We start from the raw sequence: 72,089 nt of genomic DNA, 5'->3' as shown, positions 1-72,089 counted from the left end.
AGGGAGGAGGGATCTTGCCAGGAGCACGCAAACTTTAGGGGCTCTCTCTTAATCTTTGATGGTGGATTTTTCAGGGTCATTTTTCACTGGGCCCTGAATGATAGCTTAGAGAAAAGCAGGTTTTTGCCAGCAAGATATTTAAAAAAGAAAGAAAAAACTTGTGTGTTGGAACCTGAACCCTCTTGAGTTTGTATGCCAGCTCTCAGCTCTGCTACAAAGAAGAAGGAAATGTCTGTCTTTTTTTTTTTTTTTTCTGAGATGGAGTCTCGCTTTGCTACCCAGGCTGCCGTGCAGTGGCTCCATCTCAGCTCACTACAACCTCCGCCTCATGGGTTCAAGCAATTCTCATGCCTCAGTCACCAGAGTAGCTGGGATTACAAGCATGCATCACCAAGCCCAGCTAATTTTTGTATTTTTTAGTAGAGACAGGGTTTTGTCATTTGGCAAGACTGGTCTTGAAGTTTTTTTTTTATCGAAAAAGTTACTGAAATATATACTGAAAGGTCTGCTGAGTTGTACAGACATTAATAACTCAGTCACATTTTAAATCAATATTTTTTGCACTTTCACATAACCATGGGAAGAAATACCTTTCATGGCATAATCCAAAGTACATATTTGTGAGCATTTTAATAAATACTTGCCCTTATTGCATGTTATGCACACTGATAACTTATTCATCATATTATTTTGTGTGAGACAGGGTCTTGCTCTGTCACCCAGGCTGGAATGCACTGGCGCAATCATGGCTCACTGCATCCTTGACCTCCTGGGCTCAAGAGATCCCTTCACTTCAGTCTCCCAAGTAGCTCAGACTGCAGACACGTAGTCACTTCATCCTCTCCATTCACACCATTTACACTTTGTAACTTCACATTCATCCTCTCCATTTACCTAGATCACACACACCAGGTTAATATCCTCTCTATTTACAATATGGCACATTCTGAGTAAATGACTCTGTGACTTCGCTTCATTCTCTTCATTTACATAGAATATATGCCAAGTAACTAGTAGGAACCTCTAGAGTGTTGAAATCCCAGAATATTCTGTACGTGGGGCTCTTGAGCCCCTATGCTCAGCCCGCTCCCACACTGTGGAGTACACGTTCATTCTCAATAAATCCCTATCTTTGCTTTCCTCGCTTTGTGTGTTTTGTCCAATCCTTTGTTCTAGATGCCAAGAACCTGGACACCTTCTGCCAGTAACACAGCCAGATAATTTCTGTTTTTTATATTGTTTCAAATAGAAACAATTAAGTTCATCTCATGATACCAATTTTGAAGCAACTTTATTCTACAAACATATTGAGCACCTTCTCTGCCTCGTTCTAATGGCAAATTTAAAGAATAATGTAAATTCTGTCCCACAGGCCACTGGGGAAAACAAATACATAAATACTTACCAAATAAAGCTTTAAAATATAAATCTGTCAAAGTGCTGTTGGATCTTAGCCTAGAAAATCTGATAACATCCTTCAAAAGGAGAGGACAATTAAGCTTTCCTTCAGTAGGGAGTAGGACTTGTGTAGGTAGAGAAAATGTGCTGTGAAGATACAAATTGTGTTCCAGGTGGTTATTTCTTAGGCTAAGCCACATACAGAATTTGGTTTATACAAATAGTGCTTTACCACTTTTCTTCTGAAATTTAATCAATCTCATCTATCATCTTTCTTGGATTTTAGAAAAAATATTTCATTTCTGTAGAATTGTCCTGCTGTTGGCTGCCTAACTATAGCCAAAGAAGTGACAAACTAAAGAACTTTCTGGAAATAATTTCATAGAAAATATCAAGTAAAGCACATACTAATCTGGGTCAGATTTAATCTGCCTGCCAGGAATATTCATGTGGATTGTGCTGTGGTTACAGATAACACCAAAACTGTTTCCACACTCAAAATGCTGGCATGTGCTGCGAAGGGCAACAGACAAATTAAAGAGGAAGACAGGCAGTAAGTAGTGTGTAGAGTCACGAGAGAGGGTCTTCTGACTCTGTGAAACGGTAGAGTTGGTCTCAGAGAAGGCACTCTGGAGAGGAAGAAGGGGCACCTGAAATCTAGATATGTGTTAATTTACTTAGTTCAGCAGTTGCAGATTCAAGCTCTATGAGGGGTCAGGGAGGTAACTGAAATGAGTGTAACACCCTGTGGACAAGATAAGCTATGGTGGGGTCTTGGCAAACCAAGCATCATAGCCAGTCTACAGGAAGCAGTGGGCAGTCCTCTGGCCGAGTGTAGGAGTCTGTTTTCACGCTGCTGATAAAGACATACCTGAGACTGGGAAGAAAAAGAGGTTTAACTGGATTTAACAGTTTCACATGGCTGGGGAGGCCTCAGAATCATGGCAGAGGTTAAGGTACTTCTTACATACCAGTGGCAAGAGAAAATGAGGAAGACGCAAAAGCAGAAACCCCTGATAAAACCATCAGATCTCGTGAGACTTATTCACTACCATGAGAAACCACCCCCATGATTCAAATTATCTCTCACTGTGTCCCTCCCACAACACATGGGAATTATGGGAGTATAATTCAAGATGAGATTTGGGTTGGGACACAGAGCCAAACCATGTCATTCTGCCCTTGGCCCCTCCAAATCTTATGTCCTCACATTTCAAAACAAATCATGCCTTCCAACAGTTCCCCAAAGTCTTAACTCATTTCAATATTAACCCAAAAGTCCAGAGTCCAAAGTCTCATCTGAGACAAGGCAAGCTCCTTCCATCTGTGAGCCTGCAAAACCCAAAGCAAGCTAGTTACTTCCTAGATACAACGGAAGGTATTGGGTAAATACGGCTGTTCCAAATGAGATAAATTGTATAAAATAAAGGGATTACAGGGCTCATGCAAGTCCAAAATCCATTAGGGCAGTCAGATTTTAAATCTCTAAAATGATCTCCTTTGATTCCAGGTCTCACATCCAGGCCATGCTGATGCAAGAGGTGGGTTTCCATGGTCTTGGGCAGCTCCACCCCTGTGGCTTTGCAGGGTACAACCTCCCTGCCAGCTGCTTTCACAGACTGGCATTGTGTATCTGTGGCTTTTCTAGGCAAACGGTGCAAGCTATTGGTGGATCTATCATTCTGGGGTCTGGAGGACAAGGGCTGTCTTCTCATAGCTCCATGAGGTGGTGCCCCAGTAGGGACTCCATGTGGGGCTCTGGCCCCACATTTCCCTACTGCACTGCCCTAGCAGAGGTTCTCCATGAATGCCCTGCCCCTGCAGCAAACTTCTGCCTGGGCATCCAGGAATTTCCATACATCTTCTGAAATCTAGGCGGAGGTTCTCAAACCCCAGTTCTGGACTTCTGCACACTCACAGGCTCAACACCACATGGAAGCTGCCAAGCCTTGTGGCTTGCACCCTCTGAAGCCATGGTGCGAGCTCTATGTTGGCACAATTCAGCCACAGCTGGAGCAGCTGGGATGCAAAGCACCAAGTCCCTAGGCTGCACACAGCATGGGGACCCTGGGTCTGGCCTAAGAAACCATTTTCTCCTAGGCCTCCAGGCCTGTGATGGGAAGGGCTGCCATGAAGACCTCTGACATGTCCTGGAGTCATTTTCCCCATCATCTTGGGGATTGACATTTGGCTCCTTGTGACTTATGCAAATTTCTGCAGCAGTCTTGAATTTGTCCTCAGAAAATGGCTTTTTCTTTTCTATCACATTGTCAGGCTGCAATTTTTCTGAACTTTTATGCTCTGCTTCCTTTATAAAACTGAATGCATTTAACAGCACTGAAGTCACCACTTGTATGCATTGCTGCTTAGAAATTTCTTCTCCTGGATACCCTAAATCATCTCTCTCAAGTTCAACATTCCACAAATCTCTAAGGCAGGGCAAAATGCTGCCAGTCTCTTTGCTCAAACGTAACAAGAGTTACCTTTGCTTCAGCTCCCAACAAGTTCCTCATCTCCATCTGAGACCACCTCAGCCTGGACCTTATTGTCCATATTGCTATCAGGCCTTTGGTCAAAGCCATTCAACAAGTCTCTAGGAAGTTTCAAACATTCCCACATTTTCCTGTCTTCTTCTGAGCTCTTCAGACTGTTCCAGCCTCTGACTGTTAACCATTTCCAAAGTCGCCTTCACATTTTCAGGTATATTTTCAGCAACATCCCACACTTGTGCTACCAATTTACTGTATTAAACTGTATTCCTACCACTGATAAAAACATACTTGAGACTGAGAAGAAAAAGAGTTGTTTTGTTTTGTTTTGTTTTTGTTTTTTGACAGAGTTTTGTTTTTGTTCCCCAGACCAGAGTGCAATGGCATGATCTTGGCTCACTGCAATCTCCACCTCCTGTGTTGAAGCGATTCTCCTGCTTCAGCCTCCCAAGTTGCTAGGATTACAGGCATGCACCACCATGCCTGTCTACTTTTGTATTTTTTTAGTAGAGTCGGGGTTTCTCCACGTTGGTCAGGCTGGGCTCAAACTCCCTACCTCAAGTGATCCGCCCACCTCAGTCTCCCAAATTGCTGGGATTACAGGCATGAGCCATCATGCCTGGCCAAAAGAGAGGTTTAATTGGTATTACAGTTCCACATGACTGGGGAGGCCTCAGAATCATGGCAGGAGGTGAAAGGCACTTCTTACATGGTGGTAACATGAGAAAATGAGGAAGACACAAAAGCAGAAACTCCTGATAAAACCATCAGATCTCGTGAGACTTATTCACTACCACGAGAACAGCATGGGGGAAATCACCCCCATGACTCACATTATCTCTCACTGGATCCCTCCCACAACACATGGGAATTATGGGAGTACAATTCAAGATGAGATTTGGGTGGGGACACAGAGCCAAATCATATCACCAAACACAGGCTGAAGTTTTAATAAAGCAAGCCAGGGAATTAATACTTCTATAGAAAAGATATTTTAAAAACTTCTCTATTTTGTTAAAACACTTGGTAGGCCAAAAAAAAAAAAAGAAACAAAAAAACACGCATTTGCTAGTGGAGGAGGTCATTCATGACCAATTTTTTATTTCTGCTCTGTTAATTAAGGCTTTTCTAGAATTCTGTATTTAAAATGAAAATTTCTTGATTGGAAATAATTGTAATACCTTAGTGTGAATGGTGCATTTGGTTACTTTCTTTTTAATTGGAGTAAATGTAATTAGTGCTTTTTAAGTCTCTCTTATGGGCTAGGTTACCAGGAAAGTAACTCTTAGCATCCTAGAAAGAAGCAATGCTTTCAGGATGAAAGGGATAAAGTCTGTGAAGCCCTCAGGTAAAGATGGAAAGAAACACTGGAAGGGAAGGAGCAAGTAAGAGGACTCTGGGAAAGGTGCTCTCCTTTTGAATGCAAAATTGCATTCAATTCTTTTGCAGAGTTGGGGAAAGGGAGATTTTTTAGCAAGGGTCAGTCCTGGCTACTATTCTGGGACAGTAATAAATTAGTTTTCTTTTTCTTTTGTTCATTTAGGAACTACAGTACTGTTATGTCAGTAACATAGATCACAGTCATACGTCTCCAGGCTTTTTATCTTCCTCTGAACCTGACCTAGCTACTGTTTGGTGGATTATAGAAGAAAGGCTGTAATGGGAAAGTAGGCTGGGTGAAGGGATGAGAAAAAGGACAGCATCGTGGAGCACATTAGCAGGCTTTCCCCATGAAGAAGCAGGTATGTGCCCAGTGGAGACTCACAGGAAGGGAACTACAGATCTTCTTTCTCTCTTTCTCTTCCCTTCCTACATGCTTTTTTTCCCCCCTTACCTTTTCCATTTGCTCTCCACTCCTTAAAGGAGACGTATACCTCGATGCCCTGGGATGTGAAGGGGTTGGACTGTGAACCAGTCTACCCTGGACTCTGACATGCCAGCAGAAATGTGTACTTTCCATCAGAACCAAAGCACCAAACAAACCTTGTCAAAAATTCACAGAGAACCAACCGGGTGCGGTGGCTCATGTCTGTAATCCCAGCACTTTGGGAGGCCGAGGTGGGTGGATCACAAGGTCAGGAGATCGAGACCATTCTGGCTAACACGGTGAAACCCCATCTCTACTAAAAATAAAAAATAAAAAATAAATTAGCCGGGCATGGTGGCGGGAAGCCTGTAGTCCCAGCTACTCGGGAGGCTGAGGCAGGAGAATGGCATGAACCTGGGAGGCAGAGCTTGCAGTGAGCCGAGATTGCCCCACTGCACTCCAGTTTGGGCGACAGAGAGAGACTCCATCTCAAAAAAAAAAAAAAAAAACACAGAGGACCAAAAAAAGCATGCTGTGGACAGATGTGCTACCTGTCTATGCTGACAGACCCCTTAAAAACATTCCACATACAGTCCCCATAAGTAATAGTCAGACCATATACTCTGACTTTTAGTTGTGATCAAAGGCCTGAAGAGTTTTCTTGGTGGCACAATGAGTGTTCAAAAGACTAAAAAAGGAGTATATGGTGTAAATAATGTGTAAATAAATGCTGTCATTTCTAGGGTGGACTAGTGTTACTAGGAGAATCAGATGAGTAAATCAGAGAGGAGAGGCAGAATGTCTTCAGGGAAGAGAAGTAACCTCACTAGTTATACTATGGTGATTAAGGGATTTCTTTCTCCAAACACTGTTGGGCTCTGCTAGCAGCCAGATTCTTGCAGCCCCTGCCAGAATGAAAGGCCTAAAGCATGGATAGTGGCAATTTATTCCTAGACCTAGGGACGTAATCTTTAGAAGCAGAAAATAGAATTGTCCTTAAGGGTGGGAATACAATATGGGAGGGAACAGACATATATTTAGGGCCTATGCCAAGCACAAGATTGGGAACAGAAACAGGCATTACAGAGTATGTTCATTAGCTGCTTATTCAAGAGGTGGCCTAGCTGTTGTTTCAGTGTCTTAAACAATCAAACATTTTTAGTCATGCCTGTGGTTTCTTTTGCAATCCAGTTTCCTCAGAAACTTACAAGGCTTCTACACTATTTTCCTCCCAGTGACTTCTGTTTCCAGGACATACACAATATTCTTAGATATACTTCTTACGTATAGTTTTCAAGCCTGCCTTACTTTTTTGCTTCCCCACCTCTACGCCTCGCTCTGAATTTAATTGCAGCTAATTTGAAGGCCAGTAGGCTCAAACAGGAAGATATTACATCTTTTTTTTTTCTCCTCAAATAAGAAATTTAAGGCTGAAGAAAGTTAGATCATGTGAGTCAATACTTGTTAATAAACTCCTCTTCATGTATACATCTATTATCCTATTAGTCCTGCCCCTCTAGCCAACCCTGTGCCCAAATGGATGATGACACCATCCCCTGTTGATACAGACAGGAAACAGGGAAACATTGGGTAGAAGAGGGTTGTTCCCTGGCAAAGGCCCCTACCTCAAGCCTGGAGTCCTGTGACCCTAAAATGGGGACAGGCATTTCTGTTTTCATGGCGAAAAAGTTGCCTTTCGGCCCACCACGCCCTTTATCCTGTATTCATATAAACCCCAGGCTCCAGAAGCAGATGAGCAGATGAGAAGATGAGGAGACAAGCAGATGAATCGCAAAATGGTGCAACAGAGAAAGAGAAAAGAAGAGGAATGTCCAAACACCAAGAGGTTTCCAGCTGAGGTGGTCAGAGAAGAGTTCAGCCACTAGATGGCCAAACTCTGGGGAAGATCTTCTTCCCACTTCATTCCCTGCTTCTGGTTCCCCAACCATCCCACTGACAGCCACCTCTACCACTCAATAAAACCCCTCATTCAAGCCCGTGTGTGACCTGATTCTTCCGAGATGCTGGACAAGAGCTTAGGATACAGAAAGCTGTCACACTGCCCCTCTGCCCTTGCAGAAAGGCAGAGGGTCCATTGAGCTGGTTAACACTCAAGCCGTTCGTGGATGGCAAGGCTAAAAGGGCACACTGTAACACACTCAACTTAGGCTCCTTCACCTGCCTGTCTGTGGGCTGCCCCTCCCACAAGGGTTTCAGGAGTGGTGGTGACTGAACAGGCGAGTCACACCCATCACATGTCCTTCGAGGGGGATCAGGGAGCTCTCCTGTTTCACTGTAATAGAGAAAACTGGAGGAGGACCAGCCATGGGACTGGGAAAGAACAGGAGTTCAGCTTTGGACCTGTTCAGTTTGAGTTGCCTGTAAGGCAACAAGTGGAGATGTTTGGTAGACTGTTGGATACAAATATCTGGAGCTTAAAGGAGTTAGAAGTAGTCATTTTGGAGTTGTGAGTATATAGACCATAACTGAAGACATGGCATGGATGAGATCACACAGGGAAAGAGTACGTTATGAGGAAACAAGAGAGTCTCTATCCAAGTTTTCAAGAACTGCAAAATTTAAAAATTAAGTACAGGAGGATGGGCTGGAAAGATGAGAGGAAAATCAAGAGCACATCATATTACAGATGACAATGAATTTCAAGAGTCTAATGTGAGACATGTACCGAAGAGGTAAAAAAAAAAAAAAAAAAGGTCATTAAACTTAGTGATATAGAGGTCACTAGAGTCCTTCCAGAAAGCAAAAAATTGCTTAGAATTTCAAGGGGACTATGGAGTTGTCCCCTTACATGCCCCTGAGCCCAGGTTAAGAACTCCTACCTGTGGATTCTAAACAGTCATCTAAAAAGGTAACCAAAATGGATTCAAAGTGTTAATTCTCTACTCTCTCAATGGCAAGAAAAATTATTTAGCTGACTTTAATGTCATTTGAAACTATGTGATTTTGTGTCCCAGGCAGGCTAGAGGTTCAAAGAAAGAGGTTATATTAATATAAATAAGGCAGCTTCTTTATTTCTCCATTGGAAAGTCTGTTTGTCCGCAACCATAGAAAGCATTAGATAAATCAACTGCAGGAAGATAGCTGCACAGATGCGAAGCTCTGCCTGATGCTTCCAGCCTATTTTCCAGGCATAATCAACAGTGACTTATTCCTTCCCTGGAAACTGATCTTCCTGTTTGGACCTAATTGTATTCTTAGCCCCGCCATAGGTTATGGGCAACAGCGTGCGTAAAATCTGGGAATTCCTGAGACGTGATTCCAAAAAACTATGGTCGAGAATATGTAAATCTGATAAAATAAGAGCATGAGTCTATAAACATTTACAGTTCCATCCAATAAACACTCTTCCTCCCTTTTTTTAAGAGATAAGATCTAGCCCTGTCACCAGCCTCTCCCTTTTGACCATTCAACCCCTGAACTCCAGCTCCAGTTACTGAAGCCAACTATTTCATAACTCAGTCCCACACTCTTGAGCAGACCCAATAATAAGAAAGTTTATCTTTCACTTTTTCTGTTTTGATTCTAGTCCTGCTGTCTGGATCTTTGTGTTAGTTTCCTACGGCTTCCATAACACATGACCACAAATATGGTGTCTGAAAATGATAGGAATTTATTCTCTCACAGTTCTAAAAGCAAGGTGTTGGCAGGACTACATTCCATCCAAAGGCTCTAGGGGCAGTCTGTTCTTGCCTCCTCCAGTTTTTGGTGGCTCCAGATGTTCCTCAGCTTGTGGCCACATCACTCTAATTTTTGCTTCTGCAGTCACATTGCCTTCTGTCCTCTGTGTGTCTCGTATAAGGACACTTTTCACTGGATTTAGGCCATGCCTGGATAATCCAGAATGATCTCATGTCTAGACTCTTAAATTATATCTGCATAGACTCACTTATGAAATCATATCATATTCATAGGTTCTGGGGATTAAGATGTAGACCTATATTTGGGGCGACGCAATTCAACCCACTACCACCTCCAACGAACACACCTATTTTCTGTTTCATAGAACTTCCTTTTCAATGATTGAAAATAGCTGTTAGATTTCTTCTTGTTCTTATTAAGGAAAAAAATGGTTCACGTTACAGATATTCCAGGCATGTGCCAAAATAATATTACAATGTTAGCGTCTATTTTTCCTTTGAATTCATTACCATTTCCCTTTTGTGCATTGTAACAGGTGGGGTCTTTTTGCTCACTGCCTCAGGAAAAGGATGTGGCAAGGGAAAAAGAATAGTAACCTATTCTTATTTTACAAAATGCCAAAATCTCAAGCTTTTGGGTAAAGTGAATCATCACATGTGTGGGGAGAGAAAAGGAACAGAGCAGAGACAGGGAGACGGCCTATGGATCCCATAACAAAGGGTGCATGGGTAGATGTGATTTTGCTCAAACTGTCAAATAAGGATGCTGCAGGAGCCTGTGGCAAGTCTGAACAGAAGAATTACAATTTGGCTGGCGTGGTGGCTCAGGCTTGTGATCCCAGCACTTTGGGAGGCCGAGGTGGGTGGATCACCTGGGGTCAGGAGTTTGAGAACAGCCTGGCCAACATGGTGAAACCCTGTCTCTACTAAAAGTACAAAAAAAATTACCTGGGTGTGTTGGTGGGCACCTGTAATCCCAGCTACTTGGGAGGCTGAGGAAGGACAATTGCTTGAACCCGGGAGGTGGAGGTTGTGGTGAGCCAAGATTGTGCCACTGCACTCCAGTCTGGGAAACAGAGCAAGATTCCGTCTCAAAAAATAAAAAAATAAAATAAATAAATAAAATAAATAAATAAAAAAAAGAGAGAGAGAGAAGAATTACAATTCAAAGCTCCTTGGTTTTGGAGCAAAGACTTACACATTTTCAGAAAAACGAAACTATTTCCTTTGGAGAAACAGCTCTTGGCTTGCAATTGAGCCCTGGAAGTGCTTGATCATTGGGATACCAAGTTACTTTTTGCCTGTAATTATGAACTGTGTGATTGATCCACCCACCCATAAAGTCGGGCGTTCCCAACGACAGTATATCATCAAACAGAATTGGTATATATAAACCTAGACTTGAGAAAGGCCTGAAGATACTGGTCCTGTGGATTAAATGAAGTTGTATGGGCAACTGACCATTCTCTCAGTGTATGTAGTCCTGTTGCGTAGTCACCTCTCTCTCAACTACTTCAACTGCCTCAGTGGGAATTCCCATGAGCAGCTGAATAAGGAACACAACAATCTAGACTGATTTATGAAGCAATGAAACTCAATATTCCACCTCACACTCTTTCAGAATTTTTGCTTCCTTTCCTCATGAATCTGAATGAAACCACCCGTGAAGACCTTTCAGCCAAAACCAAAGTTGCATCATTATCTGTGTGTGTAATCTTGAGTAAAATACATTTCTTCATCTGTAAAATATAGGGGTCAGACATGGTAGTTCTGAGGCCTCTTAGCTCAATGATTTTACTGTTATCTGATGAGGTCCCATATACAATTCAATGTGGAAAAAAATAACAGGAAATCCACTATTTGGATAATGGGTACACTAGAAGTCCAGTCCCCAACAGTACATAATATATTCGTGTATCAAACATGCATATGTACCCCTGAGTATAAAATATAATAAAATACAAGTAAATAAATATATAACAAAAATAAAATAAACAAAAAGTAAAATAAAACAAATAAAAATTACAGAAACTGAATATATCACCTAATTCCTCTGTCCCCTTTGTGCTATGAAACAATGGCAAAACCAAGAAATTTCCTTGTTTATTCCTTTGATATAGCCTACCATTGACCAGAATGAAACATATCAAATTTCTGTCTTTAGAATAACCCTGAGTCTACAGAGTCAGGTATCTGACTGAGGGAAATACTCACCAATTCAACTGAATTCATCTAACATTAGATCGCACATCCTTTTAGTGTCAGGGTCAACATGCAAAGGCACACTTCCTATATTGGAAGAGCCTTCCGTGGTGCGAACTCAGCCTATGTTTCCAGTTCATTGCATGCTCCTTTCTCCACTGCCCACCCTAACCTCCAGCCTAATGCTTCCCTTCCTTAGCCTCACTTGGCATTCCACACCTCCTGCCTCTGCATATTCTGGTCTGTCTTCCTGGAATGTTTGTCATCCCGTAGTCCAACATTGTCACAGTTTATATGACGACTTCCCACAGCATCTCTAGAGAAAGAATCTTGTCTTATTTATTTTATATCAATGGAGCCAAGCAGAATACCTTTCTCATAATTGATGCTCAATAAATATTAGTTGAAATGAATGCTCGACCACGTGATGAAACCAGGAGTTCTTACCTCCTGACCCTATCTCAGGTTAGAAGCAGCTCTCTTTTCACTCCATTCCCTCCTTCTTCAGTTCCCTGAAGTGGATTCTTCATTTATTCTCTGTGCTTCATTGCTTTCCATCGAACTTTTGAATAGATCAGTTAGATGTCTTTCTCACTTTTATTTGTTTCTTCTAATAGAGGAATGATATTTCTACATAGCTATACTAATCCCAAACACGACCTCAGTCTACTCTTTCATTACCTTACAAACTAGTGAAGTGGACCGTTTAATGACTAAAGGCTGGACTTTAGGTCTTACTTCCTGGAGACATTCTTAAAGAGGTTTTAATTAAGATCACTTCAAAAATCTCTAACACATCAAAATTCTTTTCAACTAGTAATATCTGGCTTTATAACTGAAGAAATTACTTAGCCTTCCCGAGCCTCTAGGGTTTGCTATTGCCATTTCTTTGTAAATGAAATAAGGGTACCTTTTTATAGAGATGTTGTGAATATTAATTGACATGGTATGAACAGCAATCAACACTGTGTTTGGTGAAAGAGTAAAGTGATAATTAATGTTAGCTGCTTTAATTATTATTATTTTATAGCACTTTACAGTTTTCTGCGTGTAACCAGGGACTCATCTGATGAATCCTCACAATCACATAGTTGGGTAGATTATTATGCCAGGAAATCCAGACTTGGAAATGCTTGCCTCATATTTTCCACCATATTTGTTTATTTAAGGATTAATTTTGATTGCCCCTTATTTTCAGCATAGTAACTTGAAGCAGTTTCAAAATACATATACTTAAAAAGTTGTAAACTGGGAATATTGGTACCAAGAAAAGGTGAGCAATCATCTGTCAACCATAATGGTAAATACAATTCCATCGATTGAGTACCATATTTGGCTCTTAAAACAAATTAATAGTGACTTTTCTGGATGGTAGGCAATGGACTAATATTTTTTATGTCTCTACTTCCTTTAATTTTATTCTTCTGTACTTAACAATTTTTATAATGAGCGTGTATTATTTTTAATAATCAGCAAGAAGCATCTTAATCGGACCTTGGCTTCTTGACGGTCAAGGCAAGAAGGAAAAATTAGTCATTTATAGTCACACATTACTTAACATCGGAGATGTGCTCTGAGAAATGTGTCGTTAGGTGATTTTGTCATTGTGCAAACATCATAGAGTATACTTACACAAACCAAATAGTATAACCTACTACACACCCAGGTTATCTGGTATAGCCTATTGCTTCTGAACTACAACCCTGTGCAACATATTATTGTTCTGAATTCTGGAGGCAACGGTAACATCATGGTATTTGTGTATCTAAACATATCTAAACAGAAAGTATACAATAAGAATATGATAGAAAAGATTTAGAAATAGTACATCTGTATAGGGCACTTACCATGAATGGAGCTTGCAGGACTAGAAGTTGCTCTGGGTGTCTGTGAGTGAGTGGCGAGTGAATAGGAAGGCCTAGGATATTACTGTAGACTACTGTAGACTAAAAAATACTGTACACCTAGTATACACTATATTTATAAAAATAATTTTTTTCTTCACTGGTAAATTAACCTTACTTACTATAACTTTTTTACTTTATAAACTTTTTAATTTGTTTTAACTTTGTGACTCTTGTGGCAACACTCATCTTAAAACACAAGCACATTATACAGCTATACTAAAATATTATCTTTCTTCATACTCTTATTGCATAAACACTTTGTATTTAAACATTTTTTTTTACTCTTTCAATTTTTTTATTAAAAATGAAGACACAAACATACACATTAGCCTAGACCTACACAAGGTCAGGATCATCGATATCACTCTCTTCCACCCCCACATCTCGTCCCACTGAAAGATCTTCAGAGGCAATAACATCTAAAGAATAGTCATCTCCTATGATAACAATGCTTTCTCCTGGAATACTTCCTGAAGAACCTTCCTGAGGTTGTTTTACAATTAACTATATATTTAAAAGTAGGATGAGTGCACTCTAAAAACAATGAAAAGTATACTATAGTAAATTCACAAACCTGTAACTTAATCATTTATTATCAAGTATTATGTGCTATACATAATTGTATGTATTATACTTTCATATGAGTGGTAGCACAATAGGTTTGTATATACTAATATCACCACAAATGTTGTGAGTAATGCATTGCACTACAACCTTATGATGGCTATGACATCACTAGGTGATAGGATGTTTTCAGCCTATATAATAGGATTCATTATATAATCTTATGGGACCATTGTTGAATGTGTAGTCTGTCATTGACAGAAACATCATTACACAACCCATGATTGTGTATAATCAGAATAAAAAAGGAGATGCAGGGAGGGGAACAACACATACTGGGGCCTGTCAGCGGAGGGTTGGGTGGAGGGGAGAGAGCATTAGGAAAAAAAGCTAATGCATGCTGGGCTTAATACCTAGGGGATAGGTTGATAGGTGCAGCAAACCCCAGTGGGACATGTTTACCTATATAACAAACCTGCATATGCTGCACATGTACTCCGGAACTTAAAAAAAAAATTTTGAAAGGAGAGAGTGTGCCAATTCCTTCAGGAAAATGGTTTTTCTAGTTTTGGTTTTCACTTGGAACACTGAGAAGTATAATGTACTTTAACTTCAGGATCATTTTTCAGCAAATACGTTGACAATGCCTGAAAATGCTTGTTGTAGCCTTGTTCCAGAAATGCAAGGAGTATAAGCAATTGTGTAATGGGCTAAGATTACGTGGTTCAAGAATAAATGCCCATTAAATGGATTTTGTGTTTTCATCAATTGTCCCTTAGGATCACTGTCAAATGAGCCAAGGAGTGAGTATAAAGGCATGACTACTACATCTGATTTAACAGAACAGAATTTAAAAATGTGTTAGGAAGAGGCTATAATAGCTTGGAGTTTCTAAGGATAATAAACAAAATATGTGTTAAAAGATTTACAATTATGTGGTGTATAGTATAACTCCAGAAATTATGAGGCACCTGCCCAGATGGGTGACCTCCCACTTGCATGCTGTTCAAGTTATGAGCAGGAATAGTCTGGTCATAAAGGAAGAAGTGATGCTGCCAGAGGCATAGAGAGAGTATCATTTCAACTTGATTGTCTGCAATAGTGTATCCTCTGATAAATCATTGGTGGTCAAGAGAGTCACACCAATTGGTAAGAGAAACTATTGGAAACCTCTGTGCTATATATCCTGGCCACATTTATTGTTTTTCTAAATTCAAAACTATATTCCGTTTGCTTATCCAAACTGCATCAGTACCTGGACTTTCTGTCAGCTCTTTCCTACTATGATACTTCTCAAGATAATGGTTGTATACTCATTTTAACACCCACGCTTTGATGAATGATTGAGTGCAGAGTGTTTGGAATTCTATTTTCATTGACAGAAGTCTACGGTAATGGAATTCAAGGTTGTTGAGAAAATATTTTATTTGGAAACCAGATGAAAATGTGGCAGAGTTGAATATATTGTGAAAAAAGAGGAGCTACTAGTGTTCTCGCTTAACAAAGTAAGACACGAGTAATTTTTTAAACTTTGGATCATAAGATTTTCAAATATACACCAAAATGAAGAGGAGACTACAAGGGCATCAATTTCAACAACGATTAACATATGCCCATTTTATTCCCTATTATCCATATTCAAAATATCACAGCACTCATTACATCTGTAATTATGTGGAATCAAAGTATAAATAGAATTATAATAAACATATTTCTGGTTGGGCACAGTGGCTCACACCTGTAATCCCAGCACTTTGGGATGCCGAGGCAGGTAGATCACCTGAGGTTAGGAGTTCAAGACCAGCCTGGCTAACACGGCAAAACTCCGTCTCTACTAAAAATACAAAAATTAACCGGGTGTGGTGGCACACACCTGTAATCCCAGCTGACCCGGAAGGCTGAGGCAGGAGAATCGCTTGAGCCCGGGAGGAAGAGGTTGCAGTGACCTGAGATCGTGCCACTGCACTCCAGCCTGGGCAACAAGAGCGAGGCTCTGTGAAAAGGAAGGGAGAAGAAAGGGAGGAGGAAGGGAGAAGGGAGAGGCGAGGGGAGAGGGGAGGGGAGGGGAGGGGAGGGGAGGGGAGGGGAGGGGAGGGGAGGGGACGGGACTGGACGGGACGGGACGGGACGGGAGGGGGGAAGGGAGGGGAGGGGAGGCGAGGGGAGGGGAGGCCAGGGGACGGGACGAAAAAGAGAGAAAGAGAAAGAGAAAAAGAAAGAGAAAGCAAGAAACAAAGAAAGGAAAGAGAACAAATGACATATTTCTGAATGTCATTTTCTATTCATGATAGTACTTCATGAATACGTGCAGGTAGATTTATTTCATCCTTTATTAAATATTTAATTTCTCCAGAACCAGGATTTTTAGTAGTGTCTTCCTCTGCAAATACCTCTCAGGACCCAGTACAGTGAGATGTCTAAAACGGTGCTTGATAAATGCCATCTATTGTGAGACACATGCTGTTGTTCTGATCAACATAAACGCTACTGGTAGAAACACGTAATCTAATGATGAGGAATGCAGTGTCACTTTCTAATGAAAACTATTCATTAAAACACAAAATTTATAAGAAAATTATATATCTATTTAGTATAAAATTATCATAACCTTCACCTAATAATACTGTGTCTGGTATTGGTGGGTTCTTAGTCTCCTTGACTTCAAGAACGAAGCCAGGGACCCTCACCGTGAGTGTTAACAGTTCTTAAAGATTGCGTGTCTGCAGTTTGTTCTTTCAGATGTTCAGATGTGTCTGGAGTTTCTTCCTTCTGGTGGGTTTGTGGTCTCCCTGACCTCAAGAATGAAGCTGCAGACCTTCCCGGTCACCACTAAGACTCATAAAGGCAGCGCCCACTCAAAGAGTGATGAGCAGTACGATTTATTGTGAAGAGCAAAAACGCACACCTTCCACACCGTGGAAGGGAACCCAAGCGAGTTAACCCTGCTGGCTCAGGCAGCCTGCTTTTATTTCCTTATCTGTCCCCACCCACATCCTGCTGATTGGTCCATTTTACAGAGAGCTGATTGGTCTGTTTTACAGAGAGTTGATTGGTCCACTTTGACCCAGTGCTGATTGGTGTGTTTACAATCCCTGAGTGAGACACAGAGTGCTTATTGGTGCATTTACAATCCCTTCAGCTAGACACAAACGTTTTCCAAGTCCCCACTAGATTAGCTAGACACAGCACAGAGCACTGACTGGTGCGTTCACAAACCTTGAGCTAGATGCAGAGTGCTGATTGGTGCGTTTACAATCCTTTGGCTAGACATAAAAGTTCTCCAAGTCCCCATGTGGCTTCACCTTGTGGTTCAGGCACGGCTTGTGGGGAAAGCCGCCTGCCAGCCCCATGCTGTGCACCCGCACTGCTCAGCGCTTGTGCAGTGCCCCTCAGGGAGGCTTGGCTGTGCCAGAGCCCATGAGGCGGGGTGGTGGTGGGGGGGAGTTGGGCATGGCAGGCTGCAGGTCCTGAGCCCTGACCCACGGGGAGGCGCCTGAGGCCCCGCGAGAATTCGAGTGCCGCGCAAGCCAGCAGGCAGTGCTGGGGGACCCAGTGCACCCTTTGCAGCTGCTGGCCCGGATGCTAAGCCCCTCACTGCGCTGGCCGGCTGCTCCGAGTGCGGCCGGCAGAGCCCACACAAAGCCAGAACTCTCGCTGGCCCGTGAGCCCCCGCGCTCAGCCCCGGTTCCCTCCCCGGCCTCTCCCTCCACACCTCTCCGCAAGCAGAGGGAGCTGGCTCTGGCCTGGCCCAGCTCAGAGAGGGGCTCCCACAGTGCAGCGGCGAGCTGAAGGGCTCCTTAAGCGCGGCCAGAGTGGACTCGGAGGCCGAGGAGGCACCCAGAGCTAGCAAGGGCTGCTAGCACTTTGTCACCTCTCAGTATCAGCACCTGTATTCCATCTTTTGGTTAAATAAAACTAAAACTGTGATCCAATTATATAAAGTTACTTGTTTTCTTTCTCTTCATGTTTTCACTGCTGTTGAAATATTCTCTCCAATCTGTTTAGCTTTTGAAACTTCATGAGAGTGAATGGAAATTCATTCAAGTCTGGCTTTGTAATGAGTGGTTCATGGTTTTTGATTTGTTATTTTTAACCCGATGTATCTGGAAACGTTTCCCTCCCCAGGCAAAAATACTCTCTTACTTGTTTATGGGCTCTCTCGCTCTCTCTTCTCAAGATCCAAAACTGAAAAACAAGCTGTTGAAAACAAAACAACTCCAGCCAAGGGAAATCTATGCAAGGGAAAAGGGATTTTCTAGAATAAAGTGTAATGTCGAAACTGTGCATATTCTCTCTCAAACAGGATGAGTACCTTCTCACTGCCAGAGTAGTTGGAGGGACATCAAACACCAGTGATGGGAACATTGAACCTCACATAAGGTAAAGTGATTCAGGCAAGTTTTGGGTTCCAGTAAGCATTCAGGTCTTGAATATAGATATATAAACTTAGGAAATGGTTTTCTCAGCTGAGCCAGGGCACCAAACCAGATCTGTCTTTGTAAAAACAATGAGTGGTACTGCTTTCTGGTTCTCTCATCTGTCTGGTGAAGACGTGAGGCTTCTGTGATCTGAGTAAGTTATTTGAGTTTTGTAGGCTTCAGTTTCTTCATTTCTGAAATCTATTCTAGTGCTTCTATGATTCTTTTTCTGTTTTTTTTTTGAGATGGAGTCTCGCTCTGTCACCCAGGCTGGAGTGTGCTGGCATGATCTCAACTCACTGCTCACTGCATGATCTCAGCTCCACCTCCCGGGTTCAAGTGCTTCTCCTGCCTCAGCCTCCCGAGTAGCTGGGATTACAGGCATGTGCCACCATGCCCGGCTAATTTAATTTGTATTTTTAGTAGAGACGGGGTTTCTGCATGTTGGTCAGGCTGGTCTCGAACTCATGACCTCAGGAGAGCCACCCGCCTCAGTCTCCCAAAGTGCTGGGATTACAGGCGTGAGCCACCGCGCCCAGCCTGCTTCCATGATTCTTATTCAGTTTCTTCCTCAGGTATTCATAGGATGTTATTTGGTTTCCATCAAGAGTTTCGGTTTACCTAGGGGCATTTGTGCTAGTCAGATCTTGTGACACTAGGTCTCAAACTGTTACTTAACCTTTGTTTATACAAATGGTGGCTTCTGATGACACTTCGAAGATAGGACATGGTCAAATAAATACAATATCAATTTGTTAGGCCTGGAGTTCTCTCAAGGAATACATTCTCTCTTTCCAAGTTCTCTGGAAATTAAAGTTAGCTCCAAGATGAAGTAGATAAAACTCTCCTTTCCTAGAGTAACTGCAACAACGTTTAGGTAGTTACAGCGCTGGCCCACTGAGACAAGTGAAAAGGGGAAATAAACTACAAGATATCACTAGGCTATGTTGCACAAACACAGGCCGATTCTACCCACTCTTCAAGGTACACAGTAAAATCGATGTGTTTCCATCGCACTGCTCACTGTTTTTCCAATTCATTGCTGAAATTTTAGTGCTTCCTGATGTTCTTTTGCCTAAGAGTCATCTGTCCTATTAATTAATATACAACTTAAGATCATTTAATTAAAGCCATCACCTGACTTTTTTAAAAAGGTGATGCAGTTGTCCTGCAGAATCCTCAGGAGATTGGTTCCAGAACCTCCATGGATACCTAATCTGCAGATGCTCAAGTTCCTGGTATAAAATGGCCTAGTATATTCATATCACCTATGCACATTTTCACACATACTTTAAATCATCTCTAGATTACTTATAAACCTATTACAATGTAAATAATATACATATAGTTGTTATACTGTATTGTTTTAAAATTGTTTTTATTTTTATTCTTGTATTTTTTTTTTTTTTCAGATATTTTTTATCCATGATTGGTTGACTCCACAAATATGGAACCCACAGATAGGGAGGGCTGACTGCATTTACAATATTGTCTGATTTATTAGAAAATAAACTAACATGTATACAAGTTAAGGAAATTACTAGATACTGAGCTAAACACAACCAGATCCAGAATCATGTGGTAATTGAAATGCTTCACCTGAGCGGCTGGGCTTCAGTGCCTCTCTAATTGCACTGGAACATAAAAGCTACTTCCAGAAACACCCAACTCTCTCTCTTTATGAGTTCCAACTTTCTGAGATGAGTGTCCCACTATCTAGACTAATATGAGTCCTGTTAAAAGTATTAAAGTATCTTTAGGGTATCTATGGAGTATTTTTCAGGGGAAAAGGCATATGAGTCATGAAGGTACCACCAGGAAAAACATTCCAGGCAGAGAGACGAGGAAATGCCAAGGCTCTGAGATAGAAACATGTCTGAAATGTTGGTGAAATAGTAGGGGGACTAGTGATCAGGAGAGAGAATAGTAGAAGGTGATTTCAGAGAATATCAGCGAGCCCCATTGTCTAGAGCCTTATAGCCATGTAAAGACTTTGGCCTCTATTCTAGGTGAGATGGGAATTGGAAATAAGCACTTGGAAATTTTAGGCAGGAAAATTATGTGATTTGACTTGACATATTTTAGAACAGTTATGTTTCAAATAGACTAAAAGGGGAAGAACACAGAAGCATGAAGATTCATTAGAAAGCAATAACAATGATCTAGGAAAAAATTAATAATGGTTTGGGCCAGGTGGAAGACTAGAGGTAGGAGCTGGATTCTGAATATAATGACAGAACAAACAGGATATGCTGGCAAGTAAGACTGACATAAATCACTGCAGGGCGGGGAGAAAAGAGAGTTCACTAGACAGGAAGCCGGGATTTCTGAGTTGGAGTTTCAGCCAAAAACATATTTACAGTGCTACCAGAAGAAAGTCACTGAAAAGTATGAAGGCTCATTTTTCACACCTACAAAAATGGGGTTAATTACCTTCAGGACCTCACAAGACAAATGATTATGACGTCTGTGTGAATGTTGGCTTGCTTGGATTGAATCACTGCTCTATGTAAGTTTGTGCAAGTGAATCAGCCTGAGCAACTGTGGAGGGGAGGATGAAATCAAATCTGGAATATGTTGAGAACGAACAAAAATAAAAATATTACTGCTGCGAAGAAATAATTTAAGAAGTTTATTTTATTTTTATTTTTATTTTTATTTTATTTTTTTGAGACGGAGACTCACTCTGTCACCCAGGCTGGAGTGCAGTGGCGAGATCTCGGCTCATTGCAAGCTCCACCTCCCGGATTCACGCCATTCTCCTGCCTCAACCTCCCGAGTAGCTGGGACTACAGGCATCTGCCACTGCGCCCGGCTAATTTTTTGTATTTTTAGTAGAGACGGGGTTTCCCCATGTCGGCCAGGATGGTCTCTATCTCCTGATCTCCTGATCCGCCCACCTTGGCCTCTCAAAGTGCTGGGATTACAGGTGTGAGCCACCACACCCGGCCAAGAAGCTTTATTTTAAAACACAAAGGCTGAGCAAAGTCACTCACCCCTTTAATCCCAGCTAAGGCCAAGACAGGAGGATTGTTTGAGGCCAGGAGTTTGAGACCAGCCTGGGCATCATAGTAAGACCTTATCTCAATAAAAAATAAAAAATTAGCTAGGCATGGTGGTGCGTGCCTGTAGTACTAGCTACTCAGAAGGCTGAGGCAGGAGGATCACCTGAATCCAGGATTTCAAGGCTGCAGTGAGCTATGATGGCATCACTGCACTCCAGCCTGGGTGACAGAGTGAGACCCTGTCTCTACAACAAAAATTAAATAAAATACTCTAAGCTCAGAATAGCCATAGAAGAAAGTTCAAAAAAAATTATTTAATCGAAGCCTTATGATTCCTAGTAGAAATACGGATTTTGTACTCTTTGAACCTAGATTTATGAATTGTTAACAAGTCATGGATAGAGGAATACAAACCACCAAAAATAAAATATAGAACGACAAAAAAACCCTTCATTTGCAGTTTCAGTTTCAGTTAAGCACAATAGACTTCTGTTTTCTCCTCTCTCTAAGCAGGTTTGCACTACCCTGGAATTTTTCTAAATTTCTACAGATAAGAGAAATACATGATTGAATTATTCTAAGGGACTCAAAAGTTTATAACTTTCCCGGACTGCTTAACTACACAAAGCCCAAGCTACTTCTTTCTAATTCACAAATACAAAAAAGCACCCGTAGTTGAAAGTTTAGGGTAAGTATGGGAGGGCTGGTGAGCAGCCCCCCACTGTGAGAGGGCAGGAGACATGGAGGAGAAAGCAAGGCTGTGGTGTTCTACATGGAGCCACCTTCTCAGCATGCTCTCAATTACCCTTTCCTTCTCCTCTTTATCTCTCTATAACCTCCCAAGTCTTCCCCATCAAACATACCTATCCTAAGTCCAAGTATCTCAACATCCTGAAAAGTAACTGAAAAGCCATTTAATAAGCCAATTTAAATTGAATTATTAACAATAGATAAAAATTAGTCTTTGAGCTGTCTCTGCATTTTGAGGAGGAGCTCTCAGTAATGCAATGGCCTAAAGTCCTGGTTAAAAGGTGAAATGCTTAGGTACCATGAAGACAGATGTTTAGCAAGGAGTTCCTTTGAAAAAGACTCATGACATCTTGCCATAAGGTGTTTTTCTTCTTTGCCTATACTTTAAATCAGCAGTCTTTAGCATTGTCCCTGAGACCATCTCAGGGGGTCCACATAATCAAAAAATTATTGTCATGATAACACCAATAAATTATTTGACTTTTTTGCTCTCACTCTCTAATAAATGCGCTCCCGAAGTCTTCCAGAAGCTGTATGATGTATGATGTTGTCATCACTCTGATAGCTAGTAGGATATATGGTTATATACTTTTGTATTTAAATTTTATCAGTTTTAATTTCAAATATGATAAATATCAACAGATATAATTCACATTACAGAAAAAGCTCTTTGGGATCCCCAATGATGTTTTTAAATGTGTAAAGCGGTCCTAAGACCAAAATGCTTGAGAACTATTGCATTAAGTCATTCTGCCTGATCTAGTGCCAATTTAGCAGAGATACTAGAAATACAGAAAAATACAAGGGGATGATTCCCACTAAATTCAAAACTATATGAGCTAATCAGTCTGCAAAGGTTGGTATTTAAAAGCAAAATCAAAAGAACATATATAAGGAAGTGCTGCAGAGCTGATAGGGTCACGTCAAAAGGACATAGGTACCAACTCAAAGGAGCTCACACTGGCCAGACATCTGATTTGTGTTTTTGTGATTAGTCAGAAGCATCAACTCATCTTTTAGGAGGCGGAAGATAGAGAGGAGGGGAGGGTTTTACATATCATGGGAAAAGACAAGGATTATCATTCATTTCCACATTTCCCAAGAGAATATCATAAGCCAAATATTTGGAGCCAACACTTTTAATTGTTCAATATTTTACTACAAATATAAGAAACAATACAGAATTAAATAACACATGAAAATCTTGCGCTCTCTCTATATATATAAATATCCAATATAACAGTGAAAACAACTTACACTTTAATTCCTAGGCCACTGGATAGACACAGACAAAGCAAAAGATACTGAAAAAGCAACTAATTTGGTCTTACGGTTATTAAAGAGTCAACATCATTCCACTAGCTGGAACAATATCTTTAGAACAAAGGGATTGTATGCTCATATTTGCCTCCTCTGCTATTGTGAAAAGTTAATGCATGGCAACAGAAGTCAGCAGAGACAAAGCATATGAATTGGCTGACTGCTATACAGGAAATCTCCTAAACATCTGTTTTCATAATGTATTTTCATTATATGAGGCTGAATTTAGAATGACTTAAAATAGGGCTGGGTCATTTTATAAGACAAATGGACAGGGAAAGCATGCTTCTCAAAAAATGTGAGCTATTCTAAGACTAACAATATTTATCCAGCTATAAAAATAGGTAAGTTAAATGAATAAGTTAAGATTGCCAATGTTACTTCACAATAAATTCAGTCCTATTTTTGTTGGAGTAAATCTCATAGAAGCACATGAAGAACAGCAGTGAAACCAATGATTCTAGCAAGGCCAGCTATTAGCAAAGCAGTAAGCAGGAAGTGGACTAGATACCAAATGATGGGGAAACAGACTCATAGATCTAAGAACATGGGAAGAAGGGATATAACAACAGAAAGGCAAAAGGTCATCTCTCTGTATTCTTTCTTCTCTCTCTCTTTCACTTCTTTCCCCTTTGCTTATTCCCTTTTTTTTTTTTTTTTTTTTTCTGGAATTAAATTTTAAATTAAGTTTTAGAGCTATGTGGTAAATTATTTGGTCCAATTCCTTTATACTTTGGATGAGGTAAAGTGACTAACAGAGGTCCCCACCAGTAGGAGTCCAAGTCAGTCTGTGAGCTCAGTGCTCCTGATACTAAGTCCAGTGCTCTTTCAACCACATAACATGGCATTGCTTTACAAAATCAAGTCCTACAACAGACCTGAGAGGTAAAATGACTTCCTCTTGGGATTCAAACACTGAGTAGCTCAGATGGCAGTAAAAAGTCGTGGGATCCTTAAGGCTTTCGCTCCCACCTCTTTTGCTCTTTCAGGTCCTTTGGAGAATGGCCCCTTTTCCTCCTGCTTTTCTCTCGTGTCAAATTCAAGTAGACCAGGGAATCACTTTCAGGGTGCTGTGTGACTCATTTAGGGCTCTGGATAAAAGAGAAACAAGGTATTAACTTTGGACACTTATAAATTCTATCATAATATATTTTAAGAAGATAAATAATGGAAAGATTAAGAAACACAGAATTATTCTAGTGTATATTCATTGGCAAAGATAAAGAAGTAGACATTTCTGACCCAGTATGAGGTGAGGGGACTACGACTATTTACAAGAACAAAAGTAGACTGGATGCGGTGGCTCATGGCTGTAAGTCCAGTGTTTTGGGAGGCCGACGTGGGAGGATCATTTTAGCCCAGTTCAAGACCAGTCTGGGCAACATAGTAAGACCTTGTATCTACAAAAAATAAAAATAAATATAAATATCTGGACATGGTAGTATGCACCTGTAGTCCTAGCTACTCAGGAGGCTGAGGCATGAGGATAACTTGAGCCCAGGAGATTGGGGCTGTGGTGAGTTATGATCTCACCACTGCACTCCAGCCCCAGGCAATATAGCAAGATGCTATCTCTAAAAAACAAAAACTAAAACAGAACCAAAACAAAAATAAAAGGACATACGTAATCCTAGGAAATAATGGTTTAGCCAATCACCAAAGATTACAAGTAAAGGAACATGTTCAAAAATTCCAAGTGATCAAAATGTATTCCATTTGTAAGCTTTGTTTCTGATGGATAATAACTCACTGGATGTCAGGGTAGAAATGGTCATGAAGTAGAGGCCTTTCTGAGGGCTACTGGCTTTCTGGCACATACTGGGAGCCTGGGAGCCTCTCAAGGCACGTAGATGATGACGTGAAAGACTTGGAATTTTATCTTGGCACCACCTCTCACTTTCTGTGTCATCTTAGGTAATTATTTACCAGCACCTGCAAAGTTCTGCACATTTTAGATCCTGCCAATATTTCTAACATCAGATATTAATGGACCATGGAAAGACCATCTTTCCCCAACATGGCTCAATACTTTTCAATTTAAATAGTAAAAATGAAGTACTAGAAAAATGACATAAAATAATAGACATAATATAATTCATTTTTAAATTATTAGATTTAACAGATGTAAAATTACTGTCAAATTCTTATAAAGTGTAAGCATTTATTTTCAATTACATACTTATTTTGCTTCAGACTAGTAAAGAACACTTCTTGGATGGGCAACCATCCTCAGACCATATTTGGAGTAACACTGCTCTAAAATATATCTATAGATAGATATAGATATAGATATAGATAAAAGCTATATATATTTTTTGAGATGAAGTCTCGCTGTGTCAACCAAGCTAGAGTGCAGTGGCGCAATCTCTCCCCACTACAACCTCCACCTCCTGGATTCAAGTGATTCTCCTGCCTCAGCCTCCTGAGTAGCTGGGAGTACAGGCACATGCCACTGTGCCTGGCTAATTTTCATACTTTCAGTAGAGATGGGGTTTCACTATGTTGGCCAGGCTGGTACCAAACTCCTGACCTCAGGTGATCTGCCCACCTCGGCCTCCCAAAGTGCTGGGATTACAGATGTGCGCCACCGCGCCCTGTACAATATTAACGACTTTTCTGCGTTAGAGCTTTCACATTTGCAATTAATTTGCTAAAAGCCACTCTTCGCTTGTCTCCTCCATGGCTGGCTTATTCTCTCCTTGCAGGTCTCTGATTAAAAGTCACCACCTCAGCGAAGCCTTCCCTAACAAATTCCAAGTAACTTTTATCCTTTCAAGTTATCCTCTTTCATTGCATGCTATATTTTATATTATTCTATATTATTTCCTTGTGCAAAATCTCATGTTTGAATAGTATCCTTATTTGTTGATTCACTTGTCATTTCTCTGCCTGTCCCCCTAACCAGTCATCTCCATTAAAATGGCAAGGTTCTGTTTTGTTCATTATAGTATAATAACCAGTGCTAATTACAATGCCAAGCATATTAAAAATTATAAATAAATACTTATAAAATGAATGAATTGAACTTCTGTGAATTTGGTTTTGTCATCTATCAGATGGAAATACTTTCCTTATCAATTTGCTGTGAGAATTAAATGTAATAACTTCTAGGTCTAGTCCTTTTGTCTCATGAACATCCATTTAAATATTTAAGAACACCCTCCATACCCTCCTTTCATCCCAATTACAAAGTTTTATCTTCTGAAATCTAAGTACTGTTTTCCCTGAGTGGTAAGACTATGCATTTTGAACTAACCATTACCAATAACAGAATTTATAATTCTTATATGACCTAACTACTGACTGGAATCCAGAATAATAATCCAAATGATAGCATGGTTTCCTTTAAAGATCACTAGTATACATTTTTGTTGTTGTTATTGTTTGTTTGTTTTTTTAAAAAAAGCTCTTAAATTAAGCCTGACTTTGAATGGTTGATTACTTGATTTTGTATGTGGTCTGAAGAAGTTTTTCCTTTCTCTAAAATAAAGTTTCTATATATCTACCTTTATCTCCCTCCGTCGCCTCAAAGGCCATGCTTTACTCACAGCCCTTGCCAGAGCAAAACCTTTTAGGATTCTTCTAAACTCTAGAATACCTAAGGACTGCCTGAAATACTGGTTAATTTGCAAATACACAGGACACTTGTAGAGAATGTGATTCTTTGTGTTTTCATGTGGTTCAGGAATATACTTTCGTTTTCTTTCTTTCTCTCTTTCTCTTTCTTTCTTTCTTTCTCTTTCTCTTTCTCTCTCTCTCTCTCTCTCTCTCTCTCTCTCTCTCTTTCTTTCTTTCTTTCTTTCTTTCTTTCTTCTTTCTTTCTTTCTTTCTCTTTCTTTCTCTGTTTCTTTCCTCTCTCTTCCTTTCCTCTCTCTCTCTCGTTTTTCTTTCTTTCTCTGTTTTCTTTCTTTTTGGATTGGGTAATCTATGAAGCAATGTATGAGGGAACAAAAATAATAAGACAAGTTTAAAACATATGGAATAGAGAGTGAAGAAATTGTTTATTGCAGAGAAGACAGAGTAGCCAAGTTGTGGTAAGAACAGGAGAAACTAGATGCAAAACTCATGAATCAGTGCTGATAGGGAACCTAGGGCAGCTTTGAATCTACAAGTACCTTCAGGCAGCTGCTCTTCTTGACATGTGGCAGTTTAGTTTCCTGGAAATCCATTTATACACATCCTTACAGGAACTGTCCTCCCTCTACCCCTGACTTGCACTAGCTTCAGTGAGTACTTTTTCTTCTCACACTCTTACAAAAAAAATTTTCTAACCAAAACAGTTTCTCTTCTTCAAAAAGAGATATGATTGCACTAGCAGGAAATCAGTTTTTGGCATCACAAGTTCATCTAAGCGTCACAAGCTCATTTAGGCATCACAAGTTCACTTCAGTATCCGCATGTTTTTAGTACACACATTTTCTGATTCTGTCTCCCCACTGGGTCCCCACAAATTTCTCCCAAGACTACTACTGAAATGACTTATATAGCGGGTCCTCCAACAACATCCTTTCATTCCACAACATCTTGTTATAATGTTGATGAGAAAAACAACAGATTCCCGTCCAGGGCCACTGTGTGGAGTTAGCACATTCTCCCTAAGTCTGCAAGGGTTTTCTCTGGATATTCCGGTTCCCCCCACATCCCAAACATGTACTGCATGTTATGTAAACTGGCATGTCCAAATGGTCCCAGTCTGAGTAACTCTGTGTGTGTGTGTGTCTGTGTGTGTGTCTGAATGCCCCCTGCTATGGGATGACATCCTGTCTGGTGGCAGTTTGTGCCTTGCATCCTGAGCTGCCAGGATAGGCTCTGGCCACCCATGCCCTTGAACTGAAATCACTGAGTAAATAATTATCTCACTTGTTTTTGTTACTCTTTCTTAAATGTATGCACAGCTCACATTTATTTCAATGTTTAATATTAGAAACGTTTTGGTCTTTATTAAAAGTTTGATGATGTTTTTGAGACCAGAAATATGCCATAGGAACTTAAGTCTTGTTTCTACCATGTAGCCTGTGGTAAAATTGGTTTTGTTACATGCCATTTTGCTTAAACCTGCAGTTTCTAAGAACCTATTGATGACATTAAGACTTACTGTATGTGTTCTTCTCCCTTCCAAATACTCAATGCCCATGTGTCCAAACAGGCTCAGATGACTTCTGAAATCTTCCTCAAAGCTTTGCTAACTGCTGCAGTTCCTAAGTTTTTCCCTCCATTTATCTCTCTAAACTCGTCCCTCCTTGAACATTTGTACAATTCATGAAAATATACATCGATAAAATGAAAAAGGACCTTAGATTTAGTAATGATAAAAATGAACATTTGTTAGAAACTTACACTGCCACATTGGTGTGCCAGAGCTTTATTGGCTCATGCTGATGGTTAAATTGTTAGTAGCTTGAAATTTGCTGCAGTGGGAACATTTACTTCATAGAAGTTGGCGAAAGCTACAAATAAGCACTCCACCCCTCTCCTCCCAAGCCAGCATTCTAGCGTATCATTCGTTTTAGGCACTTTTCTAAGCACTTGTATGTATTCCCCTTTAAATCTTCACAACATTCTTATGAGATACAGTTACAATTATTATCCCCATCTTACTCAATGAGGAAAGGGAGGCACAGGGAAGTTAAATGGCTTGTCCAAAGGTACTCAGCTAATTTGTAAGGGACAGGATTTGATCAAAATCACTAAGTAATTGTTCATTATTGCAAATAAAAATGACTAACTAGAAAACAACCAATTTTATATGTCATTGGCTATCATCCTTGCCAGAATTAACAGTTGAAAACTTTAAACTCTTGAAGGAGAAATATTGTAGAAATAAATATCACATTCAGTTTCTCAATTATTTCATGTGGTCTTGGTTAAGATGAAAAAAATTCCAGTTAGATAGGAGTAATAACTTCAAGAGATCTATTGTACAACATGGTGACTATGGTTAATAACAATGTATTGTAGACTTGAATATTACTGACAGAGTAGATTTTATGTGTTCATACCACAAAAAAATAAGTATGTGAGGCAATGCACATGTTAAGGAGCTTGATTTAGCCATTCTACAATGTATATGTATATACAAATATCATGTTGTACACCATAAATACATACAATTTCTATTTTCAATTAAAAAATAAAAACAGAAATTCATAATAGTTTTAAAAAGATTAAAAGAAAATTTTGTACACAATCCCAAAGATATTTAATGAGAACTCTTTAAAGGACTTTCAAAATACAAGGCTAGCATTTCTTTTTATTGTATAAAAATGGGAGAAGTTTGGAGAATTTATAAACTAGTTGTCAGGCCTCTGAGCCCAAGCCAAGCCATGGCATCCTCTGTGACTTACACGTATACACCCAGATGGCCTGAAGTAAATGAAGAATCACGAAAGAAGTGAAAATGTCCTACCCCTGCCTTAACTGATAACATTCCACCACAAAAGAAGTGAAAATGACCAGTCCTTGCCTTAAGTGATGACATTACCTCGGGAAAGTCCTTCTCCTGGCTCATCCTGGCTCAAAAAGCTCCCCCACTGAGCACCTTGCGACCCCCATTCCTGCCCACCAGAGAATAACCCCCCTTTGACTGTAATTTTCCTTTACCTACCCAAATCCTATAAAATGGCCCCACCCTTATCTCCCTTTGCTGACTCTCTTTTCAGACTCAGCCCACCTGCACCCAGGTGATTAAAAAGCTTTATTGCTCACACAAAGCCTGTTTGGTGGTCTCTTCACATGGACGCGCGTGACACTAGTATCCACAGAGACTCAGAGCTAGCAGCATTGGCCAGTCATCATGAAATTCTATCTAGTTTGAATACTGATAAGGGCAAGAGGCTCTCTTTTGATAGTCTCTCGTTCATAAATTTCCATAATTGCGCCTCATGAAATGCGGAATTTAACACTGAAGTTGTGATTTTTGCAAAATGTGTCTTGCGTGTTTGTAGTACAAAATCTCATTTGTTCTTTATTTACTAGAAGAAATTGTATTTTTTTTTACAATATGGTTATTTTTATAGATTAAAATTATTCAAATTAAATTGTACTGAACACATGTTTATTTCTTAATTTTTCCTGATATTTCTAACTTTTTTTCTACTTAATATGCTTCATCAAATATATATATATATATATATATATTTTTTTTTTTAGCTCTGTCTTTAAAAAAATTGTTAGTGGAAGAACTGCTCTACTGCATATGGGCTGCTGAAATCAATTAGGGCCTATAAATGGGAATTTTGAAGAATTCTGAAAATGAAATGAAAACCATTGAGGCTCCTAAAATCTATAATGACCTCATAACGTGACTCTGCAAGTATTAGGGACTGAGAAATTCCCAGTTGAATAAGTTACGAAAAATGGGGAAAGACCAATTTGGTTATATGCCTACTATCACTACACAGAGTGAGGAATAGAATTTTCCTACTTTGAACTTTCACAGTTCCCTGTGAACTTGTGTTTGCGGGATGCTTATGACTAAGACAAAGGAAGTCAGAATTGCTTCCTCTATGAAAAGGTGGAAACAGGGAGAAGCAGGAAATATGCAAGAACTGAGATTCTAAGGAAAAAAAGTCTTTGTGATATTACAGTTAGTGATAGATTTTGTAATATTACAGTTAGTGATAACTAACAAGGGAAATTAACAAGGGAAAGCAGAAGTGATGCTTTTGCGTTACAGATTTGAGAGACAAAATATAATCTTGGAAAATAAAGCCTTGCCTGGTCAGAGGTTCTGACCAGGTTTTGAAGTTCTTTGATAGAGAGTTGCCAAGAGCAGAGCAAAGGCTATGGAATTACAAAGAGAGAATGCTTCCACTGGGAGGTCAGCAAACAGCTGTCCCTCTAAGCAACTCACTCCCACACCCTCTTAGCATTTGTGGTAGGCATAATAATGGCACCCCAAAGACATCCATATTCTAATTCCAGGAATCTGTGAATATGTTACTTTACATGGCAAAAGGAATTTTGCTGATGTGATTAAATTAAGGACCCTGAGATGGATTATGCAGTAGGACCCAATGTAATCACAAGGATTCTTATAAGAGAAACAGGAGACAAACGTAACAGATTTAGAGTGATTCAATGTGAAAAAGACTCAACTGGACCTTGTTGGCTTTGAAGATGCAAGGCAAGGGACGTGGGCAATCTCTAAAAGCAGGAAAAGAGAGAGAGGGAAAAAAAGGATTCTCCGCTAGAGCCTCCAGAAAGGAATGTCTCCCTGCAGACACCTTGTTTTAAACCCAATGAGACCCATGTTGGACTTCTGACCTCAGAACTGCAGTATAATACATGTGTGTTGTTTTAAGCCACTAAGTTTGTAATAATTTGGTAAAGGAGCAATAGAAAATTAATACAGCATTTATGATGTTTCCCCCTCTGTAAGCCATGTTGAGTACTTTCATTAAGTGGCCCAGTCTTTTCCAGTTTAAATAGCATACAGTTGGTTTCTTTTGTTAGTAGAGGCTAGGGTCTTGGATCTGTTTAGAGGCAAGCTTAGTACATGGGTGTGACCATACTACTGAAATGCATGACGATTCCAAAGAAAACAAGCTGGTAATGAACACTAGGTAAAGGATATATGCAAGCTAAAATGCAAAAGGAGCAGAGATGTTAGAAGATTTTTCAGCTGGGGGATTTTCTCATTCTTTCTGTTTTTCATTAATTAATCTAACAGGTACTGACAGCTAATCTCCTTAAAGCAGCCCCATGGCCAAAAAGCCAAGGGAATGAGTATGTCATTTGAGGACTGAACACACACTTAATTATTGGGCAGGAGACTGAGATGTCTCGATTCCTAGAGATGTTCCCCACATATAGACGGAAACTTAAAATTTGAGTCACCTACGCCCATGTGGGTTTAGGTGTTAGAAAGAACAGCAAAGAACAGCTCCAGGCAAGAATGTCCAGGCATTAAGAATCTGTTTGCTAAGGGTTTTGTGACAAGATTATGTATGTCATCTTGGCATGATAGGTAAATCGTGCAAAATTTGTAAAATTTTTGCAGAAAAATAGCCTTGGAATTCAAGATTCTCTATTGCTTTTCTCATGTAAAGCATCACATTCCTTCCTCCTGGAACTATGAGGATACTGGGGTGGGGGTGGGTAGTGCCATTCATCCAGTACTTTTTGAGCAAAGCGAAGATTCTTATTTCATACAGCCCGGACAGAGGGCTACCCATTCATACAGCCTTTGTATATGAAGCAAAAGTGCTTTCTGAGCAAAGCAAAGGTTGTTATTTCAGGAGGGGGGAATAGATATTCTTTGCTTTCCCCTTTCAACTAATGACCAATTACACCATCACAAACTGTTTATTGAACATCTTTGTTGTTTGTATTAAGTATTAAGCTTAAAATGGGAGAAAGTGACATCTGTTACCCGGGAAATGACGTTTTATTAACTTTGCCATTGTTACTAGAACCCATCCATAGGTTAGGTTATTGTGAAGAGAAGCAAATCAAGATAAATATACAGCTCATGGAGAAGAAAAATATACTTCTACATGGATTAGCTAGTACTTAAAAAAAAGTAAAGTTTGGCATATAAATTTTACATGATTGTCTAAATTTTCTATTGTTCTCCAAAGCAGCCTTGACTCAAACAAACCAAAGCAAAGCAAACCAAACCAAACAAAATAAAGCTGCCTAAAAACTGGGTGATTGTCTATGATGATCTGCCCCAAAGTGAAGTTTTTTTTATTGTTTGTTTCTGAGAAGCACGTAATTTTTGGTGGGTTGACTAATGAGAAATAAAAGATTATTCTCAACCCCAAATTTAACTACATTGTCATATATGTGAAAGGGACAACTTTATGAAATCACTGGGTTTTAGTAGAAAGAACTATTTCGAGACAGTGGAAAATTTCCCTAGGAAATTTTAATTTTTTCTCACTGTTTTAAAGTACTGGATTCATGAAAGACAAAAGAATATTCTTTGAAATCTTATTAGTCTTACTGTGGTAGTCTCCTGGGAAGTAACTGTGATAATTCTATCAGGAATGGTGCAGAGAAATGGCCTGTGCTGCTTTACAGTTGGAAAAAACCAACATCATGCTCTCTGGCATTATACAGGATCACAAGAAAAGTAATGGTAGTCTAACTTCTATGTAAAAATAACATCAGTAACTATAAGTTTGCTTACACATTTGTGAGCAATGAGTAGTGATTATCACCTAAAATAAACTTTTCTTTTGGTCATTTACCCAACACAGAATTGACCTTACTTAACAGACTTACCTTACTTACCAGATTTTTATTATTGGCTACTAGACAGCTACATGAAGATAATTATTTGTCTGCTCACATTCAAGAACTAATTCATTTGTCTCCTTTGCTTTTTTACAAACTCTAAACACACACACACACACACACACACACTCTCTCTCTCTCTCTCTCTCTCTCTCTCTCTCTCTCTCTCAGTTCCACCTCTTCCCTTTCCTTTTCTGTTCACATCACCATTTTTGAGGTCACCAAGTTCAAAACCTTTGTATTATTTTGGACCAATCATGCTTTCTTGCCCATTCAGAAATGTTATGTTTTCAGAAGATGATGGAAAGAAAAAGAGAAAGAAAAGAAAAGTAAGAATGAAAACAAATGGGAGGCAAATGTGTAGGACTATTCCCCTTCCTCACAAAATATCAACCAGAATTTGTTAATTGTAGAAATAAAAAGTGTCACTGTCTTCTATGATTTTCTCTTCTTTCTCTTTTCTTTGTCCCAGCTTTTTGTATAACTTGAAGTTTGGTCTAAATGAACCAGTATTTGCTTAGCCCTGAGCACTTAAGCTTCAGCAAAATCGACACTTGGTTTTACTAGCTGTTGAAGTATATGAAGCCAAATTATCTGGCTGTTAAACTTTTCTAAATCAATTGTTATAGTTTGCATACTTGACCCTGCAAACCTCATGTTGAAATCTGATCCCCAGTGTTAGAGGTAGGGCTTAATGGGAGGTGTTTAAGGGGGAAGAGCCATCGGGAATTGATTAATGCCCTTGGTGCGAGTGCGTTCTCTCTCTGTTAGTTTCCATGAGAGCTGGTAAAGCAGCCTGGCAGCACCCTCTTTTGTTTTCCCGTCTCGCCATCTGATCTCTGCACACACTGGCTCCCCTTTGCCTTCTGCTATGAGTGGAGGCAGCTTGAGGCCTTCACCAGAAGCAGATGTTGGCACTGTGCTTGTATAGCCTTCAGAAGCCAAATAAACCTCTTTTCTTTATGAATTACCCAGCCTTAGGTATCTTTTATAAGCAATATAAATGGAAAAGAAATGAGTCAAAAATCCAGTCATTGAAAATATGCCACTGAACATTCAGAGGAATTAACTCAATTGGCCATCTGTCATGAAGACATCATCAGTCAATGGCAATCCTGATGCGTACAGGACTCCACATAGGCTCAGGTATTTATTTCATAAGTGAGAAAAAACTTGGGCAGAGAAATAAGCTGACTCTTTTTGCTTCAAGAATCGGATATTGGCATTGAATGACTCTATTTCCCAGAAAATCCAAGACATGCTTAATGAACAAGGGTAATAATTTTACATGTCTCTTTCCAGTAGAATTTACCTCGGGCTTGAGAAGACTGCATTATAAGACTTTTGCCCAAGAGGGACTTTTAAAAATGAATTTAAATACTTCATACTTTTCTGCTTGCACTTTCCAAAAGAAAAGGGTATTGACAGTAAGCACAGATTAAGTGAATGCCTTTCAAGTCAAGACACTGGGGCATCAGTAATGACAGGAAGAACATTTGGCAAAGGTCAGGGCACCAGGGTTTAGTCCTAGTCTGCTCTTAAAAAACTGTAGGAACTTATGGAAGGAAGTCAGCTTTCCTCTCTGAGCTTCAGTTTCCTAATTGGAAAAGAAAAATATCCGGATAAAGTAGAATCAAACAGACTTCTGTCTTTGATGTTTTTTCTGTGGAGCATTTACGAGTTCCTTGGGCTAATAATTATGTGCAATAAGATTAACTGATTTGTGATCTTCTCTCCTGGAAAGAACAAATACCTTTACCTACTTTTGCAAAGGGGCCACTGACACTAAAGGCTTTTTGTGTGTTTTATAAATTACAAGAATTAATCTGGAGGATTATGCAAAATAAAGTGGTCAACACTTGAAACATGAGCAAAAACATAAAAATATAAACATAAAACTAAAGGAAACATTTCTATAAAGCATAAAATGAAAGGAAAAAAATGAGAGTTTTAATCAAAGTCTAAAATAGCAAACAAAGCCGACTCTTTTTCTTTCCTGACCCCTATCCTTCAGCCATCTGAAATGGAGGGAACTCCCATATTACCCTTTCACCCTAGCAAATTCCCATTACACAAAACATAAACTGCAGCTTTGTATTCACTTCAATAAATTATGCACTGTCTTCAGAAACCAAAGACATTTCATTCTTCGTCTCTAGCTCACTCCTCTTGCTTTATAGTGTCTCTTGTTTTATAATTTCTCACAATATCTTAGACTGACATTTATGAGGTACTGAATTTACAATAGAAGAAAAGGAATTGAAAAAAAATCACCTTAAATATTCTCTCTGTCGTCAGTCAGTTCATTCAGTAAATTAACATTTATTCAGCCCCTGGTATATACAAGATGCTGTGGTAGTTGTGAAAGATAAAGAGAAATTTATAGTCTAGAAGGGCAGAACGACACGACACAGTTACTGTAAGCATGGATCACTTGCATGATGCTGATAGTGTTTGAGGCATCGTGGGAGTATAACACAGAAAGTGCTACTTAATGAATGACCATAATTGTACAATTTCAGTCTCTTAAATGGGCAGATGGCCTGTGAAGTGCTATAAAAAGAGAAGAGATTGTCCTTCTCATTAATGAGTGGAAAGGGCCTTGCGTGGGTGCCAGACTTCATTCTTTGATTTTATCACCATTGTTTGATTTAATTAGCTTTTAAGTTATCTTAGCAAACAAAAAGCAGAAATGTCCAATTTAATGTCCAATTGCAAGAAAATGCCCTGACACATTTTAAAACAGTATCAACATTTCTGTATTTTGGAAACAACAAACAAAATACATTGTTGCCATTCCCTTATTTATAACTTCAAATGACTCACTAAATGTCATTAAAAATAAAATTTAATTTATGCCATTTTTTGAACTCCCTATGACGACTCACCTCGGTCCTGATTCCGGTGACGTTTCCAGTACAGTAAGATTGAGATTAGGACCAGGAGAATTACCAGGGAAACAATGCTTAACAATAGTGGAACTGAAAACCAATAGCCTACAGATATTGAAGAAAGAAAAAGGAAAATGATGTCACAGAGGAAATTGTTCAGACAAAAGTGATAAAGCAATAGAGTCGAGCTTTTAGTTAAAATTATCCTTAAATACATACATGTGTAGGTTTATATGCATGACTTCATATTATTTTAATAATATTTAGATATTAGTAATAGCTAACATGTTTTATCTGGCTACTATGTAATAAGAGCTTTAAACGTATTTAATCCTCAGAACATCCCAAGAGTTACTATTTTCTAATAGATTTAAAGAAAACTGAGGCTTTGAGACTTTAACTGAGACCAAAATCAGAATAACAAATGGGATAGCCAAGGCTTGGTTGAAAGTCTGTTTGCCTCTAAAGCACATATTCTTTGCCATACTGTCTCTTAAAAGAATATATGTTTATTGAGGAAATTGTGGAAAATACAGAGAAGTATAAAGAAAAAAGCATGAATCGTATGATTTCAACCCCCAGAGATAACTCATCTCTAAGTTTTTATTAAATTTCTTCTTATCTATGTCTTTAATGCAACTCAGCCAAAATATCAGTTTCTCAGTGTCATGTTGCAATGCAAAGGCAAATGAGGAACTCCTTGATTTGGGAGTCTCTAGCATCTTCTCCACACCTCCATAATGGGATTCATCACATCATTATTTAACTGAACACTTCAGACCTCAGACAGGGATTTGTCTGATTTCTATAGTTTCAGTGCTTGACATAACGCTTTGAGCATGGAAGATTTTTCGTCAACGTTCACAGAATAAACAAACATTATAGAAGCGGTATATAATAACTGTAAGTGATACAAGTCAAATCTGGCATTCTTGGGAAAAAAAAAAAAAGACATTCTTTTTTAGGTTCTTGTTTCTCTGGGAAATATACTCTTGGCCATGGCTGAATCTGAAGATCTCTTCACAAATATCCAAATCCAACACTGCAAGTCTTTTTGACCAAATTTACCTAAATATCCAATTTCTGATTAGTCTGAGTTTTCAGGGACTCTAAAGGCCACTGCACTAAAGAGGTGGGTGTAGAAAGCTTTTCCAGTTTATTGCTCATAATTTCTCCAAAAAAGAGGAGTAATATTTTCTAGGAGGCTTATTACTGATGGCTTCATCCCGAGTCAGTGTTTCAAAACTACACAGAGAAAAGACATGGCTACAATTGCTAAAACTTTTTGTCTTTATAATCTCTGCTCCCTTTATTCTCTCCTCTATCATTCTCACCTCTTGTATCTATGAGGCCCAGAGACAGTAGTTTAGACAAAAACACAAGAAAGCAAAAGGGGACTCGGTAGGAGGTAGTTTGCTAAATGGGTGATGAAAGCACTTTAGAGAGGTCCCTTTTTCACAGTGTAGATTATACAGTGATTTCATCATAGATGTCACTTCTTCCAGGAAACCTTCCAAATCTCCCCCAGATTAAGCCCCTCCTTCCCAACCTCTAGTCCTCCCATGGTGCCTCACAGCTTTCTCACTGGAGAATGTAATGCACAGTTTTACAATTGCCCATCCATTTATCTCTATTCCCTCATAGACTAGAAGCTTAGGGACTGAGTCTTATTCATCGTTGCATTTTTCATGTTCAACACAAAGTCTGGCCCAGAACAGACTTAATTACATGTTAGTAGAATGGAAGAAATAAATAAATGAATGGATCTCAGCAACAGTATTTGGTATGTGGGCAATGAACCACATTTATGAAAGCAAAACTTGCTTTGTTTCCTCAACTGTTTTTCTTTTTTCCTTATTTGCCCCATTCTTTCTCCAAATAGCTCTTGTGCTAAGAGGCTGAAACCTCTGCAGGACATTCACTGCCTTCCAGGTGTGTGCACACAGACATAACCACAGTCACCTTGCTCACTTTCTCTTACCTTTGTTGAAGGTTTGCTTAAAGTCAGTCACAGTCCCCAGGTGCAGCACCTGGCAGATCACCTCCTTCCCCACCTGATTCTTAGGGTCTTTGACCTGGAGGATGCTGGTAACAGACGTGGTCCCATTTGGGTGAGACTGGGTCACTGTACTATTTTCAAACCCTGACCGAGGGACCTTCCAGAAGATCACGGGGGCTGGGCGGGCAGTGGCAGAGCAAGTGATGTTTAGGTGGTCTTCAGAGTATTTGTAGTGAAGGGATACTATGGGCTGTACTGGGACAAAAAAATAAATACAATCTGTTATTAGTTAAGCACCTGGTCTGAGCACTGTAGTCTCCTCAGAGAGATGAGGGAAATATGCTTATAGAAAGATAATGGAGGCTGGAAAGATAGTGTGGCATATCCTACCCAAACTGGGGACTTTCCAGTTCCTCTTGTGTCTAATTTTCTGATCTGCAGGATGGAGACTGGCCTAGTACAAACCTGTGATGAGAAAGACCCTTTCTATAATTTTTCTGTAGCAGAATTAGTCAGATGGACATAGAGTATTGAGAAGTCAGATGAAACTCTTCTCTCCCAAACAGTCCTAATTATTCTGTTCTCTTCCAGGGGCAATGCAGCATCTCTGCCTTCTTTTAGGTATTCCTCTTAAGTGGCTTAACAATAGCCACCAATCAGCACCGCCATACATGTGTCCTGTACCTATTAGAGGCACTAGGGCAGTTTCGGAACAGAGAGCCCATAGAAAGGCTACTGCTTAGAGATAGCCATTTTCTTCTTGGAGCTGGACCAGTGAATTAGATGCATGGAGGAGAGCTGGAAAATCCCTTTTTGGAAGAGCTACGCAAAATGCGAATTTGGAATTCATAGCTAAGAACCATGAAAATTTAGAAATGACTGTTGGAAGAGCATTGGAAATCACCTGATTAAGTTAAGAAAAAATAACTAGCTCATGAGAAAATTGTTTTCAGGCCAGCTGTAGCCTGTACTCTTTTGAAAATCCCCTGACCAGAGAGTTCATTTTTGTTAGAATATAGAATTTTTCTTTTCTAAGCAAATGTAAACTTGTCTTTCTGTGGTTGGCTTTGGAGCCCAGAAGATAATTAAATGGCAGTGCTAACTGAAAGCCTGGGCTGTGCTTATAGGTTCAAGAGGCAGGGAGATGACAGTGGGTTGGGGGAAGTAGGGCTGTGGAACCGTGGCTCTGGCTGAGATCACTAATGTCTGTGAGCACTGGAGGAAGGGAAATAAAAGTGAAAAAATATGAATATGGCTGATGGGCCAGATTGAGTTTTGAGGTCCTATGGTGTATCAAAGAATAGCTTACATGAAAGGTATAAGGTGTGGCTGGAAAAGGTCTGTGTGGAAGAGAACAGAATTACTAGCTTTAAAGCTCAGAGGCATCTGGTTTTCAGGAAAAAAAAATACAAAAGTCTATGAGTGAAGGAAAGAGACTAAGAGAAAGAAAGATGAGAGGAAAAAAGGAAGAGAAGAAAAGGGAACAGAATGATAAAAATATGACATAAGAAAAAAAAGAAGAAAAATTAGATAGGAGGAAGGAAAGAAGAAAGGAAGGCAGAGAGGGAGGAAAGGAAGGAAGGAGACAGGGAGGAGAAACAGAAAAAGAGAGAATGAAAGAAGTGGAAATCAAGAAAGCAATGACATAAGATTCTACAGAGAGGACTCATTATAGGCAAAATAAGTAAAAGAGATTTCTTTTAGCATTCCTGTCTCCCTTGCATTCTCATCTACTAAGCTTTTTCTTCCCTGCAGACAATATTCTTGGCATGATTAAACTCTCACTTTAATATTCCTAATAACCGTAAGTTTGTCCTCTACTCCCTAAAACTACTGCCATGTGTGCCATGCTCCAAAGTAATCTCTTATTCCCACTTCCTAATCTTTCACCTCAGCTATGTATAAGTTAAGAAGAAAGGAATCTCATCAAACTAAGCCTCTTGGATTTTAAAAGAATGCTATTGCCAAGTTATATCTTTAGTTGGCATCATTTTAGGTATGAAAAGACTCTGCTCCATGTACCCTTATCAATCCTGAAAGAGCTATCCTCCCAAGCAAAATGAGAAAGACAATCATAACTGCCTCAAGGCTAGTCCAATCTGTCTCTGTCCTTAGATCCAAAAAGTTGAAGTTGTAAGTCACCCTAGAAATGATCTATTTCACACTTACTGTCTGGACAATGAAACTCCAGAGGAGAGTGGATTGGACCCTTCTAGGGTCACATGATTGCTAGTGGCAAGCTAAGTCTGAATCATATCACTGCTTATGGAGAACTTGTTACCCTCACCATTGTTCCCAAATTTCTCCTTTGACAGCAGGATCCCTCAGAGAAAAGATAGCTCCAGCCGAAGAACTCAGTGTAGCCTCATGAACTCTCCAAATAATCATAAACACAGCTATACTAGACATGAAAGGCTATCTTCTCATGACCTTTTCTGTGGTTAAAATCCTGAAAAACTGGGCACTATGGCTATGTTCCAAACATTCTTGGAAATAGTATTTCCAGACACAGACAATGATTCTCAGAGACTCTCACCATAGACCGTGAGGCAGGCTGTTCCTGAGATCTTCCCAGAACCAAAGGTATTGAAGAGACACATGTAACACCCTTCATCCTCCAGGGTGATATTCCAGAAGGTGATGGTTGAGTTTTGGAGTCCCAGCTGGGTAATGTTTATCTTGTCCTTATAGGCAGGCTGGATCACCACCCCATGGTTCTCGCTGAAGGTGACCATGTTTTCTGGGCTTACAGCTTTCTTTTTCTGCCATGTCACAATCAGGACTTCCTGGGCATTTTGCAGAGAGCATCTTAAGGAAGCAGGAGTGTACAGCTGCTCTCTTTCATCCTGGGTCACCACTTGCACTATGGAATCATAAAAGAACATTTATATTTAAAGAGTGTAATACGCATACACTTTTTCCTGATTATAAATAAAAAGTATATTCAATGTCAAATATAGAAAAGATAGAGAAAATGCAAAGAAGAAAACATCCATTTACATTCTTACATGATGCCAGAGAAATATATAGGTTCAAATATGCTTGTTCAATCTTTAAAGAATAGTAGCAGAGTAGAAAAATAAGAAAGCAACTCTCAGTTACAAGAAATTGTGAATAATCTCTGTAAATTGCGAAGTAGGTACAATGAGATTGAAGATATAAACTGCCAGGTAGGATAGCAGCTTCAACAATCTCATCCATGCTTGCAGAAGTAGAAGCAAAGAGCAGGAAAAGGCCAAAGGATAACAGGCAGAGTGACCACTTTAAGTAAAGAAGATGGAGCAGTCCTATGCACTCCACACAAACACACACACATAACACATTCTACAAAGGAAGTGGGTGGAACAGAGGTGTCTACCTCCAGGAAGAGTGTATATAGGAGCATAGGTAAAGAGACGTATGGGACAATGTTCTGGAGGATCTTGAAGCTTTGGCACACAAATAATAATTTACACACCCTCTGCTTTCACTAAATGCTATGGTGATAATTTCTTCCCTTCTTCAATATTAGCAACTCATATGATAATATATTATTTGATGGAAAATCTCAACATAAAAACAAATAGCCAAACTTTTGAGAAAGACAATACAAGGAAAGAGAAATAATAAACTTTACAAACCCAATAGCTCATACAAAATGAATAAAGATATCATAAGAAAATAAATAATTTGACATGAATACATGTGATATCATAAGTGTAATAAAAGTGTAATAACAGCATTATGAATAATAGAAATTAGAGATATAGAAAATGAGAAATATAAAATTGCAACAGCTTGGCTGACTTAGCAAAATGGATGCTACTGAAGAGTAAATTAGTAAACAGTAAGAACAGGCTGTGAAATTCTTCTAGAATGTGTAGCACAAAGAGATAACAATATGGAAGGGATTAAGGAAAAATTCAATGAGTAGACTTAAATGTTCCAAAATCAGTTCAATAAGACTTCTAAAAGGAGAGAGAGAGAAAAAAAAGGAAGACAAAAGCACTGTAAGAGGGAAAAAAATGTTTTTCAAAATTTTGAAAGGAATAATCTAAAATCAGATCTATTACATTAATCATAAATCTTTACGTACCTAACAACATAACTCTGAAATATATAAAGCAAAACTAATAGAATTACAAAGAAAACAATTTAAATCCACAATCATACTGAGAACCTTCAATTTAGTATATTTAAACAATTATTAAAGCAAAAAAGTTAAATAGGAAATTTGAAAAACTGTCAGGTACAGTGGCTGATGCCTGTAATCCTGGTGCTTTGGGAAGCCAACGCAGAAGACTCACTTGAGGCCAGGAATTCAAATCAGCCTGGGCAAGAGATGAGACCCTTATCTCTATAAGAAATGTAAAAATAAGCAAGCCGTAGTGGCATGTACTTGTAGTCCCAGCTACTCAGGAGCACAGGACAGGAAGATTGCTGAAGTCCAGGAGTTCAAGGTTGTAGTGAGCAATGATCACACCACTGTACTCCAGCCTGGGTGACAAGGTAAGTCCATGTCACAAAGAAAATAAAAGTTGAAAAACAATATATATTTATATATACACTTTAGGTATTTAATATTATCAATGTTTTATATGTTTATATTATATACACTATATACTTTATATGTATGTAGATCTCTGGGGGTGTGTGTGTGTGTATAAATATAAATTTCTTCCCTTCTCCAATATTAGCAACTCATACTATGATAGACTATTTGATGAAAAATCTCAACATAATAACAAATAGGCAAACTTTTGAGAAAGTCAATACAATGAAAGAGAAATAATAAACTTTACAAACCCAGTAACTCATACTAAATGAATAAAAATAAGACACACACAGACACACACACACACACACTTTACTCAAAGAAAGGATGTATAATCTTTTCAAAAAAACATAAAACATTCCTCCAAATTGAACTCAAAATAGGCTACAAAAAAGTTGCTACCCTATGTATGGCCTTGAACACTGTTCATAATACAATAAAATTAGAAATTTACATACTTCTTTTAAGTCTTAGGTACACCAGAAAGCATAGAAAAAAATCATAAATTATTATAACTGAATGACAATGAGAACATAGTATGTTAAAATTCTATAGAAATGGGTAAGACAGGCAGGGTGCAGTGGCTCACGCCTGTAATCCCAGCACTTTGGGAGGCTGAGGTGAGTGGATCACTTGAGGTCAGAAGTTTGAGACCAACCTGGTCAACAAAGTGAAACTCTGTTTCTATTAAAAATACATAAATTGGCTAGGTGTGGTGGCGGGCATTTGTAATCCCAGCTATTCAGGAGGCTGAGGCAGGAGAATTGTTTGACCCCGAGAGGCAGCGGTTGTAGTGAGCTGAGATTGTGCCACTGCACTCCAGCCTGGGTGACAGAGTGAAATTTCGTAGAAAGAAAGAAACAAAGAAAGAGAAAGAGAGAGAGAGAGAGAGAAAGGGAGGGAGGGAGGAAGGAAGGAAGGAGGGAGGGAGGGAGGGAGTTACGGAAGGAAGGAAGGAAAGAAGGAAGGAAGGAAGGAAGGAAGGAAGGAAGGAAGGAAGGAAGGAAGGAAGGAAGGAAGGAAGGAGACAGTTCTCAGAGAAACATATTTAATTCTAGCAACATTTAATAGAAAATAAGAGATATTGAAAAATGAATACACTTACTTCCAAACCTCCTACCCTCCCTTTCAAATATCGCAGTGAATTAATAAAGATAAAGACACTAACTAATAAAATGTTACACAAAATGTAAACTTGATTACAAGCACCCAAACTTGTTTTTAAAGACTGATAATATGGATAAAATGTTGCCAAGTATAAGCAGAAAAAAAAAGAAGACTGAGCAAACAACTCCCCAACAATATCAGGGAATGAAAGATGGGTATAACAAATACAGGCTGGACCCCTGAGTATTGCATAATTCAAAACTAAATGATGTGTACTCTTGGAAGATGTGAAAAGTTCTGGGAAACTATCTGTTGCTAGGATTGAGGTTTCTTCAAAGTTTGTTGAGATTTTGCAGACCAGAGATTTGAAGAAATTATTACTTTTAGAAGGCAGAGTGAAAGGGGACTCAAAGCTAGAGTTCAACTCTTAAATGAGTTCTTTTTCTTTTTGATTATGGAAGAAATCATTTAGAGGAAGTTTACAATTCTTTGCTACTTCTATGGAATCTAATTTAGATTCCTCTGGTCAGTTGATAAGTCCTATGATGAACGTTGTGGACCAGAGTTGGAGATGGGCATGAGCCCACTTGATCTTCACCAGCATCACCAGCATCAGCCACATCTGTGGAGGCTGATGCTGAGCAACATCACACTGCAAGTGATGAAAAGGCCAGTCGTAAAGTGAGTGTGGCCTCCCGAGGAACCGAGGAGGAAGAGCTAGGAACTTTGGTAGATAAGTAGATGGCACAGCCAAATTTGTTATACAACAGGTAATATGAGCCTATATAACTTCTATATTTCATTGTTTTCTACATTTTTCTGTAAAAAGGTAACACACCCAATTGTAAGGTTTACTGCCAGATTACTTTCCAAAAAGATTGAATTCAAGCATTCCTATATCTTTAAAAACACAGGAAATCATTTTTTGTAATTCAGTTCAGTAAGTGAAAAATGACATTTTAAAATAGAGGATATTTTTCATAAGTCTGTTTCATCTACTGTGGAAATGGCTTCTAAATATCAAAGCGTGCTTCAACATTGAAAACAAAAATGTAGAAAGCAGAAAGAACCACTCTCACTCCTCCAGGCAGATTACATGTTTAAATAATTCATGCAGACAAATGGAACCAGCACAGCACAAACAATAGTGGCTAAATGTCTTCACCCCAGAAATTGTGTCTGCTGGGCTCCAAGCAGGGGAACTGAGCTTCTTTACCTTGTGCTGCGCACAGCACCACTGCTGCCATGCCCCAAACCAGGCTGTAGGTAGACAGATGACAGAAGGGCATCCTGATCACCTGAAGACAGAAAGCAAAGTACAGAAATGGGGGTTTGGATTTGGACAAAGCCAAGGAAGCTTCAAGCTCATCGCTATTTCAGGGAATGGTGTAGCTAAGGTTTTTACCCCCCAGAGAACTTTGGTTTTGTGGGAGCAGAACTAGAGGTTATAAATGGAGGAAATAACAAAGCATGCCCAAGATATGAGGAGGGAAAAGCAGCAGCATGGCTCCAACACAATAGCAATCCCTGGCAATTTGGGGCCTTGCTCCTAAAGCCACCGTTATCAAGAGCAAGGTCTCAAAGACATAGGATCACTTACAAACTGCCTTAAATAAATACAGAAAATGCTGAGAATACAAATGTTTGATAGCATCCACTTCCCAAAAAATCCACATCTGTTAATATTAAAAATGTAACTCAGTAGGTAACCACTTTTCAGGAACATTATTTGACTGCCTTGAATTTTGTTGAGGTTGATTTTAATTCTGCAAGTCTTATACATAAACTGCATGTTTTAAACACCAGCACTGGTTTTAATTTTTTCCTTCATTGCCTTATGTTCATGTGTCTGGGCAGAAATCCTTGACCTTCTTACAAATCATGAGAGGATTAAAGAGAATGTTATTCTGGGCATCACCCTTCGATAAAACGGTAAGTCAGGGTAGAGGCTGTTGAACTTTTCTCTGCAATAATGCCATGGATCCTTTCATTTGGTCTGTATGTATGCTCATACTAAGGGGCAAAGGCAAGAAATGTAACTTTTTCCTATATTTTTTCTATATTTCTATTTTTCAGAATAGAAATGAGTAAAAAATATAACTTTTATCTGTTTTTAACTGAACTTTATTTTTATTTCATGTTACTATTCCAACTAGAGGTAAGAATTTACTTCCAACCAATGTCGCATAATCTCTGTCAGTTCAGTCTCTCACCACCACAACACCTCATAATTGTCCCAATCTCCAGCATTGCATCTACATTCCTGGGGGTCCACAAAATGCCAAACTATAAGACAGGACTACTAATCACTAATTACCACCATCTATTATGCTAGCATTTGCTAAAATGGCTGTGTTCCCCTCAAGTCATCACTGTCATTAGTTTGTGCAATTATTGCTCACAAGATGAGCTGGTGCTCGCTCATCTTCTTCCAGGCTGTCCCTGGGTTCCCCTTGTGCTGGATGAAAGGAAATTCTACAAGGCTTTCTGCCTAAATTCCCATTGAACATGTTTTACTGTTCACTTGCCATGATGGACAAGCATGCTGCTTCCTACAGTCTCTTTAGGGGACTGTGAGACACAGGTATTATTTTTTTCTTGGATCTCAACAACTACTTGCAGGTTCTATTTTCCAGTGTCCTGAACTTCCCTTGTCTGGGGCCTGGGCCCAGGGCCTTATTTTGGGAATGCAAACTGGTATCTGAGCATAGACATCAATCAGTCCCATTTTGCTGTCCCAGCCTAGAAAATATTTATCTCCCTGAACCAGAAAAGCTGGTTCCTCCATCACGCTGCATTCATCCAATCAACCCTTTCTAGCATGAACATTATATCCTTGGTCTTTTAGCATTTAGTGATTTGAAACTGGAATGCCAAGGCTCTTGGTATTGCAAAATTTTGGCTTCTGAAACTAAAACTTATTTTCTGCTTAGTATTCCTCCTGTAAGGCAATGGATACTTAACTGTCTGATTTGAAAGACCAGAGGACAAAAATAAAGTACTGGAATAAAAAACCACACCAGATGATACATTAAAATAATACTCCAACTTATATTTTGCATAAGGTTACTAAACCACTAACACTAACATTTATTGAACATTTATTATGTACTAGACACTGTTCTTAGCACTTGAGACAAAGTATTTCATCCAATATTTCATATAAATCTATATAGGAAGCACTATTATTACCATCATTTTCAAAATAAAGAATATGAGGCAGAGAGAAGTTAAGTAACTTGCCCAAGGTCACACAGCTATGAAGTGACAGAGAAGGGGTTTAAGCCCAGGCAGTCTGGTTTCAGAGTTCATAACCATAATTACCACACCATCTCGCCTCCTCTATGTATAAAGTTTTGTTGGTTTAAAAATTTTGACATGGCTGGGCACGGTGGCTCACGCCTGTAATGCCAGCACTTTCGGAGGTCAAGGCAGGTGGATCATGAGGTCAGGAGATGGAGACCATCCTGGCTAACACACTGAAACCCCGTCTCTACTAAAAATACAAAAAATTAGCCAGGTGTGGTGGCGAGTGCCTGTAGTCCCAGCTACTCAGGAGTCTGAGGCAGGAGAATGGCGTGAACCCAGGAGGTGGAGGTTGCAGTGAGCAGAGATCACACCACTGCACTTCACTTCAGCCTGAGCGACAGAGTGAGACTCCGTCTCAAAAAAAAAAAAAAAATTGACACATCATCACAAAAGTACGTTGTTATTGCTGTGACTAAATCATTGTTGTGATGAATGACCAAAGATATTCACACAGCAGTCCCTGCTTCATTGCCCTGCAACAATATGTTAAATTCAATTTTGAAGCTGTATTTAAAAAGCATTTAAACAGGTGTCCACAGAGCCAAGGAATCTCTTAAAGCCTTTGAGTCATTGTCTAGAAGCTCTGCTAGTAATAAAGCATGACCCCATCTGTCATTACCTGCAGCTCAGCACCTACAAACATGCTATCCAGTCTCATGTCACTGTACTTTCCATCTTGCACACCAAGCTCCACTTCACCATTCTTTCAATAACTTGAAATTACCAAGCTATTTCCTACATTAGTTCTTTTATCTTTTCTTCTGCCTAAGATGCTGTCAGTTGAATACAAAAATGAACGAATGATGAATAATTAAATTTATGAGTAACATCAAATTAATCATAATTTTACCCAAAAACAGCTACTCTTTTGGACTTTTATCTCCCAGGCACTCAAGTCATCCAGGATGCCTCATTTTTCCCCTACCTAGATATGTAATTAGTCACTATGCACATTAGATTCTCGCATGTGAAGTGTCTGTTCCTTGCTACCCATGTGAAGTGTCTGTTCCTTACCACCCTAGTCTCAGCTCATAACACTGGGTGTTTTATGCAGTAGTCTTGTCTTCTATTGCAACTGAACTTTTGCCAATGTAGTTGGCCCACTGTATCTGTGGGTTGTGTATCCATGGATTCAGGTAACCACAGATGGAAAATATATTTTTTAAAAAAGCATCTGCACTGAACATATACAGATTCTTGTCATTATTGCCTAAATAATACAGCATAAGAACTATTTATATAGAATCTATATTGTATTAGGAATTATAAATAATTAAGAGATGAGTTTATAAATATGGGAAGATATGCATAGGTTATATGCAAATATTACAGTATTTCATATAAGGGACTTGCACCATCCACCAATTGGTATCTGTGAGGGTCTTGGAACAAAGCCCCCATGGATACCAAGGGACAACTGTACTTTTTTCATTTATTCTATTATTAATCATCTCTATTGAGTCTGACTTCATGCCAGGCACTATGGTAGGTGCTTTGGAGACAATGGTGGATAAGGCAGATATAGTCCCTAACTTGGTTTACTATTCAGCTAATGTATTTACACACTATCAACAGATTAATTTTCCTTAAATTCCTCTTTGCACAAGATGTCATCCTCTTCTACAGCTCCTAGCTATCTAGAGAAAATTGTTCAAAGTTCTTAGCCTATTTTCATTCTTGCAATTTCATTTCCATTGCCTTCCTATGTATCCCCTCCCTGCCAGCTAGCCTTTTCTACTTCTAAATGCACCACGCAATTTCCCGCCTTGGTATTTTTGCTTGAGCCATTCCTCCTACATGAAATGTCTTCCCCCTCACTTGTATTTATGTAAGGTCTTACTTTTATGAGCCTGATTACAGTCATCTTGCTATACAGATCCTCCTCTTCTGAAGCACTTTCTGTTTAGGTCTTTTGGAACTTTTAGTGCTCCAAAAAAATTCATGCCTCTTCCTCCAGGGCCAAAGGGGTCCTATCTCCCTTTGTCCCTCACGCCACAGCTTCCAGATCTTGTCTGAACACACCCATCTGCTTTCCAGTTTGAGAGAAGACAACTACTTCCCAAATAGACCCACCATATACCCTACACCCTGAGACCCTGCTTCCAGCATGCTTACTACCTGCCAATACCCCTCACCCGCCGCCACTCTCCCAGCTATCAATCTTTCATTCTTTCTTGTCAGGGAAAAAAATATATAATACTAAAGCAGACTTGACAATTTTGAAACTACTATTCTTTCTCAGACTGAGTTAAATTCCTGAGGTTGGGACATTGGCTGCTTGTTTCACTAGAAACAGTCTCTTATTTGGCTCTGTGTATTCTTTCGTGGTATTTAGCAGTATGATCACAGTCTTCCATAAAGTGGTAGTCTCTCTGCGCCTGTCTCATTGGCCCCAAGAACCTCAATATCTACTGAATCCTGTTGCCTTAGTAGGATGTCCTGACCACTTTTTCCTTAATAAACCCATCATGGGCATCCCTTTCTCAAGTTATGTGTTCTTGTCGGCTCCTGTTTAGCACCATCTGTTGCTATTATAATTTGAAGCTTATTTCTAGACTATTGGACCATAATCACTTAAATGATCTTGCTTTAGAGTCAGGATGATTGTTAAAGGGTGGTATTCCACCTGTGGGAATCCCATCCCCTCATTCTCAGTGTTTGCCTTAACTAAGCCCTGTTTTTGCCATTCCTTTTAGATACAATGACTTCCCTGCTGGAGTTCATTTTCCTTGACACTCCAAGCTGTGTCTCTCTGTTTGCCTTTCAATTTCTCTGGGATGTTTATTGTCTTGTGATAGCCTTCTTCCTGTGGGCTTAGGAGCAGCGGGTGGGGGAACAGAGTTCTCAAGGATCTAAATATCTCCTCCTTTACCTACCACAAGGATTTCTCTTCCTTTTCCTGTCCAACGGGCGCCACTCAATTCTAATATCCTCCTACTCAATGGATTTGTTAATTTTAATTCTGGTCAATCATGCCCTTTTCTTTCCTTATGAAACAGCCACGACCTAAACTTAATGAGGGAAATTTCAAAAGGAAGTACCAAACCAATTCCAAATAACAAGTGTTTCACAAACATTAATCTTATATAATAAGCTTCATTTTTCCTCTAGCAAGAGAAGTTACTAGCCAAGTCCCTTCATAGGTAGGGGTAGGAAATTACCTGGTAATCATTAATGGTGATCTTTCCTAGGAGTGGAGCTATAAGGAGAGGGCCCCCAATTGTCCTGGTCAGGGTCTGTGGTTGGAGATCAATCAGATGATAAAAATTGGAGCCAATATTGTCTCAGCTCTCTTGGGGACAACTTGTACCCTGGAGGTGGTTGTGTGTGTTGAGCACCAGAGCTGTCATCATCTGGATGAAGAGCCAGCATCACGCTAGGGACTGGCATGCTGGAAAAGGGCTCTTCTTCAGCACCCACTCTAATTGCCAGAGACAGGGAGTCTCCATCACTATCGTGTTCCTGTGATGGATCTTTCAGGATAGATGTCTTAGAAGGAATGATGTCTCACCTCCCCATGGCCTATCCCAACTGCTACCACATACCTGAGTGTCTTCTTGTCTTCAGCTAGAGAGAACCAGTCACTTAGACTCTCATCCTAGACCCCATGCAGTGGCATCATAGTACACAGTGATACTGATCTTTGTGACGTAAGTTGCTTTTTCTTTACATCTCTAAGGCTACAGAGAATTCAAGATTATATCACCTGAAGGTGCCATTAGGACAAATTATTCTTTGCAGATATATTTTATTATTCGATACCCAAGCATACCATAAGCATGCTATGCCTTCCTTGTGACTTCTCTTCCTGTCTTCACAGGTCTAAGACTAATAACATAGTTACTGCTCTTTGAGAAATCCAAGATGATTCAGCTTCCTGAACACATACTCACAGTCTACAAAGACCTGCTCACCCTGCCCATTCACTGCTGGGCATTATACTCACAAAGGCTTTGGTTTGAAATGAGCAGAGATAACTCGATAATTTTCTCAGTATTGCTGAGACTGTTCCATCCTATGTAATTATCTAGGAAAGTCAGAAAAAAATCAGGCCAAATGTTTCCTCAGGCTCCATTGCCAGTGCCCACCCAACACATTTTGTTTTATTTTCAGCTAAGGCAATTGTGGAGACAGATACTGGCATTCCAATTCTATGTGATATTTTTTTCAACCATTAGGCTTCTCTCTGACGCGGAAATCCAGGCTCCAGCAGAGGCCATGATGAAGAATGCAGAATGCGCAAGTTCTCATAGAGAAAATCTGTGCTTTAGGACGAGAGAGAAAGCAGATACATACCAAACCACATATCGTGGACTGGGAGCCAGCAATGTTAAGAAACAAAAGCACAGTGATTGAGGCAAAGGAAATCAGAAGGAAAGCCTTACTCTTAAATAGATACGTATTTTTATTTGACAGTTTTTTTTTCTTGAGTCCATGCAGAATAACTGAAAAGATGACCAATCTGAAAACAACAGCGTTTATATATTTACAGGGAGTTGACCTGGGCTAAAACAAATACTAGATTTGTGAGCAAAACAAATCATTTTACCTCTCTGAGACTCCGGAAGAGTAACAGTACCAATCTAATGGTTAAAAAGACTAAATGAAGCAGTACATAAAGCTCCTAGAATACTGCCGGTACAAATAAGCACTAAATAAATGTTGTCCTTATCTCAGAGTTATTATGAGAATTAGGCAATTAAAGCACTTAGTATAGAGCCTAGGTCATAGTAAACGCCAATACGTGTTAGATAGCCAAAAAATATTAATCGATCAAATAACATAGGGGGAACTACAGTCCCGAAAACAAAGAAGCCCACTTATAACCCTTGCCATGCAGTCCAGGGTTCACAAAAACCTGGGTCTTACCAGACAGTTGCCCACCTGGCAGCTACATTACCCCTATTCATGCCTCTTCCTCAGCAAGTTTCTATGTCCAAATCCACATGACCCCACATATAGTCACAAGGACTTGGAAATATTAGCCTTTCCGCCTGTTTGTGTCTAAAACCAGGTAATAATTCATTTTTAGAAGGATAGTTGTAAAGAAGATTAACAGCATCTAGCTTGCAGTAGGGCATAGCTCACAGACCACCATTCTCCTTTGTTAAGAAAGACAGTGAAATCATTGGCTATGTGGTCTTGCCAACAAACCATACATGAAAAAATTGTCTTGAGGCATTCATTGTATTTGGATTTTTATACCAATACCATTGTATTTGGATTTCATATACCAATAGGGTATATGAAAACCTTCTCCGTTTTTTGTCTTGTAAGCTGGTTCCGAATAAACAAAATGTCTGTTTCTCTAGATACCCGGGGTTAACCCTTCAAAGCATCGTGATCACAGAGCATTTCAGCTCTCTCAAGTGTAGCTTCAGCTTTAACGGATCCTTCATGGCTTCCCCCAGGCAAGGGCTAGGAGGGAGAAAGGGGCTAACAAAGAGACGCTGGAGCTCTCCCGGAGAGAGCGAGCCTGGAAATCTGTATCTCCGCCGCGGCTTTTGGTGCCAACATGGAACCAATACAGCATTTCTCATTCCCTTTTGGGGGCAGTTGAAAATAGGCTGTGCCTCCCCAGCTTTGGGAGCTGGAGCCAGTGAGCCGAGCCGAGCCCCCCGGAGGATGCGCCAGCCTTACAGCGCGGATCAAGCGCCCCCGGAGCCCCGGCCTGGCGCATCTTTTTTTCAGGGAATTGGAATGGAGAATCCGGACGCCAGCAGCGGCCTGTAAACCACCCTTTGAGGCAAAATCCGCTAATCAGCAAGGTAAAGCGCTTAGAGAAAAGCGCTGCCATCAACACCACTGATAAAGTCCCCGGACCGGACTGTGGCGAGAGCCGAAGCTCCGCGCCTTCCACTCGCCGCCCGCCCCAGGGCCACCGGCTCGACATCGCCCACCCTGCGCCCTCGTTCCCAAGCCCCGGTCCCGCTCACCAGCCTCTCCATCCTCGCTCCTGGAGGCGCACGCGAGGTGGCTGACTGCGGCTGTGCGCCTGGAGCTCTGCTTGGGAGGCGGGAGGAGCGTCACCTGTGGCCCGCCGCACCTCCCGCCTCTTCCTCCTCTCTAGCCCCTCTTCCACTGGCTTTCCCCCACGCCCTCACAGGAGCGGAGGCTGAATTAAGTGGTTTATATTCAGCTTTGCCTATTTTCACACATTTTTCCCTTTTCAAAGGTGACCACTGGGGAAACTGAGAAAGTGTTTGGAAAAAAAAAAATTTTTTTTCCTGTTACCTGGACTGAGAAAGGAAATGAGGTGGGAGGTTGTGAGATCAATTGTTGAACTGTTAGCTCTTGATGTAATGGCAAAGGATTCAAGCTGAATTTAACCAATGGACTTTCTTTCTGTTTTTTTTTTAAAGAAAAAACTTACATTCATTATTTTAAAATCCAGATTCAAATTATATATTTAAGCAATCAATTCCGTAATGATTTCACCTTTCGTGATGTGATCAATTCCTTGGTGAAGAGTTTCCTTCCACTTGCATTAATGATGAGGATTCTTTTTTATCTTCTCCTTCTCCTTCTCCTTCTCCTCCTCCTCCTCCTCCTCCTCCTTCTTCTTCTTCTCCTTCTTCTTCTTCCAGAGTTCTTGGCTCTTGGAAAAAAAAAAAGGACAAAGAAAGCATCAAATGTTCACCTTCTGAAGCCTTTTGTTTTACTACTACCACCCTCTCATAAGGAGCTGGTACAAAGCTTTGGGGTTTTGTTTTTGCTTCTTTTTACAGACAAAGTCTCGCTCTGTTGTCCAAGCTGGAATGCAGTGGTGTGCGATCATAACTCACTCCTGGGCTCAAGGGATCCTCTCACTTCAGCCTCTAAGGAGCTAGAATGATAGATGTGCAGCCACTATGCCCAGTTTTTTTTTTTTTTTTCTTCCAGACATGGGGTCTTGTGTTGCCCAGGCTGGCCTGAAATTCCTAGTCTCAGATGATCCTTCTGCCTCCACCTCCCAAAGCAGTGGGATTACAGGCATGAACCACTGCACCTGACCTATTCTCCTACTTCTAACACCATAGACTAGGCTCACCTGATTTTGAATTTTATATGAATGGCATCATAGCATATGTCTTCACTTGTGTCTGGGTTTTTTACTCAACAGTAGATTTTAAAAATCCATCCATGTTATTGCCTGTAGTGTGGCTTATTCATTCTCATTGATGTATAGTATCTTATTCTATAAATACTGTATATTACAATTTATTTATCTATTCTTCTATTAATGAACATTTCTTTGTTTTTCAAATTGGAGGCATTTTTCACAGTGGTGCTATAAACATTCTTATACATGTCTTTTCATAAGTATATGTATATCATTCTATTACATGTATTTTTCCCATATATTTTCCTATCACTTTATTTTTAACCTTCCTCTATTAGAGAAATATTAACTGCACACTTGGAAAAAAATTTCTCCCACCTTGGTCTCCCAAAGTACTGGGATTACAGGTGTGAGTCACTGCCCCCAGACTTAACCTATTTGTGTGTTGTAATTATTGAGATAATAGGACTTTTAAATTGTTTATATTTCATTTTAGTATATTTTCTTCTGTCTTATCTTTCATTAGGCTAAATATTCTTTTGCTACATTAAGAGTTATATTTTATTATTCTGCTGTTTTCTTCTAACTTACTAAGGACAATACATATGTATTTTTTAAGTCAATTTCTTAAATTTCCCAACACGTATACCTTAGCATAATTCTCCTCACCTCTCATAATCTTATTTTCTAATTTTTTAAAATAAAATCTTACATTTATTATTTTAAAATCCAGATTCAAATTATGTAGTTAAGCAATCAATTTCATAACGGTTGAGGACAGGAGTTCAAGATCATACTGGGCAACATAGTGAGACCCCTGTCTCTACCAAAAAATAAAAATAAATTACCTGGACATGGCGACACATGCCTGTAGTCTCAGCTAATCAGGAGGCTGAGATGGGAGGATTGCTTAAGCTCAGGAGGTTGGGGCTGAAGTGAGCCATGATCAAGACACTGCACTCTAGCCTGGGTGATGCAGTGAAATCCTATTTCAAAAAAAAAAAAGCTTAAAAACAACATTTTTAGGTTAAAAGAGACTTGGGACACAGAAAGGTGAACAAAAGGGGAAAAACTCCCAGCCATAATGAAGCATAAACATTGTATTAAAGAAATTTGCTTACATAATTTAAAATTATTGGACAGATTTAAAGGAGCACTTAGAATTAATGTATCACCTTAACTATACCAGATGTCAATATTGAGTAAAAGAAGCAAACAAGGAACTCAACAAAATGAGAAGGAGAATATAATAAAACTAAAGGCAGAAATCAATAAAAAGGAACACAAATAGAATACATATAAATTTTTTTCTAGAGATTAATTGATCAACCTGGTGGCATGTAACACTCAGAAAATTATTTCTGTAATGCAGAGTAACAATATAGAATGAAAAGGGAAAACTAATACTGATGCAACAAATAGCAAAAATAACAAAACAATATTGTGAACAGTCATATGAAAACTTATACAAAATGAATAAATTTCTGAAAGTGGCAAATTGGCCACAAAACTTTAAAAATTAAATGGGCCAATAACTTAGTAAGCAAGTAAATCCAAATCAAAGACTTGCTTTGCAAAATAAATAAATAAATAAATAAATAAATAACAGACCTGCAGGATTGCTGAGGAATAGATCTGTCTTATTCATGTCCAAAAGGGAGAACTATAAAATTACTGAGATCTTTCTTTGAAGCTAGAGTTATTTTAATTTTAAAGCCAGGAAAGGATAATACAAGAAAATAAAATTATAGCCTTCTTTTACTTATAAATATAAAGCAGAACAATTTCCAAAATGGCTTAACATTAGAAAACTGTCAATATAATTTATCATGTTAGTACATTGCTATGAAAAATTCATGATTATCTCAACAAGTACCAATAAATTATTTCTTAAGTTCAACAACATATTTATCATAAAATCAAAGAAGATAGGAATAAGAAAATATTTCCTAACCTTGATAATATGCTTAGCGGTCAAACTGCAGCAAATATCATATTTAACTGTAAGGAAATTTTAGACATGGTCTTTTAAATCGGAAACAAAGAAAAAGATAACTGTTATTGCAGGTATTAAATATAAAAAGAGGTGTTGATTGGAAGGAAAGAAGCAAAACTGTCATTAGTTGTAAGAAAGATAATCAACTTCATGAAAAACAATCAAAATCAACAGAAAAACTTAAATACAGAGTTTAGCACAGTTTCCAAATATTGGTTAACTTAAAAAATCTGAAAATGTTCCTAAACAACTAATAACCGGCTAGAAATGTTTTTAAATATCATTAATTATAGTGAACAATTTAAAAGTACCTAAGAATTAACCTAGCAAGAATTGCACCTACATTGAGAAAATTGTAAAACCTTCCTAAAAGACATTTAGAAAGACTTGAATAAATGGATAATATATTTATGGCTGAAGGAAATTTCACTATAAAGACATCAGTGCCCCAAACTCAAACTTATTAATAATTTATAGTTTGACTTAACATTGTTAAATCCATCCACTTTTTATCCATAAAAAGTGGACTTTTGGTTTTCCCTTAAAGACTTCTGTTCTCCTAATGGTATAACTGAAAAATGTAACAGACTGATGCCAAACAGGGAGAAGTAATCAATATCTAGTATGTAAAGAATTTAAGATATAAAAAATTTCTGGCCGGGTGCAGAGGCTCACCCCTGTAATTCCAGCACTTTGGGAGGCCGAGGCAGAAGATCATTTGAGGTCAGGAGTTTGAAAGCAGCTTAGCCAACGTGGTGAAACCCCATCTCTACTAAAAATACAAAAAATTGTCAGGGCGCAGTGGCTCACGCCTGTAATCTCAGCACTTTGGGAGGCCGAGGCAGGTAGATCACCTGAGGTCAGGAGTTTGAGACCAGCCTGGAAACATGACATAACCCCTTCTCTACTAAAAAATAACAAAAATTAGCTGGGCGTGGTGGCGGGTGCCTGTAATACTAGCGACCTGGGAAGCTGAGGCAGGAGAATCACTTGAACCCAGGAGGCAGAGGTTGCAGTGAGCCAAGATCACACCTTTGCACTCCAGCCTGGGCAACAAGAGTGAAACTCCATCTCAAAAAAAAAAGAAAATGCAAAAAATTAGCCAGTCGTGGTGGTGGGCGCCTGTAATCCCAGCTACTTAGGAGGCTGAGACAGGAGAATTGCTTGAGCCCCAGCAGCGGAGGTTGCAGTGAGCAGAGATCGTGCCATTGCACTTCAGCTCTGGGTGACAGAGCGAGACTCTGTCTCAAAAAAAAAAAAAAAAAAAAAAAAAAAAATTTGCAGATATAAACAGTCAACCAGACACTACTTGAAAATGTAGACAAGAACCTTACAGAAGGGGAAACTTGAATGGCTAACAAATATATGAATACATACTCATACTTATTAATAACCTGAAAAAATGCAAATCAAAACAGTCATTCAATTGGTGATGTTAGGAGGGGATCTGAATCAGGGAATGAACAGAAATATTCAAAGACATTAATATTAATATAACCTCATTGGAAACCAGTAATTCATGAAATTGGATTATATATTTAACCAAATCATTGTTTTCATTTATTTCTAAAATAATTGTTGCTACCAAATGCATGTTTTAATTTGGAAGGTTAAATCTTAAATTTGAAGTGTACAAAATAACAGTAACAAATTCACAAACCTGCCAGTTACCTGTATGTGAGAAGAGAATGGCTCTTACATTCTCCATGTGAGGCTGTCTCAAATGAGGTATTGGTTCACACATATTCTGTGACCTAGAGATATAGCGACATTAATGTACCCATAAGAGGAATACAGCCCAAACACTCCCCCTCATGGCAGTCCATTGTAAGAATATGCTATGAGTAAAAAATTTGGAGATTCAGATTCAAATTCTCTTGAGATTGACCAAAGTATATTTTCAAATGCTTCGTTGGGCATGAAAATACTCAAATTACAGAACTTGCATATTATTTCCACTCTATAATAGTGAGAGTCATAACTTATGACTTGTCCCCTTGGAGAGTCTATTCATTATACTCTAAAACTTAAACCACTGGTCCTTATGTGTTCCATATATTTCAGATTCATATATAGAGATAATTAACCTATTCCCTTGGATGTAAAATAGGCATTTCAAAATTAACATGTTCAAAATTGAACTCTGGATTCTCTTTCCAAAGTTTGTTCTTCCTCTAATCTTTCCCATATTTGTAAAAGTTTTCTTCATCTAACACCAAAAAACAAACAATCATCAGGACAATTCTCACATTTTGCTCTTTTACCACAGCTGTTCCTTCAGCAAATCTTGCCATCCCAAACTTAATCCCTCAGTCCCCTTTGCTGCTACTCTAGTCCAGACCACCATCAACTCTCATCTTGACTACTGCAATAGTCTCTTTGAAAAATCTCCTTCCAATCTCTACCTTTTTTTACCTCTCAATGAGCTTCCTCTCCACCAGTTGTCAGTGATTCATATTCTCTCGTGCAAAAATCTGTCCTCAGTAAAGACTCTTAAACTCAATTTACCTTAAGTATTACTGATAACTAACAGCTTACCTTTGTAATATTCCAGAGTAAACTATCACTTTAACAAAGATATATCCTTCAGTGAGGGAATTACCAAGCATGTGGATAAAAGTTTTTTCATAACAACTCTTTTCATGACGGATCTTGCCAGAGCCCTTGGAATTTCTTTTTTTTAATGATTGAAACTCATCCTTTTTTCCACAAACAGGTAACATCTTCTTTCTCAGAGCAATGCAGAGGATAACGATGACAACGCATGAAATAAATCAAAATGTTATGAGTGCACCTATAGGTAGACAAATAGAAGAACTAGATGTACCTGAAAAACACAAATCAGAAACGTTCTTTGTGACTATACTTCTTTTCTATACACTGTATTGCCCTCTTGATACCCTTAATCTGTGATGCTCTTTTGATTTGCCACTGCCTCTTTGACATTAAAATTAATACTATATGAGATTTGCCATATTCCACTTTATTAAAAAAAACTAATGAATATTCAAACTCCTACATGTTTTTCAAAGATATATAACATCTAATATACTCTTAACATTCTCAAGAAAAATGGCTAAGCAAAATATAATATAATAAATAATAAAATAATTTTATTAAGAATTATATATAATTTATAATTACATGTATCTATAAATAAGTTTAATAATAACATATAATGTAGTCACTTGGTGACTATATTACTAAAATGGAATTTCAAGAGTTTGGAATAACCTCAGAAAATAAATGTATACTACTACTACTACTAATAATAATAAATATTCAAGATGAATGTATTAAGTAACATGATAAGCATTTAATAGGGAGTATTTATTCACATTATCTGGGTAAGTGCAGTTATTAGGTACAGATGAGAAAATGGAGTCTCAGTGATGTTAAGAGAATCACTCAAAGATATATCATGATTAAGTGGAAAAAGTGAGAAACAAGTTTCATTTTCACTGGAGTGCCTAGGAATCAACACTTTAAAAAATAGCTACTTTGACCAAAGTGTAACTAAATTGTATTACTGATATGTCTTCATGTAGCCCTCTGAATAAAATGTACATTTTTTATTGCAGTTTAAAAAAAAGCCATCATTTTAATTGTCAATGATTCTTCTTAGATACAATATAAAAATGAACATATACACTTTATGTTGGCCCTTAAGTTTTGCTAACATTAACGTGAAATATTTTGCATTTTGCATATTTAGGTCTTCTCACAGTAGGCTTTTTCTCTCTCCTCTTCCTAACTGCCAGACTGCTGTAATTTTCCTGCTTACTCTTTTTAAATTTGCTGCTTTGAATTTTCCATTACCATTGAAGGAAAAGATAAATCTTTTTTAGTAGTTCTTCTCTACAATGTTATTTAGAGAGTACATATAATCTGGTTGTGCCATTTATTTTTGACTGCTCAGACATCATTTTGTCTCAGTTTCTAGATTTTACCAATGGTCTTTCTCAAGAAGACACTACATAGTCATTCTAAATAGGTGGAGGGGGATGACTGTGAAGAGTTTGGCGGTAAAATATGAACACATCCTTAAAGTCAATAACAACAAAACATAAAAAAGAAGACTTATATGAGAATTTCAGCAGAATTAGGGATTTATATTCCTAATATTTGTTACAAAACTAAGCAAGGAATAATCATTTTCTTAGTTGATAACTTCTTTACTGACATTTGTATTTCAATAAGAAGTAAAATTAACCGATATCTAGCTAGTAGATTGATGGAAGATACATAGGCTATTCAATTGGCATATTCCAATCTCATGAGTCGGGGAAGGTCTAGGTGAATGGATCACCTGAGGTCAGAAGTTCAAGACCAGCTTGGTCAACATGGTGAAAACCTGTCTCTACTAAAAATACAAAAAAATAGTCAAGTGTGGAGGCACACACCTGTAATCCCAGCTACTCGGGAGTCTGAGGCAGGAGAATCACTTGAACCTGGCAGGCAGAGGTTGCATTGAGCTGAGATTGCCTTACTGTACTCCAGCCTGGGCAACAAGAGCGAAACTCCATCTAAATAAAAAAAAAAAAAGAATATTTCTGATCATTTTCCTGTATATTCTGATTATGAACTTCCTTACATGTCCTGCAGATAAATAAATCTTGTTTGATTTGCCCAAGTGATATACTGATATTCACCAGTCTGTTAGTCCATACTTAATACTGAAATTTGTTACAGCTTTGTTTATGAAGCTTGTCATCTAAAGTGGGACAGATACAAAGACCCTAGACTCATTATGCCTACACTTTTCAGAGGAAATCACCAGAGTAATTAAGAAAAGGGAGAGGAGTATGATACTGTGTAACTCGTTTTGTCTTCTTACAACACATGTTTTAAAAAGGATAGGGCCATAACAAAAGAGGAAACATTTCAGTGGAACAGGTGCATGTTTTCCTTAACTTACTGAAGCCTGAAATGTAGCGCATTAATTTGAAAATGCAGAAGATCATAGTATAGAACTTAAAATGTATTGGACTATAAGGCTCAAATTAAAAGTGTATGGTATGTAGAAAGAGCAGGGATGAGACTACTATTGATTTAAAGCTCTATGATAAGCCAGAAAAACTTTTTTTTAGATATTTGGGATACCTTCTTTGGGCTCCTAGTAATTCATTAATATATTCAAGTTGTATAGTTCATGGCAAGATAGTCACCAAAACTCTAGGCTGCAGGATAAAGGAATTAAGAGTATTTGCTCCAAAGCTTGTCTTAGATCCCCTGTTGAAGTAGGAAGGGGAGGATGTATTATTCTTTAACCCTAGAGAATGGTGAAGGTTGTTTGGATTGTTAATGGATCCTTGTGTTTTATGCTCATATTTATCCAAAGGAAAGGAAATCTGTTTATTGAAGGGATATCTTCTGCACTCTCATGTTGGCTGTTTTGTTTTGTTTTGAGATAGGGTCTTGCTTTGTTGTCCAGGCTGGAGTACAGTGACATGATCATGGCCGACTACAGCCTCAAACTCCCAGGCTCAGACAATCCTCCCACCTCAGCTTCCTGAGTATCTGGGACTGTAGGCGCTCACCACCATGTCTGGCTAACTTTTTTATTTGTTACTGAGGCAGGGTCTTGCTCTGTTGCCCAGGCTGGTCTTGAACTCCTAGACTCAAGCAATCAGCCCACTTCAGCCTCCCAAAGTGCTAGGATTACAGGTGTGAGCCACTGTGGCTGGTGACTTTCATATTAATTGCAGCACTATTTACAATAGCCAAAATAAGGAATCAACCACAGTGTCCAACAACAGATGAATGAATGAAGAAAATGTGGTATATATGCACAATGGAAATACTATCCAGACATAATAAAGAATGAGATCCTGTCATTTATGGCAATACGGATGAGCCTAGAGAACATTATGTTTAGGGAAATAGCCAGGAACAAAAAGTTAAACACCACATGTTCTCACTCATATGCAGAAGCTTAAAAAGTTGATCTCACAGAAGTAAAGAAAGGAGGATACTAGAGGACAGGAAGGGTTGTAGGAAAGGAGAATAGAGAGAGATTCCTTAAAGGTTAAGAAATTTTAGCTAGGTGGGAGGAATAAGTTCTAGTGTTCTATAGCACTACAGGATGACCATGTTTAACATCAATATATTACATAGTTTCAAATAGCTAAAAGAGGGGATATTGAATATTTCCATCACAAAGAAATGATAAATGTTTGAGAGGATGGATATGCTAATTATACTAATCAGATCGCTATACCTCGTATGTATCAAAAAACTTCACTATGTACACCCCATAAAAAGGTACAATTATATTTGTCAATTAAAATAAATAAATAAGTAATTTTAACAAGGATATATCTCATAATGCCCAAGTCAACCACTAAAGGAAGAGTAAAGAAATCTTATTTAAAAATTAGTTAATAAATTAAAAACTGGGGGAAATAAAATTTTAAAAAAATAACTAAAAATCAAGGAAAGAGAGAAAAGAACATTAAACAGGTGAGAGATAATAGAAAATGAGTAGTAATGTGGTAGATTAAAACCCCAAAATATCAGTATTTACAGTGACTATATGGAGAATAAATACTTTAATTTTAAAAGATTATTTGCTATAATATGAAAACAATTATTTAAATACTGTTTATTGGCTTCTACTGTTAGAAATATCCTGTGAGGAAATTATACCCTGTTTAATTATTGTTATAATTAAATTGTTGTTATAAAACAGAAGATAAATATAGGTGACAGAGCTTGGAAGGAAGGAGAGCAAAGAGAAATGGGCAACTAAGAGAGACATTCTGAAACCGGGTCAATGGTCAGTGGTCTTGTTTTTTGAGGTGTTATCCAAGCTTGTCGTCTTGCCACCAAGAGAATTAAGAAGCATGAATACAAAGGGTGAGGTTGAAGCAAACATTTAATAAGTGAAAGAAGAAAGCTCTCGGCAACAGAGAGGGGAGCCCTAGTGGGCTGCTGTTTTACAGTTGAATTCAGAAGCTTTTATAAGAAACACCTCTCAGCTCTGCAGCTGCTTGAGCAAATTATCTTATCTGTACAGCTGTCTGTGTAACTTCCCTTATCTATGCAGCTATAGGTTTGTCTCTAGGTAAGCACAAAGCACAGCTTCTCTTGTTTGTATAACTGTGGGTTTGTTTTAGGTAAGCCCCCCTCCCTTCCCCATGAAAGCACCCATGGAGCCCACCATGTCTATGTCTGAAAAGGGGAGGTAACTTTTTCCTGGGATCCCACCGATCACAAAAAGAACAAAAGGCTTCTATGCTGGACCTTGCCTCCTTATCTGTGCAGCTGCAGCCTGAGTTTTCCCCAGGTTGCTCTACTTGTGCCTGTAGCTGTGATGTTTCAGGCTGCTTCTCCAACGACTAGCCTTAGCTGTCTACCTAACTTTTTGCTTTTTTTCTCCCTAAATTGTATGGTGGATGACAAACAAACAAACAAACAAAAAACAGGTTTGGCAAGGCTGTTCAAAGCTGTAGAAGTAAGCAGGAAAGAAAAAACAAGCTATATTGGGAGGAAAAGGGTGGAGGAAAATTTGAAGAAGGTGTAAAAAGAGCTCAGTCTTCAGCAATTATGGCAAAAATTCAGTGGAGATCATATAATGTAGATCAATTTAACATTTGCCATATAAGAACAGTTGCCCCGGGAAGCAGGACTAGGGTAGAGATGTCTTCATTATTTGATTCATTTAACCATGCATGTATAATACATTGATTTACATTTTTAAAAATACGTGACTTATACAAACACTTCTGGTAATGGATTTTGAAGAAAAATAAATATTTTTCCTTCCTGATGTATCACTTCTACTTACATTCTTGTTTTACTAAAAGAGGAACAATCTTCTCATTATTCATTAGAGGATGATTCATGTACACAATCCGGCGTTGGAGTACCAGGGACCTCACAGTCTCCATAGAGATGGTGCGTACTTCATGACGGTTATTGTGCCATTTGGATTCTGGGCAAGATAGTCCTCTGGTGAGTTAATTAATACTTATGAGGGGAAAACAGATATTTGAGGAGCAGGTTTTCTCACAGATGAATAATGAAGGCTAAGAAAATCTTCAAAGTCCAGATTCAGCTGGGGTTCAGTTCTTAATTCAGATACAGCTGAGGCAAAAAAAAAGGAGAAACAAAATTAAATATAAAAGTATGTCATGCTAGATTTATATGATGCCTAAGACTGGTCTTCCCCAATTTTTTTTTTTTTTTTTTTTTTGGAAACGGAGTCTCGCTCTGTCTCCAGGGCTGGAGTGCAGTGGCCGGATCTCAGCTCACTGCAAGCTCCGCCTCCCGAGTTCCCGCCATTCTCCTGCCTTAGCCTCCCGAGTAGCTGGGACTACAGGCGCCCACCACCTCGCCCGGCTAATTTTTTGTATTTTTTAGTAGAGACGGGGCCAAATTTTTATATGAAGCCAAAGATAGGAAACATATCCCTCTCAGATATTTCTCCCAACATTTTATAAAACTTCACAGTACCATTTCCTGTACCCACTGACAGGCCCTCCAAAGAAGAATAGTTGATGTCGTAACTTTCCCTCAACCTTACATAAACCCCCAACACTTTAAATGCATGGCAATATCATGAGGAGACACTATGACACTATAACTATTCCTGTAACTTTGTGTTAATTTGAAGACTGGAAAGCCCCTATTCTCTTAGAGTCTTCATCCTTCTTCTTTCTTTCTTTCCTGCCTCTTTTTCTTTTTCTCTCATTTCTCAACTCTCCAGTGTGAAAGTCCTTCGTGAACTTTACTCATGGTAAGAATGCTACTAACTGATCTAAACTAAGGGTGTGGTGATTGTGGGCACAATAATTTAATGATAAGAGCAAATAATTCTCCTGAGATCTTCAAAAGTATTGATTTCCTCAGTCCTCTGCTATAGTATGTTAAGATTGGCAGAAGGCCACAATTTCTTTGTTGGTTGAGAAAAAATTCCAATAAGTTTCCCTGACACCACATGGTAGCAGAAAAGGGCATCTGATTAGGTTATTCTCTAATAGGAAGTTCAAGTGAAATTTTTAGTTTTCCTGCTATAGGAAAGAAGGGCTTTGGAAAATCTATTAAGTGACATGTATGTATGTATGTGTATGCCTCCGTGTGTGTGTTTTCAAGGTGTCAAAATATACAAAAATAAGCACAAATTAGAATTATATTTTCAAAGCTTTCATTTCTAGATAAGATGGAGTAGTTTGCAGGAGGAGAATGCTTCTATTGAGAATAACAATATAAAAACTGAATTAATTAGACAAGAATTTACTTAAAGGCATCAGACAACTGAAGAGCCAAGAAGAATTAAAGGGAGTAAAATACAGAGAGGAGGGAGTCTTTCAGAGGACAGCTGAGAGTCAGCAGCAACAACCTGGGGTTATTTTTGTCAGTCCTTTGTGGGTTGGAAGTTGAGAATCGGGAAACAGATAAACCCTTGGAGTTTTCTGGAATCTTGCAGCCCTAGAGTGAGTGGAAGGACAAATGGAAGACTTTGTAGAGCTTCAGACACATGCCAATTTCTCCCTTAACATCTTGCTGAACTGCAAATCTGCACATGGTGGGAAGTTAAAAGGTAAATCAATATCTCAGGAGGTCAAAGTGGAATTTTTCCAGACCTAAGGTTCTTAGAAGATAAAAATCTCTAGGAAGGTGGCCTAGAGATTAAAAACTCTAAAAAAGCGTGTTGAATTCATGCAGTGAAAAGTTGGCAACACCTTTTTTCTGAGGATACCTGTTGGTATCTGTAAGAATCCAGCTTTGACCTTAAGTAGAACTCTGCTGATGAGCAACAAATAAATCAAAAGAGCATTTGGTGATTTCTTGGGCTGAAGTAACAAAACTGAAGACTTGAAGAAACTCACGCATAGAGCCGCCTTCCCCCTCAAAACATTTACCGAATTCTGATTTTGTGCAGAGAAAAAAAAACACAGAGTTAAGTTCAATCTCTCAACAGCTCAGAAAAAATTCTCAGTCTCTCAGTGCTAAGGAGACAAATACGCATTAGTCTCACAATTGGAAGCTCTGGAGGTTCATGCTTTAAAAAGAATGATAAACCAATTAGAAAATATTTTGAACAGAATTACAATGAAGATGTGACATATCAAAACTTGTGATATATAGCTGAGGAAGTGAACAAAGGAAAATGTGTTGCCTTAGATCCACACATTCGAAGAAAAAGGCAGAAAATTGATGATCAGAGCTTCTATGTCAAGATACTAGTAAATCAGCAGGAAATCAAAACTACAGAAAGTAGAAGAAAGGACGTAACAAAGACAAGAGCAAAACTCAATAAAATAGAAGATAAAATAACAACATTTGGGCTGGTCGCAGTGGCTCATGCCTATAATCCCAGCACTTTGGGAGGCCGAGGTGGGTGGATCACCTGAGGTCAGGGGTTCGAGACCAGCCTGGCCAATATGGTGAAACCCCATCTCTACTAAAAATGCAAAAATTAGCCGGGTGTGGTGGTAGGCACCTGTAATCCCAGCTACTAGGGAGGCTGAGGCAGGGGAATTGCTTGAACCTGGGAGGCAGAGGTTGTAGTGAGCCAAGATAGCACCACTGCACTCCAGCCTGGGTGACAGAGCAAGCAAGACTCTGTCTCAAAGATAAATAAATAAATAAATAAAATAAAATAAAAAGTAAAATAACAACTTTCAAGTGAGCATTTACTAGTAAAATTTATACACCCCAGGTGAGGTTAACCAAGAGAAAAAAGAAAGAAAATACAATTTACCGATATTGTGATAAATAGGGAAACCCTACCACAAATTCTACAGACATTAAGAAAAACAATATTTTTACCAATTACGTGAAAATAACTTTGAAAATTGGCATAAAATGTAACTTATCAAAATAGACAGAAGAAAAACTAAAAAAACAGAGAAGTGAGCTATCTATTCATGATACTGAATCCATTATTAATCATCCAGATGAAATACCAAGGCTCTTGTATCTTCACTGGTGAATATTTCTAAATACTCGAAGGGAGAAAAATTATCAATCTTGTAAAACTCTTCAAAGATGAGGAAAAACACATACCAACAATTTTTATTTTTATTTTTATTTCACAGCTGGCTATGTGACTCAAACAGTCAACTTTTTAAAATCTATGTATCTGTATGTCTGTGTATTTATACTGTATGTACATGATGTTTCACTACCAAAATATATAAAAGAACTGTGCCGGGTGCGGTGGCTCAAGCCTGTAATCCCAGCACTTTGAGAGGCCAAGACGGGCAGATCACGAGGTCAGGAGATTGAGACCATCCTGGCTACCACGGTGAAACCCCGTCTCTACTAAAAAAAATACAAAAAACTAGTCCAGCGAGGTGGCGGGCGCCTGTAGTCCCAGCTACTCGGGAGGCTGAGGCAGGAGAATGGCGGGAACCCGGGAGGCGGAGCTTGCAGTGAGCTGAGATCCGGCCACTGCACTCCAGCCTGGGCGACAGAGCGAGACTCCGTCTCAAAAAAAAAAGAAAAAAAAGAACTGTATAACTGGCTTAGAGAAAGTAAGTGCTTATATCAAATATTTTATCAGGAAAATAAAAATGTGTCTTTTAGTGTATGTGAGTTTAATAACCTTTAGTAAATAAAGACAGTTTTTAAATTATTGGTATAATAAAACAGAGGTGTCTTTAAAATTTAATGTAGACATTTGGTCTGAATAAGGAAGGTCAGATACTGTCTCTGCTAGATATAAAACTTTTCTTGTCTAATACTTTTGATACTTGCTTAACTTGCCTATAAATGTGTCTTTAGATTTGAGCCTGTAGGGCCATGTCAAGGCCCAGACTCAGACATTGTTCATTGTCTTGGACTCTGCATCTAGTACATAATTAAAATTGGTTACTTACTAGGTTTTTCACTAAAAATAAAAGTAAGTGTTACTAAGAGTTAACATTGTAATTAAAACTACTAGATATAAGAGAAACAATTCTATACACAAAGTATATAAGAAAAAAAGAATGTGTTTTTATTAAAAGGGTTATAAAAAGAAATGGAAATGTAGTTTTTTTAAAAAGAGTAATTTTGTCTATTTTAGCGGTATGTAAAAACTGTATTAAATGGAGTGTTTAAAAATGATAGATTAAACAATGGATAAAGAAAGTTTGAAAAAAGAGTGTAAAAGAATTATAAAAGGTTTATAAAAATGTTACCTTATGAGGTAAGTTTGGACGGAATTGTTTATAAGATTTTATTTAAAATTATCTTTTGCATTAATAATATTTACACTTTGCAAAGGTAAAGTATGGCTTTCTCTTTTGAACAAGATTTTCATATAATATTAAGAAATAGTAAAAGATTTTGTTATTTTCACCTTTTGAGTAAACTGCAAAAAGAGAGAGAGAGAGAAGAAAGGACAGACAGATTCAGTTGAGCTCATGCTGTCTTGTTGTTTGGGAAACTGAGTCTCAATCAAAGAGTAAAGGTTTTTGTGCTTTTTAAAATCTTTGAATTCTCATATTATCTAAGATAATGACTTATTTTACAGTGACCTGGGATACTATTTTGTCAAGTGTTTTAAACCTTTAATACTCAAAACATTTTTCAAAATCAAAATTTCAAGTTCCAAATTCAGTTTTTTGTTTTTTTTTTTTAATCTCATTAACTTTTTTTGGTGCTAGGTCTTCTGAAGTCCAAAAGAGACATATTAAGTTAATTCAAGATGTTAAAATCATACAGGAAGCATTATCAAATATGAAATGGTGTTTAACTGTCTCTGAGTCCTATTTATATAAATGTGTTAGTAAAATGTATTTCAAAAGTATATGAGGTTTCTAGAATTCTAATATGTCTTTGTATATGTTATCTACAATAAATATGGTTATTACGTTAAATTGCTGCTTGTTACAGAAATAACCAAATTTTCTTGTCATTTATATCTTTGACCATGGTTGTTTGGGCTTTTGTCATCCACAGACAATTAACGTTTTGCTTTGATTCCTCTCAAAAAGTGCTTTATAACCAGCAATAGCCCAAAACTTCCTTCTTTAAGGAGTTCACAGGAAGAACTCTGACAAGCTCTTGAATGCAGGTTTCAGATAATCCTTCTGATTGTGACATGAAACCAGATAAAAAATAATTTCAGGACCCTCATTGAAGAACTAATATGTTCAGGAGGATTACTAACCCCCGTATCAAGCAGAATGAGTAATTGCATTGGACTGAATGAATAGGGGATTAAAATGATTTTTAAGACATTTTTTTGTTTGACGCATTGCAGATTCTGGGTTTTTTGGTCAGAATCAAATTTTTTTTTCTTTTGAGCTATTTATAGCTTTTATTTTATATTTTTTATTTTCCTGAGATGGAGTTTCACTCTTGTTGCCCAGGCTGGAGTGCAGTGGTGTGATCTAAGCTCACTGAAACCTCTGCCTCCCAGGTTCAAGCAATTCTCCTACCTCAGCCTCCCGAGTAGCTGAGCTATTTATAGCTTTTAACAATTGAGTAAACTATATTCTTGTGATCAAAATTTGAATCATATTTCTTTCATGCTACCTGATTTCTCCAGAATGTGGAAACCATTTGAAAGTATTAATTTATGGCAATATAGTTATTTGCATAAGTTCAATAAAAATCTGTTTTCTTTTGTAACAGGACATGATTGGAGACATTGGTTATGTTTCCAAGGCTTTGAGTGAACTGGCATATTTTCAGATAAAAACAGATGGCTTTGAGGAATTAAAATTGACTTTATAAGGTGATAAAAGACCCTTGAAAAGACTAGTCTCATACCTTGTCTATGCAATTTTTTTTACAGCTCTTGACTTGTGTTAAGAAAAGAATGTCACTTTCTGACAAACCCAGGAACCTCAAGTTATTTTGAGACCTTGAGAAGTGTAGAATTCACCCAATTCATGCAGGTATATGCAGGCACAGATAAATCCTTTGCTAGGCTCTAAAGGCCTCTTAAAAGTAAAATCTGATATTCCTTATAAGAAAGCTCCAGTAAAGCCAATTCAAAATGAGCCTATCAGCCAGTAATTATTCTTGCTGTACTTTATGCAAATAATCAGGCCATATAACCACTATAATAATAGTCTGATTATACTACAGTTTATTTTGCAAGTAAATTGTTTTTACTATGATTTGTCTTTGGTAAAAATGGGAAAATATAAAAAATTACATTTCAAAAGAAACTGTAGTACACCTGTTATTAGACTCTAGCCTTGTCTATTGTTTTTCAGTTTTTATTATTTATGTATAATTTATCTGGACTAGATCTTGAAATCTTTCCTGACTACAAGTCTCCAGACTAATGTTTTAAAATTATTTTTCACTTGGAGTCACTAGAAATTAAAACCATGCTTTTTTTTTTTTTTTTTTTTTGAGACGGAGTCTCGCTCTGTCACCCAGGCTGCAGTGCAGTGGCGCAATCTCGGCTCACTGCAAGCTCCGCCTCCCGGGTTCTCGCCATTCTCCTGCCTCAGCCTCCCGAGTAGCTGGTACTACAGGCGCCCGCCACCTCGCCCAGCTAGTTTTTTTGCATTTTTTAGTAGAGACGGGGTTTCACCGTGTTAGCCAGGATGGTCTCGATCTCCTGACCTTGTGATCCGCCCATCTCGGCCTCTCAAAGTGCTGGGATTACAGGCTTGAGCCACTGCGCCCGGCAACCATGCTTTTCTTCAAACCCTGCACACTGAAGCTAGACAACTTGAACTTTGGAAGAAATAACAGCAATTTCATGCCTGACTACTGATGTACAGACTTCTTGTAATACAGCCTGAATCTGTTTTCCAAGATTGCTTTCCCTTTGTTGCTGTAATCTGGTCTTGGTAGCCCCCTTTTTCTCTTTTTTTCCCTTTCATTCTTTCTTCCTTCACCTTTTGTGCTCCATAGGACACAACACTTGACAACCTCCTAGAAATGAGCCTTCCTAGTAATGTGGAGCCTAACCACGTAGGAATAAACTCTCTAGCAAAAAAGGATCACACCAAACCCATAATCAGAGACTAATATTCTTCTACTATGCTTTCTCCAAAAGATTTTGAAGAATGGGGGAAAATGTGGAAGAAAATAAAATCTCAGGATCCTGAACTCACTATGCCAAAGGGAAAGTTAAGTCTGGCAACTAAGCAATACAAGACACTACCTTCTTTTTTTTTCCCAAATAGATTACTGTAATTTCACATGCTTATGTTATGTAGAATGTAGACTTACTGAGCATGAAATGAATGCATAATTGGCTTTCTCCCACTCCCTCCTTTTCACATGTAAAACATAGACTCACTCAGTGCTCATTACTACCCTTCTTCCTGTTTTTTCCTTCCCCTTCTGCTTCCTCCTTCCTCTTTAAACATTGACATTCCCAAAATTCTCTTTGAAAAAAAGCACAGGGCACAGATCTTACTGTGACTTGGGTTTGTTTTTCCTGGGCACATCCTCAACTGTGGCAAAATAACTCTCAAAATCAATCAAGTTTGCCTTAATTACTTCTTTTACTTACACCATATAAGCTTAATAATAAAGCTTAAT

General features: G+C 38.7%; 1 protein-coding gene across 11 annotated transcripts; it reads right to left on the bottom strand.

The window, feature by feature from the left end:
* Nucleotides 1-23,322: 23,322 nt before the first annotated feature.
* CD200 (CD200 molecule) lies at nucleotides 23,323-53,719 on the bottom strand. Of its 11 annotated transcripts, none has more exons than XM_073009713.1 (7): nucleotides 53,538-53,699; nucleotides 45,458-45,590; nucleotides 41,188-41,514; nucleotides 38,634-38,930; nucleotides 36,650-36,757; nucleotides 36,036-36,111; nucleotides 23,323-24,610 (listed from the first exon to the last, which is right to left on the bottom strand). In XM_073009713.1, exons 1-6 carry the CDS (start codon nucleotides 53,547-53,549, stop codon nucleotides 36,077-36,079), a joined length of 912 nt encoding a protein of 303 aa, XP_072865814.1. In that variant the 5' UTR covers nucleotides 53,550-53,699; the 3' UTR covers nucleotides 23,323-24,610; nucleotides 36,036-36,076. The 11 variants fall into 11 exon arrangements, with proteins under 11 accessions (XP_072865814.1, XP_072865816.1, XP_037859237.1 ...); XM_073009715.1 differs by having other exon boundaries at nucleotides 45,509-45,590; nucleotides 53,538-53,683; XM_038003309.2 differs by having other exon boundaries at nucleotides 38,634-38,906; nucleotides 53,538-53,681.
* Between the last annotated feature and the right edge of the window lie 18,370 nt (nucleotides 53,720-72,089).

This window comes from Chlorocebus sabaeus, chromosome 22 (genome assembly GCF_047675955.1).
Source record: "Chlorocebus sabaeus isolate Y175 chromosome 22, mChlSab1.0.hap1, whole genome shotgun sequence".
NCBI lineage: Eukaryota > Metazoa > Chordata > Mammalia > Primates > Cercopithecidae > Chlorocebus > Chlorocebus sabaeus.
This window is presented reverse-complemented; position numbering and strand designations above follow the sequence as displayed.

Excerpts from the sequence above, each read along its gene's own strand:
- CD200 (XM_073009713.1), bottom strand. Across the intron at positions 41,515-45,457 it reads CAGCAGACACAATTTCTGGG|TGCAAGTGGTGACCCAGGAT; the intron begins GTGAAGACATTT and ends ATGATTCCATAG. Across the intron at positions 36,758-38,633 it reads TAAGCAAACCTTCAACAAAG|GCTATTGGTTTTCAGTTCCA; the intron begins GTAAGAGAAAGT and ends CAATATCTGTAG.